This window comes from Electrona antarctica (genome assembly GCF_951216825.1).
Source record: "Electrona antarctica genome assembly, chromosome: 10".
Taxonomy (NCBI): Eukaryota; Metazoa; Chordata; class Actinopteri; order Myctophiformes; family Myctophidae; genus Electrona; species Electrona antarctica.
The window spans coordinates 49404042-49476130 of NC_136791.1; the positions used below are offsets into that span (position 1 = coordinate 49404042).

Sequence of the window (72089 nt, forward strand, 5' to 3'; positions counted from 1 at the left end):
ATTCATACACCGATTGCGGCGGAAGCCATGCAAGGTACCAACCAGCACATCGGGAGCAATTTGGGGTTCAGTGTCTTGCCCAAGGACACTTCGACATGTAGACAGGAGGAGCCGGGATTCGAACCGCCGACCCATGGATCATTGGACGACCTGCTCTACCTCCTGAGCCACAGTCGCCTGAGTCGACTGTAGTGCCTGCTGTACTCGGGGAAATAAATTGCAATAAAAAGCACAGATGTAAAACTGTCAGTTGACTTTATTAGGATTGGCTTCACTCAGTTGAAGAAAAACAACATTTGTCTTTGGAACGTTTACTGAAAGAAAAGAAAAGAAAGCCTACAAAATCGATTGGTTCAAAGGACAATATATAAAACAATGGCATCAAAATATCTTTGAAAAACAAGGAAGGAAAAAATAAACATATGCTCATAGATTTGGGGTTGCAGGGCATTTTTTCCTCTTTTTTGCCCTTTTGTTTTACAAAATAAAAATAATAAAAAGAGGAAAAACAAATAAAAACAAAACAAACAATTCAAACTATATTTACAGTGCATAATATTATATTACATTAAGGCATTTTTAGTTGGGGAGAAACTGGTTGATCTGATCAAAACCCCACTTCTACACAATCAAATAAATAAGTCAGCTTTAACAGGATACGGTACAGTGCTGTTATTAACGTTAGGCTACCTGCAGTGATCAAAAGAAAAAACCATAAGAACAGTTACAGATGTGGGGCTGAATCAGCCAACTGACATTTTGACAACACAACGTTGTCCGCATGTTTGATTGGCTAATGGAGCTGCTATGTGTTTGTTAGATGTGTACAGAGTAAAAATACCTCCCAGGAGAGGACTAACTCAGCTTAACCCATTTTGGGGCGGGAACCCCTGTTGGTGTTTTAAGCATTATGTTATGCTTTAGCTATTGAAAAATAGCAGATCTACAAGCTCATAGCGCGCCACCGAGTGGCGCGCTACGAGCTTGTAGGTCTGCTATTTTTGAAAAATCGAAGAACGACTGACATAGAAACATAGCTTTTTTAGAAAACTGTCAGGATGTAGAAGACATTTTTAGAATCTGATCTCAGGTCAGAATGGGTTAAAGTGATGCTACTGCTACCATGGAGACCAGAAAGGTTCCTCAAAGTAAATAGACCCCCCCCCTCCCACCTCTATGCCGCTTCCAAACCCGTATATTGTGACAGAATATACAGGTTTTAAATGAACAGAGCACCAGAGAAGGGAGGCACTTTACAATACGCTATAGATGAGTCCAAAGATGGTTGACGAACAAAGGAAGAGTTCAAAGTGATTTGCGGCCTCTCAATTGTATTGCAGTAATACAACATGACAAGTAATACAGTAGTGCTTCACTCTTTTTTAAGACGGTTGAGCTGAATTTTCTCCTTATTGTAAATGAAACCTGCACATCGTCTTTGTTAGTCTGCAACAAGTCACGAGGGCACCAATGGGCTCTAGTCTGTTCTCTGTTGCCATTTTTACTCCTGCTTGAAAGTCCATCCAAACGCAGTGTGAATAATTCATTGGATAATTGCTACTCTTTAGCAAGCCTCTCTATCTCATCTCTGTTTCCCCAACCTCTCTCTGGTCTACATTCTGTTTGATGAGTAAAACCCTCTCTTCTCCCCTCATTTCACGTGCCTAATATGGCTTCTCTCTCGCTCACGTTCTCTCCCGCAGTAGGAAAAGCATTTCTTTGCGATACACAGAGCTGAGGATGACTTGTGTAGTTAGTGCTCAGTGAAATGAAGTGTTGAGTGAAGTTGGGTCCAGTTGTGATTCCAGTGGTTTCCAGTGGTGGGTTAACCCATTTTGGGGCGGGAACCCCTTTTGGTGTTAGCATTATGTCATGCTTTAGCTATTGAAAAATAGCAGATCTACAAGCTCATAGCGCGCCACCGAGTGGCGCGCTACGAGCTTGTAGGTCTGCTATTTTTGAAAAATCGAAGAACGACTGACATAGAAACATAGCTTTTTCAGAAAACTGTCAGGATGTAGAAGACATTTGTAGAATCTGATCTCAGATCTGTGTGGGCCGTTCGTTGAGGATTCTGAACAATCGGCCCAATGCTAGTGCAAACTGTGAGACTGGTAAAAATTAAACCCTTCTGGCTGTTCCAGTTAGACGCAAACAAACGAGTAAAAGAAGTAAACAAACATTTTGGCTGTTTCAGCTTAATACGAGTTTTTTTTACTCCCCCATAAAGCCAGTTCTAAAGGTTAGAACGGGGCGTTAAAAAGGTTGGGAGTTTTAAATGCTTTTGTTGTAGTCAACAGTACCACACATCTCATCCTAAAAGGAAAAAGGACATGAGAGACACATTTTGTGTAATGTATATATATATATATATATCTTCTTCTTTTTTTTCAGGGCGTTTCAAATAAAACTGAAATTATATCTGCCGTTTTAGTGTTTACCCAACTTTGCAAATTGAATTTGTTCCACATCTCTTCCATTATAGTTTCCATTCGCCAAATCTATCCACTCTCTCCATTAATGATAATGTACAATGTACTAGCCTAATGTCTGTCAGGCTACCATACCACTTCAGAACAATAGAGCGGCAGGAGCTGCAGAGGGCCTGGTCAGTGAGTGAAAGCAGCTTTGCACGTGGGCCACTTTGGAACAGGTGTGTGTTGTGTGTGTGTACATGTGTGTGCGTGTGGGTGTGGATGGGAAGGTTTCACTATAGTGTTACTTGGTTCATATGTGCAGTTCTTGCATGTCATGGTTCGTGGGTAGTCGACCTGTTTAAGGGTGTGTATGTATGCAGTTGTGTGTGTGGGTGTTGGTGGGTGTGTTCCGGGTGAGTTAGTTCTGGTGTCTCTTCATGTGCAAGGCGAGGTGGTCGGAGCGAGAGAAGGAGCGTGAGCAGACCGCACACTGGAAGGGCTTGGCCCCCGTGTGCTTCCGGTAGTGACGGGTCAGCTCGTCGGAGCGGGCGAAACGCCAGTCGCAGCCGTCCCACGTACACCTATATGGTTTCTCACCTGGGGATTCAAGGATAGGAGAGAGAGAGATTTTGAAAGATTTTGAAAACATGACCAATGACAAAAATCAACTTGCTGTGATAGGAGAAGGATATCAAACGCAACACAACCACCCTAAAGACTAATCATTGTGTATATTCCTGCACTATACCTGCATCCAATGATCTTGGTACATAGAAATTGATCTATTGAAGATTCTGACTTTCAAATGTACATAATTTTTGTTTTGATTGTATTGTTGTATTGTGCTTTGGCAATGTAAACGTATGTTTTCTCATGCCAATAAAGCCCTTTGAATTGAATTGAATTGAGAGAGAGAGAGAGAGAGAGAGAGATAGAGGGAAGGAGTGGAAGGGGAGAGAGAGACAGAGGGAATGAGTGGAAGGGGAGAGAGAGGGAGAGAGAGAGACAGAGTGAAGGAGTGGAAGGAGAGAGAGAGAGAGAGAGCAGGGATGAGTGCAGCTGCAATCTATAGTAAAACAGTAATGCTGGACAGTTGCCAAACTTGCCAGTCCACTATATAACCCCCCAGTAACATAGATTGCATAGATACATTTGTAAAATGATTTACGGAATGATCGTTTGACAAGTGTGCGGACGGTGTTTATGCCACATAACAGATGTCTTTTTTTTGCAGGTGAAGTCAATAGAGCTAATTAGCTGAGTCGCAAAGAACCGTGTATAGCAGGGGCAGAGGATCTGGGAGAACAGGGTTTACTGGAGGGCCCGGTTGTCTTAAAAAGACATTATATACCTGGGGCAAATTACTGTCACTCAAGCATTCATAGACTGCCCAGACTGTGCAGAGGTTCCCACGCCGCACACTTGTCTTTGTTTTTCTCTGCATGTCGTCTCTCTAGCTTTTCACGTCTGTCTTTGTCGTTTGACGGCAGGTAAGGCTTTTTGGTTGTTCCTTCCCTAAGCCTCAGGCCTCTCCCCCCAGAACTATAGTGCAACACCCAGGGACACATCTCCCTCTGTCCCGCAGCCCCAGACAGAGTACTCTTTTCCAGCCCTGCTTTAAGCCACAGCCCACAGACGCAGCCCAAGGAGACCACTGGCTTAAAGGAGCATTTCAGGGAAATGGTGTGTTTAGTAAGAAACGTACAGTAAACTGAATGGTATGCAAGACAGAGTCACCGAACTCTCCCACACATCCCAACCTGAACGTGAACCTGGGCCATGAGACAATGAAGAGGAACAAAGTGGGAAGAGAGCCGAAAAAACAAGGAGAGAGAGGGTGGAGTGTTCAGTTCTCACGCTAACCGTGCACACAGATACAGGCACGGATATGCATATACACAGATTCAGTACAGAAACACAGAAACACACGCACGCATGCACGCACGCGAGCACGTGAGCACGCGCACACTTGTGAACATACAGTACATATGTGCGCACACGCACACACACACACACACACACACACACACACACAATCAGGGTAATGGATGTTGATGGGGATTAGAGTAGGGACTCCCACAGGGCCACAAACGCATTAGGAATCCTTTCATGGAAGCTCACTGACAGGTGTGTGTGTACTGTACTGTGTACGTCTGCTCTGTGTGTGTGTGTGTGTGTGTGTGTGTGTGTGTGTGTGTGTGTGTACTGTACTGTGTACGTCTGCTCTGTGTGTGTGTGTGTGTGTGTGTGTGTGTGTGTGTGTACTGTACTGTGTACGTCTGCTCGAGTATTCATGCTCCTTCTTTGCATGGGAGAGAGAGCCAAAGAGACTGAACAAGAGAGAGAGAGGAATGGACAAGGGGAGGAGATGGGAGAGGCCGTGAAGTGGAACGACAAGAGAAAAGCCACAGAAAAGGGTGATGATGTGAATGAAAAGGTAGTAACTAAACAGAGAGAGAGAGAGATGGAGACAAAAAGGGAGCCGGCAGCAGCTGAGAAAGAAGAGTGACCTTTTACGGAGGAAAAGGTGGACGTCTTTGCTGGAATAGTGCAGCACGCTTCTGTCTCTGTGTCATGTTCTCATCTCTCGTGGTCCGTAATCACCCTGCACCGCATTCAGCCCACGGTGTGGGGTGACGCCCCTTCTAATTGTCTTGTTCGCGATAGTGCAAAGCAAACCACACACACACACTAACGTGTTCCCATCAAATACAGGAGGAAAATATGAACCCCCCATGGGGTTAGCGGTGTGTGTGTGTGTGTGTGTGTGCACGTCCAGATGAGACAGGAATGTGCGTAGGTATCAACAGTAGTCTTGTTTTGTTAGCTGGCCTGAGGTGGGGCGCAACACCTCACTACTTGTTTGTTGACTTAACTTTTCCACAACTGCTCCGTTACATGCAACCGTTGGACAAACTGGGGGGAAGGTGAAGAAGAAGAAAGAACGAAGAAGGAAACAAAGTGAAACAAAGAAAGAAAGATGAGAGCGAGGGGATCGATTTTGGAAAGCGAGAGCCGGGCACAAGCGAGGGAAACGGATCTTGGGAGAGAGAGGGACTGAAGAATGGCATATCTAGCGATAGGAGAGATAGAATGATCTAAGATATTTTCGTATTGGTACACGCAGATCTTGTGTATTTATAGCGCCAAAAAACCCGGTCCAGAAGGGTGGTCGGAGGAGCAAAGCACTTCAAACAGTGTTGTCCGAGACCGTTCGGGGCGTAGCGCGCTGCACACAAGACATTGGCACCGGTCACCCCGCCACCAGTCTAGCACCGATGGCATAGTAGACACGGTCCTCCTGCGCTACTCATCCACTGGCAGACGTGTGTCACTTCCACCTGTTTTGATGCAATAGTATATTGGGCAGTGGATGGGAATGGGGGCAGGATAGACTTACACACGCATGCCAAGAACACAACACTCTGCCTAGTAACACGGGTGCCAGCGCAGACACCCGAAATACGAGCAGCGCGGGCGTTGTTTCTTTCTTAACTGGGGACTATGAATTAAAAGGAGACTCTTACCCGTGTGAGTCCTGAGGTGGGCTTTCAGATGAGATGACTTGGTGTAGACCTTCTTGCAGCCTGAGGAAGACAAGATAAGACAAACCAAAGGTGGGGGTTACAAATCAATACATAAGTATGGACACTCCAAAACACCCCAGGGGACCCTCGTTTTATGGTTCAAAATGTATATAAGCCTATAAACAGGGAAATTCCAACCACTGCGGCAAACTGATAGCAGACTGATAGAAGTACCTTTCAGGACATTCCAATGTGTCCTGTACAGTGTACACTTTCATTTGCTTTTAAAATTCCAATATTTGTGCCAAATTGATTTTTTTTTTTTTTTTTTACAAATATTAGTCATCATGGACTATTGCACCATGTAACCTTGCTTTATGGGAAGCTTTACAATAGCAATTATGCAAATATACTAGTCATACTAGTTGACATGGAGGTATGTCAATACATTGCTGTATACTTTGATGCAGCACTATTTGTTTTTGTTTATGTGTTATAAAGTATTATGTATGGTTTTATTTAACCATGTTTTGGCTATTCGGTTAGTTGGTGGAACCTTTTTTTTGTGGCTTTCGCCTTTATTTTATATTTTTTATGGAGGGACAGACAGTAGGCTGACAGGAAATGGGGAGAGAGATGGGGGGGAAGACATGCAGTAAAGGCCGTCGGGATCGGGAGTCGAACCCGCGGCACACTGCCAGACTGGATTATACCAGCCAAGGTGCCTGGACCACTGAGCCACGGCCCAGGCAGTTGGTGGTGGAACCTTTGGGGAATCTTTTAACATAGACATACAACTTCCAATGTTTTTAATAAGTTATAAGATACTACTATACTGAATGTCTTCTGAGACCGGAACACCACACACAGGGTCCAGAAACATCCTCGTTTCACTGATGAAAGACCAATAATTTTGCACCATGTGGAAATTGAACTATTGATATGCAGTTATGCACATAGTCAATTCTCCTCAATTGCCGATATGCTACAGTAGATTATGGTAATTTGTTATGCATTTTTCCACAGCTATCTGTAAACCCATATTTCCCTTAGCCCAACAATACAGATTTCAATTCAATTTAAACTGAACTTGAACCCAGGAGATGGCAGGAACACGATGTTCAAAATCACAGTGACACTGATACCAAGTCAACGTTCCGTGACGATATAAGAACTGAGTAATGAGCATTTTAGTCTACATTTTGTCCAGCCTTTTTTTTTGCAGATACAAGAAAGTGCTACATTAAAGCCTCGAGCCAAAGTTAGAGAGGTTATAAAGGTGCAACTGAGCAGTGCGCGTTCAGAGACGTGTGCAGACACGCTGCAGGAGGCTCTCCTCTAAGCCTAACTTACACACTGCCACAGGCTAGCTGACTTTACATGTCCTACAAGTAGCTGCACATCATACCGTATAGCTATCTAATGTGTGTGTGTGTGTGTGTGTGTGTGTGTGTACCAGCTTTAATTATCCATACAAGACCAAGAGGTCCTCGCAAGTATGGCGTAACTGCCAGAAAATTACTTGTGATGACAATTTTCCCAGGACTTGAAAAGGAAAGAAGGAAAAAAAAAAAATCATTTACTGTATGTATGTGTGAGTATCTGCTTGCACCTGCATGCAAATGTGTGTGAACTGAACGTGAGACAAAATGTTGTGTGTAGCAAGGGGGGCTAATTCCTGATTTATACATGGTCGCGCACCAACAATAGCCAATCTACAAGCTCACAGTTACAACACATGTGTGGCACGTTGTACGCTTGTAAACCTGCTGTTGTTAAGTGTGCGACACCAAGTATAGTCCAAGTATAGTCCGGCTTTTAAATCAGCAGGCTAAAATAAATTGGTTAATTATTAAGCGCCCTACAGTCCTATCCATACATACACGTGCAAAAAAAAACACACGCACACGAGTACAAGGGTTCAACGCTGCTGCCATCATACCAATGTTGACCCGAAGGCCACAAGAATCCGATAGCTGAGAGTCGCACGGCGACTTGATGTAGCATCATGAAAGCAAAAGTAGCAACTGACAAATTATCAGTAGTCGTCACAAGAACATTTTTGTCTTGTATTGCATTGGATACTTTTCAAGGTCCTTAACCCATTTTGGGGCGGGAACCCCTTTTGGTGTCAGCATCATGTTATGCTTTAGCTATTGAAAAATAGCAGATCTACAAGCTCATAGCGCGCCACCGAGTGGCGCGCTACAAGCTTGTAGGTCTGCTATTTTTGAAGAATCGTTAAAAGTGCCATGAAAGTGTTTGAGAACGACTGACATAGAAAAACATAGCTTTTTCAAGAAAACGGTCAGGATTTAGAAGGCATGTGTAGAATCGCTCAGGTCGAAATGGGTTAAGTGTGTGACACGAAATGGATGTTTGTTAACCCTCTGGAAATATGAGATATTCACCTGACACACAGCACAACATACTGTAAATGCAGTGTGCAAAAGTGCTATAGTTCCATACGTGCATGAGCTCTAACCTGGATAGTCACAGTGGTGGATGCGTCTTTTTTCCAAATCAGGGTTGTTTCTGCGGTTGTAGCGGACAGGCATGCAGCTAGTCTGGGCTGGAGCTGGGCCTGGAGCTGGGGGTAGACCCGAGGCTGGGCCTGGGCCCGGGGAACGACCACCAGTAGCCAAAGGCAAGGCTAAGCTGCCTTGGCCTGGGCCAGGAGGGCTCAGTCCGGGGGGGCTGCCCGCCAACTTGGAGGCGATGGTGGCCGCGTAGGAGGGAGGGGGCGACAGGGTGTGGAGAAGCTCCTTCTGTCTGTCGGGACTTCCCGGCTCGGAGCTGGGCGGGGAAGGGGGCAGGTAGGGCACCTGTTGCTGCTGGACAAACTGGGGGTGCGTGTGAGTATGAGGGTGTGTGTAGGCTGCGCCACAGAAGGCCGACTTTGCGGTCTGTTCTTGCTGGGAAGACGAGGACGCCACGGACAGGTCGTGGAACGGCGTGGGGATGGGCGAGGGCCCCGTGTGCTGCGTCTGGTGTTGGTGGTGGTGGTGATGGTGATGATGATGGTGCTGAGTGTTGATGCCATGGTTACCATGGTGATGGTCCAGGTCGGAGTTGAGGAGCTGGAAGAGGGAGCCACTGTCGTCATGGTGATGGTGCGGGTGCTGCTCGAATTGCGACGGCATTTCCTGTTTGACGAACACCTCCGGCCCAGAGTCACCACCGCAGCCTCCCGATTGGCTGAAAACGCTCGTGAACTCCGGTAACCCTGGTAACGTCATGTTTATGGTGGCGGTCTCCATAGCGCCGTTACCCCCGCCGGCAGAGGTGGAGCTGAGGCAGTGGGACAGGGACGTGGGGGGGAAGGACGTGGAGGGGGCCTCCGTTTTGACCTGGGCCAGTCCCGCGTGAGCGTGGTTGTGGTTGTGAGTCGGGCGGGCCGGCCGACACAGGCCCATCCTCAGGTAGGCCACATCGGGGACGTAGAGGTTCATGTTGAAGGTGTACGGAACCCCGCCGTGCTGGTCGTCCGTGAAGAACTGGTCCATGACGGACGCGCTGTCCCGCCGCGACTTCTGCTGGCCGTCTCCCGGAGGATGCGGGTGGGAGAGAGGCTGAGGGGACAAATACCTGTCCAGTTCGCACTTTGCCTGAGGAGGGGGGAAGTGAGACAGGAGAGAAAGCGGGAGAGGTTTAGTTTCATTTCACGTCATCGTTGTGTAAAAAACGAAAGCGCAATTAAACGAGATGAAACTGATTAACTCCTGGTAACATATTACAAAGCCACTATTGTCCAAACACAGGTTGCTCAGCCAGCCGCGTGTTCCCAAATGATCACCCTGACACTATTCTGAGACACCATGCTGAGAGGACAAAAGTTTGATTGGACAGTCACCACTAAAACATTTATCAAGTAGTCATCAATGCGTGGTTGCTACATTCCCTCTCCTAGTCCTGCCAGGCTGAACTCATACACCTATTTACTAGGCCTACATTTGACAAAGACTAGCAAGTGGAGAAAAAAACAATCAGAACTCTTGTGTGGTTCTCAATTTAAGGCCACATTCCACAATATATATGTATGAGTAATAGAGTCCGAAAAAGAAACGAGTTCATATACAATCTGTAAAATTACACAATGGATATGCTCGACTGGACAGGACAGGTGCACAGCATGTCATCAAGGGCGCATCCACACATACAACGTCCAGTCAAAGATGAAACAGCATGATGGGGAATGGGGGAAACACCCATGCCTCCCAGTCCGCCGCAGCAGCCAGAGAGCCTCCGGGGGCTGCGCTGCTGCTGCGCTGTGCTGGCCGTGCAGGCGCGGGGGAGGCTGCTATTTCTAGTGTCTGATCCTACCAGCTGTTATTAGATGATCTATCCTGACAAGTTTTTTGGTGGCTGGCGAAACGGAGTTCCCGGGACCTTTCCGTCCGAGTCAGGACGTCAGTTGTTGCTATAGCGGTATGGATGGTGCGAGCCTGGAAAGCCCAGAGACCAACTGTGTGTACCAACTGGCACTGGCTCCAACAGAAAGCAATGCGCTGAAGAATGCGAATGCAGTAGGAATAGCTCGGCTTCACGTTGCCTGTCCAGTTGGCTTATCGTGCATCCTGTGATCGTAGCCCCACTTTACCGCATTACTAAAAGTAGTACACGCAAAACAAATGTATTGATTATCTCAATAATATGTGGCCATGTAGAATTGTAAGAGGTTAGAAAAAGCGTATAGGTCTACAACCAGTCTGCCACGCCCATTCAATGAAATGGGGGGGGGCAATCACAAATCATAAATCAGCGTTTCTACCGTCCAAAAGTCTACATTATGTCTTGTCCGTTACCTGTGTGTATTCATTGTGCCCGCTCCTTTCCGTCCCCGTGAGCTTAGCGTCCAGGCCGAACAGAGACGAGTCTTCCAGGGGGAATCCTCCATCGGGAAGACTCGACTTCAGCAGCGGATAGAAGGCTTCCTCCTGCCCACTACCGCTCATCGTCAGTGTCGCGGCCATTAACCTCCGTCGCAACACCGTCAAAAATATACACCTAAAATGTTATTCCTTTTTTTTGTTTTAAATACCACGGTAGATAACACAGCTTTGGCGAAGCGTGCATGCAGGGAGAGTGAGTCGGAATGGGAGAGAGCTAAGCCAGAGAGGTTGTTGTGAGAATGTTGAGCGGCTGTCCTGTCTGCGAGCCCACATCTCCTTTCCACTTGTTTCATCTCGCATTGGACCAGACAGTTTTGTATCTCTGATGACAGGGCGGGGCGCTCACTGTAAATACAGGAGATGCACCGCCCACACCAACCTTCAAAAGGCTTTGATCATTCATTCACCGGCCACCGCCCATGCACTCCATCTAATGCACACTACACAGCTTACAAAGTGTACATTTACATTATGACGACGAACGTCTGGCAATCAGAACAGTGCACTGGCTGGCACGTGATAGACGTAATGTAATGATCTGTCAACAGTGAAATGATCTAATTATATATTCATATTATATATGCTAAATTATTCTGAATTAAGTTTAAGTCTGTGATTGATTAGTAAAAACAGTTTGTACATACGTGTCATTGTATTTTATTTCACCGCTGTGTAGGTTATGAAAATTACATGAATGAAATTAATTTAGAAAAAATACCAGATATGTTGGAAGTCACCCAAACATAATAGGCATACTAATACAAACTGACATTACTGAGAGCAGTGCAATAAAGATGCTTCTGAACGCAATTTGCATAAATACTAAGTCATACGAATAATGCACACAGTCAGCCGTTTAAATGTGCATGGTTACCCACTTCTCAGTCTGTCTGAAATTCTTTATTGGCAATAACCCCTCGAGATGAACCGTCTCGCTTTCAAGGGGGGCCGCAAATTACAACATATTTAAAAGACAATTCAAAACAACATGAACCAGCCAAAAAGAAACAAAACATACGATAACACAACAGCGCACAGAGCACGTATAATATGAATCACAGCATCATTGATGTCTAGAAGTGAAATGTACATGCCATAAACTATTTTAAGATGCAGTGGATAATTTAAATTAATACAATTAAAAACTGTGTGTGTGTGTGTGTGTGCGTGCGTGTGAGTGTGTGAGTGAGTGTTTTGAGTTCAATTTTGTACACTGTAAAATGATTATGCTGTCCTTGATCAGAAAACAAATTAAAAAAAATTGAATGAGAAAAAAAAATACAATTAAAAACTGGAATCAGTATAATTATACAATTGGGGAAAGACAGGTTATTGGGAATTTGCAAAAGTCAGAGATACCAGAAATAAGAGAGGGAGAAGAGAGGAGCGACAGAGAGACCAGTCAGCCTAAGGCATTCAAGCCCTGAGGCTAACTTTAATATGACACCGATAAGAAATGATCAAGGTATGCCCAGCATGTCTATATTTAAAGCCAAAGGAGTCTCAGCACGTACAAATCTGAGGCTGAGAAACCTCACGTTCGCTGGACCTTTCATGCCCATTTAACGATACTGCATGACTACTAAGTACTAATGTTCTGAGAATAATGACAGACGGGGCTTAATATAATAGATTGCCAAAGCCGAGGAATTTTTCTCTGCCAGTCAAGTCTGTCAGGAATGTCAAGACTTCAGGAAGTAATACCACTGGTTTTTGAGATTGTTGAGTCAGAACCTGGTTTCTTCACAGAAGATTAGAATAATGTACTGTACATAACGGTTCAAGTTTCATATAACAAACTTCATGAGATCTAGCAAATTCTATTTACAAGTAGAAAAACAATATAGCAAAATATAATTTCATGAATATCCAACTAAAAACGACAATTAAAAAAAGAATCATTGACTCCATGTGACGGCTCATTTGGGTTGGTGTTTCAGCTTTCGGTACCATTCCGGAACTTCTTTATTGGTCTGCAAATGGAAAGAAAAACAGAGCAAGAATAAGAATTTGATGAGGATTGATGAGGAAGGGTGGATTGGACTCAAGACTCCTCTCCCGGACAATGTAATCTCTCAACTGCTTTAAGAGATCGGGTTTATTGAGAGTGACGCACAGTACGCAGTAAAGGTCACAAAAAATGAGTCATTTGAATTCATGTGTAATGAAGCCATGAATTCCTTCACCACGGTTATGTTCAGCACTACTTAGTTGGAGATTAACAGAGATATTGTAATATGGACCACGTGGCAAAAATGTGGGAATACCGGTAATATTAGTGTCACAGTGTCAAACTGCAATTTGACTGTAGAAATTAAACTCAATTATAGTTTAAGTAAAAACGTATGAATTCTCCATACAATACTGTACATCCTGGGCCCTTTGAACATGATAGCACCCTTTCAAATGTGTCTTCCTTTCAATTTAGTCATTATGCCAATTCTCACACACACACACACACACACACACACACACACACACACCTGTGTGTCGTCTCGTCAATGCTGTTGTATCCTACTGTCTCAATTGCCAATTAGGAGCCCCCACCGGAAGGACGTAAAGCCTTCGTCCTACTTCTCCCGCCCAACACTCCCTGCTAACAGATGCCGCCCAAGCCCGTAGGAACACGCGTAGTGACAAATATCACCCTCCCGCCTCCCCGCCCGCCTTCCCTCCCCGAAACACGGGCCAATTGTGTTCATATAGACATAGACGCTCGACACTTCAACTTTAATAGTTTTGATACTTGGTGTGAATTTATCAGACATCGTGGAAGAGGAGATGCTCACAAACACAGTGGGTTTTGGCCTGTTGGTCGTCTCCTCCTCTGCAGTCTTGGCGAGGCGCTTGGGCCTTTGCGTCTTGGTGTTTGGAGGGCTGGTCCTCGTTATTTCGTCCAGGTCAAGGAGGCTCGGAGCGTCTCTCTGGCCAGACCTCATACTGATCAATACCTGCTTCATCATCGCTAGCTCCTGGACAGACACACATGGGGGGCACACAGATGCTCAGTCAGGACAACTAAGAAAGTCAGAATTTCTGTTCCCATCAATGGTGCAGTGGCTGAGATTGCTTAGCTCAAGAGTAACATAAAATCTTGCTGGCCTACACAGTCAAATCACCAGTGTTAATTTTAACCATCTAAACCCTGTACTCTAGCTGTAAAAGAAAATCACTGTGAACTGGTGCAAATCCCCCCCCCCCCCCCCCCCTCTCTCTCTCTCATTAGCAGGCAACAGTGCAGCACTATCTCTCTCTCTCCGTTTCTGACACAACAGCGCCACTTTTGGTACTCATTGGTACTGGTGCTCATAGTCACATAGTCACACACATAGTCACACACAAACATAGTTGAACCCGGACATTGCTGTTCCTTGGAGTGGTTGCACCACTCAAAAAGAAAAAACTTTACTGTGTAGCAATAAAAACTACAAGGTTTCTGTCCTGTGCTGTTGCCCCTCATTTCACCTGCTAACTGTCATCTCCAAGGAGAAACAAATACTAAGGAGAGGGGACTGCCTGTCCTCCTGATGCTTTGGACCAAGGCGAGACAATGTGACCCAGGTCAGTGCCTGAGGGACAGTCAAATTAACCCATTTAGACCTGAGCTCGATTCTAAAAACGTCTTCTAAATCACGACAGTGTCAGTGGTTCTCAAACTATTTCATGTCAAGAACCCCCAGAATGATATGCAATTGGCCGCCGAGCCCCATCTGAAAATGTAGTTCCAGGGACCCCCCCCAGAAGCAAAGATTTGAGCGAAAAACGTTCGCTCTGAAAGAATATATTCAAACATTTGGGCCACATTTTCACTATTTTTCAAAAGTAGCAGACCTGCAAGCTCGTAGAGCGGCACTCGGTGCCGCGCTATGAGCTTGTAGATCTGCTATTTTTCAATAGCTAAAGTGTGGCAAAAGGGGTTCCCGCCCAAAATGGGTTAAATCACGCAGACATTTCTGACACAGACTGTCTGGATAGACTACAAGTGGGGACGAGCTGAGAAATTGTGAATCCAATGCTTTTTCAATATACCGTTATCGTATCAGATCTATATTGTGTGGACTTTTTTGTAAAAGGATAAAACATGTGTTGGAACAAGAAAATAAATATTTTATGAACTTTTGAATATAATTTTCCATGAAAATCAATCACATCGAATTACCGCCGCAAACATTCACAGAATGTCGTCCTAATTTTAGCCTATAAATATGCTGCTGATGTCAAAATGGAAATTCAACACTGAGCATGTTTTGAAGCTGAATCCTTCCCCCCCTACTATCATATAGTGGCCAATATCTACCCTTGTAGGCATCTTGTAATACTTGGCCTGCGCCTCGGGGGCCCAGATGGCCCTAGTTGTGGAAATCCAACTACATGGGACCACTTGCAAGAAGCCCAACGGGTTCAAGGGTCTGCGGGGGTGGCGGCAGGGCAGGGAGAAGACCCCCATAGCCATTTCACGGTTCTATTTATCACCCCTGAGGACATGAGCCCTGGCATGTCACACACACACACTCATGGCATCCCAAACAGCCAGGCTGAGGAACAGCTGTCTACGAGGGGGCACATACTTCATACACCAAACGGCTGGCTTGGCGTGCACGCTCCCACGTGCACATACACACGCACGTGGGCACGCACGCATGCACACACAGCCTTGAGTGAGCATTTCTTTTAGAATGTGTGACACCCCGAAGCAGAAGCACACTGCGATATATTGCCCATGGTTGCAGATCAAATATCATTTTAATGTGTGTAAAAGCAATTCTTCTAAGGCTGCAAAGTGGGGAGCTTCTACGAGAGGGTATGGCAGGCCAACTTTGTGTATTTTTGTCAATGTACAGCAAAATTAAATGGATTTATTTTTTTTACTTTCTTTTTACTTTCAAGTTGTGCTTTAATATTTTGTCCCACAGTTCCATTAAAACCCATTTTGGGCGGGAACCCCTTTTGGTGTAAGCATTATGTTATGCTTTAGCTATTGAAAAATAGCAGATCTACAAGCTCATAGCGCGCCACCGAGTGGTGCGCTACGAGCTTGTAAGTCTGCTATTTTTGAAAAATCGAAGAACCACTGACATAGAAACATAGCTTTTTCAGAAAACTGTCAGGATGTAGAAGACATTTTTAGAATCTGATCTCAGGTCAAAATGGGTTAACACAGAAAGCATAGGCATGACATAACTTATGTACATAACTTTCATCAAACCTTTAGTTATGTATCAGAGTCTACAGAGCCTAGCCCTATCTGGACCTCACCCATCACTGTAGCTCGGGACTCGTATAGTGTTGCTTTCCACTACTGGGGGTGCTGGGCGAAAAGGTGAATTCTTTAACTATTTCTCCAGCATTGTATCGTAAATGTAAAGGTACTTACCATGTTCCTATTGATGACTGTCAAAACAGGGTCGTACTAAAATGATATTCTGCTGAGAACTACTGTTTAAATCAGGTATTTTGACAGCCTGTGCGGAATCTCGGTTCACACTGGAATATCATTTTACCACACAGTTTTTATTACAGACATCCAAAGAAAGGTGTACCTTTACATGTGCCATACGACGTTGGATAATAGGTAAAACTAATAAGATAATATTATTCCCCAGGCTAAAATAGGTGGTCACAGATGGGGCTATTGGCCATATTCAGACCGCAGCCATCTTGCCAGCAAGGTGATACCTAGGTGATACTTCATCCAAACAGAAAAGTCCTCTCTAATTATATTAAACAACGTCAAAATCACCAACATTGCAGCTGTAGGGAAAGCTTGAATTATCCTCTTTCTATCTGCAAAGTGTTTGTTTCATAAAAATCCACCGTAGACATGTTATGAGATACTTCCTGTCAAGAAATTCCTTGCATGTGATTTTTTTCCAAGTGTTGGAGTTTGGAAGCGCTCGTTGAATATCACTCAACGGTCAATGCGTACCACCTATTTTGAATTTGCACATAGTGCAGCAGGCAGCAGGAGGTTGCTTTACTGATAACGAGCGCTTCCATACACTGACACTTAGAAAATAATCATCTGCAAGGAATTTCTTGACAGGAAGTAGCTCATAACATGTCTACGGTGGATTTTTATGAAACAAAAACTTTACAGATTGAAAGAGGATAATTCAAGCTTTCCCTACAGCTGCAATGTTGGTGATTTTGACGTTGTTTAATATAATTAGAGAGGACTTTTCCGTTTGGATGAATGGGCTGTCTATGGGAAGTATAACCTAGGTATCACCTTGCTGGCAAGATGGCTGCGGTCTGAATATGGTCAATTGTTGACAAGGATTAACAGGTTGGATTTTTTGCATTGTCGCAAAGCCATGTCTTCACTGTGGTCACTGTCATGGTTACCTCTCTGTGGTTGAGGAGTCTCTCCAGATCAGCGGCCATGTTGTTCTTCATGTGCTGCAGCGCATTCCGTTCTTTCCTCAAGGCACTGGACACAAATACAAAACAAATATTCAAAGCTTCAACCAAAGGTATGCGGGACAGCACTGCAAAAGATACAGGCAGAGGACAGGAAGACAAAGTAAACTAACTAAACTACATATTACATATTTTTAAACATAATGGGCAGTATTATGCGTGTCTTAAGTACCAGGTTTTATTACTTAACTTAAGACCTGGAGGCGTGATCAATGCCATTTGGCTATTCTGAGTGGCCAAACAGCATTGACCACGCCTCCAGGTCTTAAGTTAAGTAATAGGACCTGGTACTTAAGACACGCATAATACTGCCCATAATGTTCAAAACACAAATTGGCAAATGGAGATATCTAAAAATGCACAAGAACTATAATAATGAAATGGGCCGGAAGAACCAAAAACGATTATCACATGGTGCCTCTTACCGACTCATGCAATACCGTATAGTCTAATATACAATATAATGCAAATAAAATAACAATGGGTGCATTGTTATTGCATCATAACAGCAGTACAGACTGTTATGAACATTATTTCATATGTAGTAGTGTTTGTGTGGAGGATGAAAGGGAAACAGAGGGAACGACAAAGCATGATTGAGTGCATGGTGTGTGTGTGTGTGTGTGTGTGTGTGTGTGTGTGTGTGTGCGCTCAATACCAAATGTATATTCTTTAGTTTATTATTGAGCCATTGTATTGCAGTTTGGTTAAGTAAACTTAAGTTCACGTTTCAGTTATAAACTTATGAGGGATGATGATTTCTACAGTAGTGGACCTCTGTATCTTATTATGAATGTACCGAGTATAACTTAAGGCAATGTGGATAGTAACGATTGTCAAAGTCTTGCGTTGTGTGTATGAGTTTGGTCATTTTGTTGTTATTTTTACATTCCAACTTAAAATCATCAATTGTGCTGAATATAAATGATCAATTCAGTGCTCACTGTTTTCTGGTTCCTCAAGAACCTTGCCAAACACGTTTGTCCACAAGTGGATTGATGGAGCTTTGAGCAAACACCCAAAAGCCCATTGAAAGGACGAAGGTGTTCTTTGGGGTGAAAAGAGTCATGAGGGTTGACTTGACGTACTGGGTGGGGTAAAGGTTGTAATGTTTACCTTGTATTTATAAACAAGGCTAGGTTTCAACCAGCATATGAACTATATACTGTATGGGCAATTTGCAAAAATTGTGGACATTTTGTTAGAGGAATAGTCAGAGTGGTAGTGTGTCTATAATGTGAATTGCTGGAAATGAAGTCTCTTGTGAGGGGCATGAAATGATGTCTTTTGTGAGGGGCATGCTCCACGTGGCGAATCCCTGGCCACCCACCAACTTTCTATATTTGTTGTATCCTTGACTGTTGCACTGTTGTTTTGTCCCGGTCTTTGTGTGTGGAATGTTTAATGGACCACAGTGGCTTTTTTGTGTCATCCATTCGGTGTATTTTTGAGCAGGGCTAACCGCTCCAACACCTGACTAGGCAGCTATTAGGCTATTACAATTTAGGCATTTAGCAGACGCTCTTAATCCAGAGCGATTTACATTAAGCAATAACAAAAACAAAAAGCATGGCATACATCAAAAGTAGTTATCATGAAACATGCGTAAGCTAAGAACGTATCAGTGGAGTATCTATGTAAACTATATACTATACTATATTATATATTATACATGTGTACTATAAAGTGATATGCCTACATAAAAATGCAATTCTAGTGCTGTCTACGTAACATGCTATAAGTCTGTTTAAAATACTATCTAAGTGTACATAACGTGCTATATTTAAAATACTATCTAAGTCTACATAAAGTGCTATCTAAGGGGCTAGTGCTACGGGCCATGGTGGAGTCTGAAGAGGTGGGTTTTCAGACTACGGCTATTACATAATCATCATGATAAAAGGCACCGCATCACATAGGTGTGATTCTGGAGGGGCACTATAGCCTTCAAACGCCTGGTTTTGTGTGTGCCGTGACGTCATGTGGCAGTCAGGTTTATGGACTTTTAATGTTTTCTTTATTTATTCCCCCCCGACATCATGTTGGTGCGTGCCCCCAAAAGGCGCCCCTCACTTCACACAAGTGTGATTTTTTTATATTTCTGACACGTCTTAAAAAAATCACACCCGTGTGAACTGAGTGGTGTAAGGTCTCATATAGCCTGTCTGACGTAATGAAATCATGTCTGACGTAATGAAATCACACCCGGGTGAACAGGGTGAACATAGCAACCATGCTCATTTTTTCTGCACAGACTAACAAAGCCAGTTGTAGGAGTGGTTTACGCCACTCAATAATGAAATCACACCCGGGTGAACAGGGTGAACATAGCAACCATGCTCATTTTTTCTGCACTAACAAAGCCAGTTGTAGAAAATACTAGAGGTTCGGGCGCTATGCGGCCCTCACACCTACGTCGACACATCGTCGATCTGACCAATTATGTCCCTATATGGAGATCTGATGTCATCAGTACGTATATGCCCTTGTTTGTTTGCGCCTGATGCCATGACGACAAATTGGTTAGACAACATATTTGGGCGTAGCTGCATTGGGAACTCCTTATAGGGTTATGGCTGAGTCATAGTGAGGAGTGTGATGATGTGGTTCACCCGACCCGCCAGGTCCTCCCATTAGCCCATTTCAATATAGGATGTGGCAATACCATATTCAATCAATCAAACATGGGGCTGTATAGAGCGTTGCAGTCCCGCCCCCTTTCATGACGACGCCAGGCCCAGGAAATGAATCCCAATGCATTTTCCCCATAGACATTTCAAAACGTATTTATTTAAAGACCTTTTAACCGTCGTACGAAGCCAACTCTTGTCGTGACAAATCATGACAACACACAATATTTTGGACCAAACAAATAATTACAAAGAAGAAAAACAACAAAAAAAGGTGTTGTAACCTGCCGTTTTTTTTCTACTTTCTAATTCTTTGTTTGGCCCGAAAAATTGTGTTTGTTGTCATGATTTGTCACGACAAGAGTTGGCTTTGTCCGCGGCGTAAACGTCTTTAAATAAATACTTTCTGAAAAGTCTATGAGGAAAATGAACGGGGATTTATTTTCCGGGTCTCTCGAGGGGGCGGGACTGCAACGCTCTATATTAGGCTTATTAGCTGTGGTGCAGCAGCAGGCTTCGGCACCAAAACTGTGTCTGGCGATTGATTTCAGACCATGCTGTGTTCCCTGTGCATTGAGGTCATCCACAGTGACATTGGTGAATGGCTCAGTGAATGGCTTAAACTAGAGGTCCCATCCGTACAACCTGAACTAGGAAAAATCAGCTTTTTGCTTCGATGCCCCCACCACATGGAACACTTTACAGCAAACGTTGAAAGTTGATACCCCAATATCTTATGGTCAATTTAATAACCTGCTTCTGAACCTCCCTACCTCAATATGTAACTGTTTTTTGAGTGGTGCAAACCACTCCAACAACCAGCTTTGTCTGTATGTTTGTGTACCTGTATAGTATACCTACGTGTCCGTGCAAAGGTGAGCATGGTTATAGTGTGTGACGTCACTGACATAGCTGATCAGACTATATAAGACCTTGCACCACTCAGTTCACACGGGTGTGATTTTATTAACTTATGCTTTGTCTCACTGTCTGTATAATAATGTCTCTATGCCTTACGTGAAGATTTGATTTGTGTTTTATGCCTGCATGTCTTAAATTGTTTTATATACTGTATGTTATCTCGTCAGCATTGAAAATGAGGGAGAACCTCAATGCTCTTTCGAGAATAAAGGTTTCAATCAATCAATTTAAGCATACAGAAGCACTTTAACCCATTTTGGCATGACGTCGAAATTTAAAAAAAAATCTTCTAAATCCTCCAGTTTTCTGAAATAAATATTTTCACGATTTTTCAAAAATAGCAGACCTACAAGCTCGTAGCGCGCCACTCGGTGGCGCGCTATGAGCTTGTAGATATGCTATTTTTCAATAGCTAAATTACAACATAATGTTTAAAACACCAAAAGGGGTTCCCGACAAAAATGGGTTAAATTCAGTTGGATACGCTCAGCAAATGATGAATGCTGGAATGATAATCTATATCTTGAGCCAAAACCCAAGAATTTTACTTTCTTATATCTGTACAACAAGATGTAAACAATAAAAATCTTGAATCTACTACCAAGCCTTCGTACCCTGGGTGGGGGAGTAATAAAAGGACAGAGGGTGGATAAGCCAGAAGGAGTTTATATAACTGCACACGAGTTTGAGCGTTGTCCATGTCAATGGGGAGTTTTCAACGTTTTAGATGATTTCAACTCTTCTCCGTCTCTCCCACTAGCCCCCAGGTGAACGCTTGACAGCAGCAAGCAGCAAGAGGAAACCTGCATGGGGTCTTGGTTCACATATTTGTCAGGGGGAGAGAGTGGAACATTTGGGTAGAAGGATTCTGTCAGTGTAGTGTAGTGTAGGTAGGTGCACGTCATGACACACCCGTGGTATACCGATACTGATACACACACACATGCACGTAAGCGAAGTGAACACTGAACACATGACAACATGCCGGCACACACAGACACACACAATGTACAAGAAGATAGGGGGGAAAGGACTCTACCACAGTTAAAAGTCAAAGCGTGTGAAAATGATCACAATATGATTCATGCAAACTAGTGGGAGGCTAGCAGGAGTCAAAATGATTCCCTACTTGGTTCATTTCGTTTATGCACAGGAAGAAGTGCATGTTTCTTGCATGTTGCGTACCTGGCATCATCCTCCAGTGAGACAATACGCTCCTTCAGGGAGCTGATCTGTGAATCTCTCTGTCGCACTGTCTCAATCAGGTAGCTATAGGGCTGCTGGGTCTGCTGCAGCAGCATGTTGGCTGCTGATAACTGGAGGAAAACACATGAACACACATTAACCCATTTTAGGAAGGAACCCCTGTTGGTGTTTCAAGCATTATGTTATACTTTAGCTATTGAAAAATAGCAGATCTACAAGCTCATATCGCGCCACCGAGTGGCACGCTACGAGCTTGTAGGTCTGCTATTTTTTTTTAATCGTTCAAATGTGGCGCAAATCAGTGAATATATATTTCAGAGCGAACATTTTTAACTCAAATATTTGCTTCTGGGGGAGGTCCCTGGAACTACATATTTTGAGATGGGGGTCCGTGGCCCAATAGAGATAATTCTGGGGGTCCTTGACATGAAAAAGGTTGAGCACCACTGACATAGAAACACAGGTTTTTCAGAAAAATGTTAGGATTTAGAAGCCTTTGTTTTAATCGACCTCAGTCCAAAATGGGTTAACACAATACAACAGCGTGAGGACTGGGCGCAGTGAGAGTGGCACTGATCAAGATCCACATGATGGGATCAATAAAAACGTGTGTAAAATGGAGTGCCAAGTATTCCCAGGCTAAAATAGCGGTTTTGCGTTCTCTTGACGCAATAACACACCTTCACGGCATTTCCAACTGCACAAATTTAGGTATGGATTAATTCCATTTTATTCATCTGGCTGCCTGTACACAGTAAAATCCCCAGTGTTCATTTAACTCGGAGTGTACAAATGTGTCCATAAGTGGGTCCATTTGTTTACGGTTAGTTAAATTAAGAGTTTGATTTTACGGTGTGTACAGTGGGAAAATCAAAGGCAAGCTCTTGTAATCACACCGCGTCGTCTCGGTTTGTTTGTAATGTATAGCTCGAATCAGCTCAGCTGGAACCCTCACATAGGGGCACAATACAACAAAAGCCCAACTTACCTCGTCTCTCACCACCATCTATAGAACACAGCTTTACCACTCAATTGGAACAGTTGATATTGGGATTAAGGGGGAAAGTCTGCTCATAACACCAAAGTTCGCATGTTATCTCTGATGAGTGTGTAATGCTCAGTCCATATTTGTTAAAAACAGTAATTTCAGACAGCTAATGACAGAAGTCTGGAGTTTAATCTTTAACGTCAGTGAGTGACTGCTTTAAACCCTATGCTCCTGACTATGATAGCTAGGAAGCTTCCTTGCAAAAACGAAACCATAGTGTCCAAGTGATCTTGTACTTGGATGTGAGGTTGCTTTAGTTTAGGCACTGAACGACATGTTCCGAAATGTATAGGAAACAAACAATGATATACCGTATATAAAATCTGTGTTACATATTAAACCAATTTACAATGTAGATTATGAATTAGTAGAGGAGGTGGGGTGGGCAGAATCGTTACATGGAGTTAGTCAGGGCACCTGTGTGGGTGGTTGAAGTGGTTAACACCCTAGAGTAGACCTTTGTCTTGTTGAACAGGAAACCTCGGTTTTCCTCACCCTGGCGTTCTCACTTGTCCCTTTCATCCTGTCTGAATCATGTGGCGTTTCAGACAAGTGCCAATCAATCAGTGTGACAGGTGAATGGCTGGCTTATTTAAAATCACAGCTCCGCCTACTATTACAGCTCTCTCTGGGTTGCGCAACGCATTCGCTCATAGTCGTACGCTTAAACACTAGAGTCCCGCCCCTTCTTGGGTGGGTTTCACATTGGAACAAAAGCAGCAAAAACGTGACTGCATTAGACACTAGTCATCTACACCCAAATTAAGTCCTGTGTAATGCGCGCACGCACGCACGCACGCACGCACACGCACACGCACACGCACACGCACACGCACACGCACACGCACACGCACACGCACACACGCACACACACACACACACACACACACACACACACACACACACACACACACACACACACACACACACACACACACACACACACACACACCCTCTGTGATTGTTGCACCTTGGAGCATGATAGTCATACTCCACATCTCTCAATGTGTTTGACAAGTAGTTCTCGGTGCGCAAATGTAAGATTCTTGCAGAGAGTTTGCGGTCCACAAACAAACACCCTTTCCTTTTTCATGTCTTAACCCATTAACACTGGGAAAGCATCTGTGACATTTATTATTCTATTAACACCATGGAGGCCCAGGGCGGAGATCTCCGTCAAGTTCAAGTTCATGGTCAAGTAAGTGCCCAAGGCGGAGATTGATAAATCTTGATAAATCTCCGCCAGCCTAGGAGCGCTTGTTGCCCAATCAAGTGACACGTCATCGAAAATGTTCCCTGTCTGTTTAGCTGACGAAAACGAAAATCTTAAAACGTTCATAACTCCCGATCTAAATCATCCCGTCTAATTCTGAAAACGGCCGGTCCAGTCGCTAGTCGCGATAGATTTATTCTTACCTCCCGTTGTTGTCGATCGACTCTAGAGTGGTGTGGCTATTGTTAGCTGCTACACAGACATTCACAACAACTTCCGGTGCGCCGGTAAAAGTGGTCCGGGCGCTATAAATGATGGGCACATTTTATTAATGGATTAAATAGGTCCGGGCCCTCAAGGTGTTAACCATACTTCATGAACATTTAATATAATACAGTATTTTATTTTTAAAAGCAAACATTTTTAACTCAAATCTTTGCTTCTGGGGGTCCCTGGAACAATATATTTAGAGATGGGGGTCCGTGGCCAAAAACATATACAGTAAGGTTCAGAGCAGCCCAGTGCAGTTCTCTGTGGATGTTAGTTGGACATTAGTCTCACAGTACAGCCAGACCATTAGACAAATATCTGACATCGGGCGCATAGCTATTGAAAAATGGTTAACCTATTTTGATCTGAGATCAGATTCTAAAAATGTCTTCTACGTCCTGACAGTTTTCTGAAAAAGCTATGTTTCTATGTCAGTCGTTCTTCGATTTTTCAAAAATAGCAGACCTACAAGCTCGTAGCGCGCCACTCGGTGGCGCGCTATGAGCTTGTAGATCTGCTATTTTTCAATAGCTAAATTATAACAATGTTTTAAAACACCAAAAGGGGTTCCCGCACAAAATGCGTTAAGGACCGACCCCTAAGACCAAAAAAATTAATGTGTGACAGTCAAATTAATTGACCAACAAACCGACTTCCGTTGAAGTTCAGCCAATCAGAGGCTTAACTGAGCTTTTCTCTGTCAAAACATGGACACGCCGACTTGTTATTCAGATCCAGATTGATGATGCAAGAAGGTGGTCTGACTAAACGAGACTAGTTTCACATGGATATAGAGCGAGGAAACATAAATACATACAGTACAAAAACAGGTTTTCACCCGAGTACTTGCAGTTCACTTTTGCATTCCCTTTCATTTTACGAGCAACTTCATAATAATGGTGACGGCGGGTCACCCCGAATGACATGACTGACATGACACAAGATCCTAGAATCCACGTTTCATCTAATGTTTCATCTCTGCCGTATCTCGCGGGGAGAAAGTAGATTTTGGGTGATCTCATCACCACCCATAACAACAACTCTTTGATTCTGACACGGTGATGTCAGTATTATAGTATAGGTGGGCGGGATAAATCATTATGGCTTTTTAACAAGACGTGCAGGGAATAAATGAGCCATCATTAAGAGGCATACATGCAGTTGTGGGAACACACTCGGGTCTGCTCGGGGGCAGACACGTGCGCGTGTGTGTGTGTGTGTGTGTGTGTGTGTGACTGTGTGTGTGTGTGTGTGTGTGGTGCGTGTGCAGGCTTGCAGTGATTTCGATTAACTAATTTAGGCCCGACCTCAAAATTAAAAAAAAAATCTTCTAAATCCTCCAGTTTTCTGAAATAAATATTTTCACGATTTTTCAAAAATAGCAGACCTACAAGCTCGTAGCGCGCCACTCGGTGGCGCGCTATGAGCTTGTAGATCTGCTACTTTTCAATAGCTAAATTATAACAATGTTTAAAACACCAAAAGGGGTTCCCGCCCAAAATGGGTTAAAAGTGTATCCGCCTGGGCCATGGCTCAGTGGTCCAGGCACCTTGGCTGGTAATCCAGTCTGGCAGTGTGCCGCGGGTTCGACTCCCGATCCCGACGGCCTTCACTGCATGTCTTCCCACCCATCTCTCTCCCCATTTCCTGTCAGCCTACTGTCTGTCCCTCCATAATAAAATAAATAAAAATAAAGGCGAAAGCCAAAAAAAAAAAGAAGAAAAAAAAAAGTGTATCCCACACATGATTATACACACACACACACACACACACAGGCAACCTACCTAGCCACGTATATTTACCTCCTCAGAAATGTTCCCTGTGTGCGTGCTGTGCCTCTCCAGCTCTCTCCTCAGGGACGTGTTCTGCTTTTCCAGCTGCAACACCCTACGGGCCAGGTGAACGCTGCACGACACACACATCCAGTTATGCAAATGTCTGAACATGATCACACAAGTAATTCCCCTTAATTCGTGTTGTTAACAGTTGTGGCTGTCAGGAAATCTAGCGTTTGTCTCCGAATCCATGTCTAGTTTGTTTTTTTTATACCGGTTTCGGTTTCTACGTTAGCTCGCGGCACTGCGGTGAGTTGGCACTTTGGATGGCAAAAGTGACAGAATCCCATGTTTAAAAGTTCCACTACGTAACTTTACAAGCTCATAGCGCGCCACCGAGTGACGCGCTACGAGCTTGTAGGTCTGCTATTTTTGAAAAATCGAAGAATGACTGACATAGAAACATAGCTTTTTCAGAATCTGATCTCAGGTCAAAATGGGTTAACTGCGAGTGTCTCACACCCAAATGTCATAAGGAACCAATAACAAATGTATGTATTTTAACGTTAATAAATGTACCGTTTCTGACAACGTGTTGTTGCGTTCCAATATATCCTTGAGTGCTAGGATCCTGTAGCATATATCTTTCAGGGTTCCTTCAGTTCAGACAAACGCTGTAATGCCTACCAGTAGGCGTCCCGGAAAAAAAAGACTACGGACTATGACTTTAAGGAGAAAACTGTCTGATTTACTTATAACGCTTTTTGGTCATTATTTATAACTTGTGTATATAATAGACTGAAATGCTGGAACACCGACGCACGCACGCACACCCACACCCACCAAGGCCTTAATGCAGGGGTTTTGAAGTTGTGAGGCACAGTCAGGCAAGCAGCGCAAGAGAGTCAAGACCATTGCGACTTTAGTTATTGTTGATATTAATTTGACTAAAACCAGCATAAATACAAATTACAAGGACCACATCATCTTGCTTTCGGTTTCTATTTATACCGTTTTCCTACTGCAAGCTTGGCACTCATTCATCTGTTATGGCATGCATGCATGTTTGAACTTAAACTTGGCAACGGTACAAACGTTTACTTCAATTATCAGTAGAAAGTGGCACATTGTCTGTACATGATGAGGAAGAGACCTAGGTGGGCCTGGGCCATGGCTCAGTGGTCCAGGCACCTTGGCTGGTAATCCAGTCTGGCAGTGTGCCGCGGGTTCGACTCCCGATCCCGACGGCATTTACTGCATGTCTTCCCCCCATCTCTCTCCCCATTTCCTGTCATTCTACTGTCTGTCCCTCCATAAAAATATAAAATAAAGGCGAAAGCCACAAAAAAAAAAAAACATAAAAAAAAAAAAAAAGAGACATTGGTGGACCTAACCGGCCCCTGTCGCAAATTGGCTGGCACAGATAAGACCCTTTTTCAGTCTAGAATGCACTGTACCTCTGTTTGAGTCTCCTCTTGGCCGTTGTGGGAACGTTGGCCCCATACCCATATGAAAACAGGACTCTCTCTGCCTCCTCCTCGTTTTCAACTTGCAACACACAAACAACAAAAAATCAAATGGCTATATTATATCATATGACAAGAATGCAGCAGCAGCACAGCAACATTGTGCTTAGTATTAACATGTCATGCTCTGTATCGGCCTCTTGCCTACATCCTGAGCAACACCTAAAACCATGTCCGTCTGCTTAACATATCCTACGGATACTGTATTCAATTCCAGTCCACATTATTTGGCTTTCCACTATCAGCAATTCATTTATTTGTGGAAGCCGTTTGACGTTTGTACACACTGTTATGAGGGGCTGGCGTGCTTTAATTATGTGTACCACCGACCGCCATAGTCAAATGATACATGCCAGTACAGAGCGACCGTTCACCAACTCTGCGTGTTGTGTTTATGTGTCATGTAGTAACATGGTGGTTAGGGATGGGTTCGATTAATCGATAATCGTTAATAGGACCTGAAATCGATTATTAAAATTAATAATCGATTTATTTTTAATGAAAATCTGTTGTAAAGGCAATATTGTCATCCAAACAGGACAGGGCTATAGTATAGGCCTACCAAAGTGTGCCTGGGATGTGTCTGTGTAGCTGCATGAAGATACAGGTTTGGAAGATTTAGCAGGTGTTGGGAATTTACCTATGGTGATCAATTGGCTCAACACTGGTCCAGGGACCACCAGTGGTCCTCATTCAAAAGATGGATTTAGTAACCAAATGGACCTTTATTAACTCTCAAGAGTTAAAATGATTGTTAATCATCTACATCAGGGGTTCCCAAACCTTTTTGACTTAGGTACCCCTTGGGGGGAAGAATTTTTGTATTTGTAGGGTTCATAAATAAAATAATCTTAAAAAAATAAAAAATAAATAAAAAATAAGTCCCCCCCCCCCCCCCCAAACGATTAATCGATTAATCGTTAATATTGAATTATACAAATCGATTTTCATTTTGGACACATTTACACATCCCTAATTGTGGTACTCACTCTCGGCAGCCTGCATGGTGACTTGGTCGAGCTCTTGCTCCAGTTTCTCGTAGGTCTCCAGGCGAGCCGCTCGCTCGGCGTTGAGCGCCCCGAGCTCCGTCAGACGCTTCTCGGATGACGTCTGCAGACCGTAGAACTCCTGGGTCAGAACCTGAGTGGCGACAACGGAAAGGAGAGGGGATGGAGGCGATAGAGAGGAGGAATGAGTGGCAGAGATCGTCCAGGTCGGTTGCAGCACAATCGTAGATGTCATAGACTAATAATTGACCATTACAACTGGCCTCACTTCTTTGTTTTCCTCAAAAGAAAAGTGGGACGTCCGCTGTGACAGTAACCATGTACAAAAATATGTATTTATTATTATCTTTGAATACTTATTTATGACTTAAACTCCAATACATTGCAAAGACAGATATTAATTGCGACCACAGGTCGCATTTACTATGGAATCTTGCATTTCCAGTCAGTGTGTTGGTTGGTTGGTCACCCCAGGCAAGGCCCCCTATATGGTGCCCAGGTCATCGTGACATCACGTGACACCAGCCCCCATATATGGTGCATGTGTGTCATCAGGGAGATCCCTGATGTCATCAATATTGGCCAGCAACTCTACATCTGACCTCAAACCCTTAGATCTCCATACTGTATATGGATATATGTCAGAACCTCCATCTATTCCATATGTTGATCCTTCCCCATCCATCCTTCCTCTTCGATGACTCCCTTTTGACTTATACCTGTCCATTCAAACTCTAGACGGGCCTGCCCCAAAGTTATTAGTGCAGCCGCGCCCGGCAGCAGGCGAAAACTAGAGTTCTCAACAGGCCCACCTGTCCATTCAAACTCTAGATGGGCCTGCAGCTGCACCTGTTGAAAACTAGAGTTCTCAACAGGCCCGGCCCTACCTGGGCCCTCATCAAACCCTGTACATTCAAGAGAATGTCCCAGCTACCACCCTTAGATCTCCATATACTGTATGGAGCTGACCTGTTCCATATGTTCACATTGCATATGTTGATCTGACCTCATCAAACCCTGTACACTCAAGACATGCTCCTTATATGGCCAGTACATACAGTAATTCATACCATGTTGATCTGACCCCCCATGCCAAAGCTCGCCCAGCAGTCTCCCGTCAACGAGGCGGATGCGTGCAGCCGTGCACGCAACCTCGCCCTAATCTCGCCCTCAGACGTCTGGTCATTTTAAAAATAATTTTTGAGAGGTGCAACCACTCCAAGGAACAGCAATGTCCGTGTTCACCGGCTATGTGACTCGTGTTCACCTATGTGACTCGTGTTAATGTGTGTGACTCATGTGTGACTCATGAGTACCAGAAACAGAGAGAGAGAGATAGTGTTGCACTGTTGCCTGCTAGAGAGAGAGAGAGAGAGAGAGAGAGGGGGGGGGGGGGGGGGGGGGTGTAAGGGGGGGAGTTGCACCACTCAGTTCACACGGGTGTGATTTTTAAACACAGATTTGTTTTTGGGGCTTGTATGCCTTATATAGGACAGTAGACTGACAGGAAATGGGGAGAGAGATTGGGAATGACACGCAGCAAAGGTCGTCGGGATTGGGATTTGAACCCACGACATGCCATCAGGCATTTGCAGCCTAGGTGCCCAGACCGCTACGACAGCGGACCGGGTCACGCTTATATGTTTTTATACATAGTACTTGTGTACTTAATTCAAGTAAATATAGGTCCAGACCAGGACTATCTATATTTTGACTAAAGTACAGGAGTTGAGTATACGTACATTGTCCACTACAGAGGGAGACACGCAATAAAAAGAGAGAACATCCTACTCCTTATCTACCTCCAGCTTCTTCTGTTGTTTCTCACATTCCACCTGGCACTGGGCCAGAGTCTTGGCTGTCTCGTCCTGGAGCATGTGAGCGCGCTCCGCCTCAAAGGAGTGGAGCTTGACCTGGTTGGACATCTCTGAAACCTTGCCGTCTGTACCCAGCTGGACCTGGCGGAACCTGGAGGAACACACACAGTGGATATCGTTTACGTAACCTGTTCTCCAAACAGTGGGTCGGAACCCATCTGAGGGTCACGGACACATTTGTATGGGTCCCTTTATTTTTCAGTTTGCTACATTGTTTTTAATCATTATTATTTCAAGATATTTTCAAAAAACATTCCCCAAAAAATGATATTTTCCAGTAATTTCACGAAGAAATGAAAGAATAATCAAAGAAAGTCCATCAATTAGAAAACAACGTTTAAAAAGTATTGAAAATAGCCGATCTACAAGCTCGGCACGACACGAAGGGATGCGTTGTGAGCTTGTAGATCTGCTATTTTCACTAGTTTGGTCTAATTTATCATTTGGGTCTTCAAGTTTGGGAACCATTTACTTACATGATATAAAAAATAAGACATGCACTGAGGTGTTATAAATTATAATACTGTAGTACACCAATGCAGTTTATCTACAAACTCCCAGCACTGTTAGGGCAAACCATCTAATCCACCTTTAATGGTTACTGGGTTTTCATCTACCGTATATTTTTTGTGCCCTCATATAGTATGCATCTGTATTACATTGTTGTTTGATTTTTTTGTTTTTTCTTTGTGTACATTATCTTACTCAGATTTTCTTTGGATAATAATTTTATTACATGTTTGTTTATTTGTATCTGTTAAACTCAAATAAAGTGTTGATCATAAAAAAAAGGAAAGTATCTCAAATGTTCATGATCTTCTAATCGAATACAACAAAGCAACAAATATAAAATTGATTTGATTCAAATTTGGATTCCGGCGAGCCGCCCCGCGTCCGAAATGGTTGAGAAATGACAGAGTTACCGTGTGGGGGTCCCCAGGGGATCCCTCTACTGTACTGTACTGTCACTGTACTGTATTGTAACACCCCAAATCATCATATATACAGTTAATGTGTGTATGTGTGTGTGTGTGTGTTAGGCTGCGCAACAGTGACACTTGGTTGTGAAAACCAACCAAACGCTATTTCGTGCTCGGACAGACCCAGCCAGGGACACCGCCAGGGACCCACTGACAAACATAGCTGTCTATAGGAGTGGTTGCACCACTCAAAAATAGCAGATGTACAAGCTCACAGCAAGCTTGTATATGTGATATATATATATATATATATATATATATATATATATATATATATATATATATATATATATATATATATATATATATATATATATATATATATTTCAATATTTTTGAAAAACCTTTAAATAAAAGTGCTAATTCAGAAGGCATTTGTAGAATTGCGGCGACATTGTACATATCTCGCCCCACTATGTCGGTTATTCCATGTATGAGAAGGTGTAATATAATCATCTACATTTAGCACAAATACAGTCATTAGGTATGATCTTCACAATATTTTTCCCTTCAAGATAATGAAGCATTCGTTATGATTAACCCATTTTGACCGTAGGACGTGTGGAAACGTCATAACTAATCCAACCGACGGACAGATGGATATACTAAGCTCTTCATTTCTGACTTCAACATGCCTCTCGTTCAAAATATGAACGCGAGGGATTATTCAGCGACTTTATCGAAATGATAGCGAGGTAAGCAAGCAAAGATATTTTGGTTTTTGTCCGGAACGGAAGGGGGACGCTTACAGAGTAAAATCGGCCATATCTGCGCGGCACCCCGAGCTGTTATTTTGAAAGAAATCCCGGCGCTGATTGTGTCAAACTCATTTTTCAAAAATAGCAGACCTACAAGCTTGTAGATCTGCTATTTTTCAATAGCTAAAGCATAACATAATGCTAACACCAAAAGGGGGGAACCCCTTTTAATGTGCCTGGTCTGGAACCACGAATAGTTGTGGTTTGGCGACTTCTGCAATGGCATCAAACAATTCAAATCCAAGTTAGCACAGTCACCAAGCCGGAAGAAATTTGTATCCAAAACTGTCTCTCTCTCTCATGGCACTCCTGGTGGCGTTTGATCTTTAATGGCAGTTGCTGGCAGCTAAAGAAAGGGTTGGAAGCCTTCCTTTCCACCCACACATTGGGACTGTTAAGAGTTTAATAATTCAGAGAGAGAGTGAGAGAAGATAGACTGATGGAGAAATAGAGAAGGGCACAGAAAGAAATCTAGTTTGCCGTTTCAGTTGTCAGAACTTGTCACAGCAGTGTATTGGGCACAGCTTTTTACCACATGCTTGTACGCACATGCATGCACACACACACACACACACACACACACACACACACACACACACACATTAGGTCACAGAGGCAGTTGGATAATATTAATAACTTTCTATTACATCTGACCCTGAGGGATTTCATCATCCGCGTGGCGTGGTTGCAGGCCCGAGCAACGCACTTAATATGACAGACATTTCATGCTCGAATGTGAAGCCTCCGTCGATAGTGACTGCATTCTGGATGTCGAAACGCGATGTAAAAAGGAATACCTCCACAGCCACGTCCCCTAAACCCCCTAGGGGGTGTGGGGTATTAGACCAATAATACTGACTTGACTTGAATATTTACGGCTGTCTATGGGGCCGCCCCTGAGGGGGAAAAGCTCTCCGAGGCCGCCTACATTTTTACGGCCCACTTGGTCTTGAATGTGAAGGTGGAAAATGGTACGATATTGTTAAATATTTTAAGTGTTTCTATGACAAGGCAAATAGCATACTTGCTGACAGTCCCAATGGGGGAAACGCCAGATTCTAGTTGACCCTGCCTCTGCGCTAGAAAGCCTCGTTGACGCCATTTCAAGCGTGTCCACTTCATTCTTTGGCCCAAAAATAGAGGCATGCGTGGGGTTTGGGGTTAAGGGCTTGTGGCTAGCATCTGTCGTTGCTGGCCTGGGATACAGCGTGGAGTGTGAATGTGATCGCAGCGAGAGAGAGAGAGAGAGAGAGAGAGAGAGAGAGAGAGAGAGAGAGGAGGGGGACATGGAATGGCTAACAGCTGGTGGCTTGGACCTAGAAGAATGAGTGGCATGACAAGTTACTAGTTGTAACCCAGTGACAGGGACAACACCACTGCCACTACTGCTACTGGTGTATGCGTGTGCGTGTGTGTGCGCGCGTGCGTGTGTGTGTGGGGGGATTTCGCAACACTGCATTTTTTTTCCAAAAGGAAACTCTAAATGCAACCCCCTTCAACTCTGTGATGCAGTTAGTTTAGAAAATAAAACAAAAATGCCTCCGATATGTAAATTGGAACCACCACAACCATATAGTAACCATATTTAATTCCTGACAATAAGGCTGTCAGAATGAGCCAGCCAGTAGTTGCCGGTGACCTTTGACTTCTCAGTCACCTCCTGACCTCACTGTTACAGTGTTACATGTGATCTCTTGTAAGGAGAGGGAAAACCACAACCACCTTTAGTAGCTCCACAGTCCACACCCACAACACAGGCTAATGACAGGCTTTCACTTACTCTCACACAAGCGCGTGCACACACACGAACACACACACACACGGTAGTCAAATTGTCAAAATGATTTAACGTTACCTCATACAATTTGTCGCTACTGGTTACAGCCCCCAATAGATGTCAGATGTTTATCTGAGTGGCATTCCACTCATAATTCCCTTTGTGTAAAAATGCAACTGGAAGAATTCCATAGCTCATGAAGAAAATATTAAGTCTAAAGAAACAATATTATATAACAGGCATGAAGGAAGCATGAGTTAAAGTCCGTTGCTCTCCCCATGTCCCCCATATATGGGGACTAGGTTGGCGGAGGGTGTGTAGAACCCAGGATCACATTAGATAATTGACACAGGGGTGAAAAATGGGTTACAAAATCGTGGGATAAAATTATTAAAATAAATAAATAAAGAAACAATATTAACCAGATATATGACCATTATTTAAAAAGCCAATTCCAAATAAATCAATTGATTCATGTACCTATGGGCTTATACTGTATATCCGCTTTGTGCAGGTAACAAGATTTGAGTTCAATAAAAAGGCAGTGGCATTTAATGCATTTTGACCTGAGATCAGATTCTAAAAATGTCTTCTACATCCTGACAGTTTTCTGAAAAAGCTATGTTTCTATGTCAGTCATGTCGATTTTTCAAAAATAGCAGACCTACAAGCTCGTAGCGCGCCACTCGGTGGCGCGCTATGAGCTTGTAGATCTGCTATTTTTCAATAGCTAAAGCATAACATAATGCTAACACCAAAAGGGGTTCCCGCCCAAAATGGTTTAAGGATGCCTATATTTATCATACCTCAGTTCTTCTTCATCCATGCGTGGTAGCAAACTAACACGCCCTACTTTACCAATTTCCTTCTGAGCGTGAGCAATAAATTCAACCATTGACAGGTTTAAAGCAACAACTGACTGAAGTTCCTTGACAGTTGATGTTGCTTCTGACAATACTTTCCCCCCTCTTCCCCCTCACTGTATATGTTTCTTTTCCCTTTTTACCTCTATGATGAATTCCTGTTCTGTTCTTTGACTATATAGAAGTGTCTATTTGTACGTCTCTAAATGTTTTGATGAATTGAACATGGTGGACCCTCTTGTAAACAAGTGTAATGCTTAATTGGGTCTCACACTTAACAGTATTTGTATTGAGTTTGTGCTTGAAATGTACTGTAATTCTGCAAACTGTTAATAAATATTTCAATCAATCAATCAATCAATCAATGCTGAAGTGACCTCAGCACACAGCATCTGAAGACTCCTCAGTGAAAGTGGACTGCAGCAACTAGGCTACACAACCTTTTAAAATAGTTCAACTAGCTAGCCGATCTACATAGACACATTGTGAGCTTGTAGATGGGCTATTTGAACTATTTAAAAATGTCTTTCAAAATACAAAAAAAAATCACCCCTGTGTGAAGTGAGTGGTGCAACTCCGTATGTGGGAAGTTCCAGGCCCACAGGAACACGCCCAGGGTGCCGGCCCAGTTCCGGCGAGCCGCCCCGCGTCCGAAACGGTCCAGAAATGACAGAGTTACCGTGTGGGGGGTCCCCAGGGGGTCCCTCTACTGTACTGTCACTGTACTGTACTGTCACACCCGAAATCATCATACAGTTAATATGGGTGTGTATGTTAGGCTGCGCAACAGTGACACTTGGTGGTGAAAACCAACCAAATGCTATTTTCGTGCTCAGACACAGCCAGCCAGCCAGGGACACAGGCAGCCAGCCAGCCAGCCAGGAACACACATAGCTGTCTATAGGAGTGGTTGTACCACTCAAAAATGGCAAATTAGTTTAGGGATAAGGGGGTGAGGGATGTCCTAATTGTGCGATGTGCGAAACAGTGTGGAAGTAGATCTCACCCCCCCCCCCCCCCCCCACAACCATGCCGTTTTCAAAACAATAAACACAATGTGTAAAATTATGTTTAGTCATTGGATGCTTCTGAACACTTGAAATGCTCTAATGCTAAAACAATAACTGCACAACATGCTTCCAGTAGAAGACATCCTGACTTATATGTCAGCAAGATAGGGCCCTATGGGCAGTATTATGCATGTCTTAAGTACCAGGTCTTATGACTTAACTTAAGACCTGGAGGCGTGGTCAATGCTGTTTGGCCACTCAGAATAGCCAAATGGCATTGATCACGCCTCCAGGTCTTAAGTTAAGTAATAAGACCTGGTACTTAAGACACGCATACTACTGCCCTTAGTGTTTAAATACCGTAGCTGTGCATTTGGCTTGGCCGGAGGTTCCAATAAACTGGAACCTGGCTGTGTTCGTGGGATGGATAGGGAGGGGCATGCTTGTCACTGTAAGAGCGTGTTGAACCGTGCACATAATTTGGCAGAATCAGCGTTGTTTGAATCGATGGTATACCCACTTCCCAGGGCTACTTAGTGTACTACAAAGTTTAACACTATTCTATTTGATCAAATCTTTGTGGGTATGGTGTGAAATACAGTAGGACTACTCACTGTTCCAGTAGCTGGTCATATCTGCCCTGGGTGTCTCTCTCTGCAGCTATCGCTCTGTCCTTCTCCAACACTGCGTTGTCTCTGGCCTCGCGCAGGTTCCTATTTCAAAACACACACATCCATCAACATATGCCCCCTGGCCCAACCAGCTTTCTGTACAGTACAATTCTGCTTCTACATTCTTTGTGTTAATAGGAACGTTTGAGCGGCTGGATACCTGTTCTCCCTCTCATACATCTCCCGGGAGGCTCTCTGCAGGGTGTCTATCTCCTGACCGGTCTTCACTCTGATGTTGTCCAGTTCATCTCGTAGCTTGGCCTCATACCCAGTCTTATAGTGGTCTCTGGGGAACGCAAGGCATGTAGTAATGACATGTGTAGTAATGACAAGGGGCAGTTGAAGAGTGGCGACATGAGGGTTGGCGCAATGCAAACTTGTACAGCTAATGGCCAACAACACGCACTGCCAACGTGAGTCTCATCTATCCTCATGGAATAAAGCAAAAATAAAATCTCACAACTAAAACATTTTGATTAGCAATGTCTGATTTGCGAAACAGTGTGAAAGTAGACCCCCCCCCCCCCATCCAATGTTAGTCATTGGATGCTTCTGAACACAAATTTCTAGTTTGACCACTTAAAATAATAACTGCACAACATGCTTCCAGTAGAACAGTGGTTCCCAAAGTGGGGTCCGGGGACCCCCAGGGGTCCTTGAGTGAGTTCCAGGGGGGACCCAGCTAAATGATAATTTGTAACCAAATGGACCCTTATGGGTCTGTAACTCAGAGAGCGTACAAATGGAACCAAATGGACCCGTTTTGGTTCCATTTGGTTCCATTTGTATGCTCTCAGAGTTAAATTAGCATTGATTTTACAATATAAATTGGGGGTGCTAAATTGGGGGTGCTATTAAATGGGGGTCCGTAGACTAATGCATGTCAAACTGGGGGTCCTTGAAATTAAACGGGTTGAAAATCACTGCTAGAGACATAAAATTCTTATTTTATTGGGTTCCCTGGCATATCTCTTCAAATGGGGGTCCGCGGGATAATTAGTGTCAATTTGAGAGTCCTTGACATGAAAAGGTTTGGGAACCAGTGCAGTAGAAGACATGCTGATTTATATGTAATCCAAATGACTGAAATCAGTCGTGACGACTGAGAACTTTAATCCAGGTATCCTCCTTTCCCTACATCAACCAGGCCAACATTCCAGAGACTCTGGACTTATCCTCTTGGCTCCCAACCTGTGGAATGACCTCCCCTCATCAGTCAGGACTGCAGTCACCCCAGATCTTCCATGGCAGTCTAAAAACCGCACCTCTTCAGACTCCACCTCAATTCCTACCTACAGTGCCTTACCTCCTCAGCCTTAGCCAGGGCATCCTTCTATCACCCCTACCATCCCTCTTACTTTACTTACTTACTGCCCATTATGCTGGCTGGCACTTGTAGGGCAGCAACAGGATCTCCACTGCTGTCTGTTCCCCTCTGTGTTATAAATATTCATTATATTTCCATCTTTTCTTCCTGCTCATTGCCCATCTAGTGCTAGACATGTCATTTAGGAAGATGTTGTTGTATGTTGATTATGTGGCATATTCCTTGTTCTCCAATTAAAATTTCCTTTTTGGGCATTTCGTACGAAATTGTGTGTGTGTGTGTGTGTGTGTGTGTGTGTGTGTGCGTGCGCTTGTGTGTGAGTAAGTGAAAGCCTGTCATTAGCCTGTGTTGTGGGTGTGGACTGTGGAGCTACTAAAGGTGGTTGTGGTTTTCCCTCTCCTTACAAGAGATCACATGTAACACTGTAACAGTGAGGTCAGAAGGTGACTGATACGAATATATATATATATATATAATGCAACAATATTCAAACATAGCAAAAGTGGCAGATCTACAAACTCACAACACTAACATGTTGTAAGCTTAGCTTGTAGATTGGCTATTTCCGCTAAATTATTTTCCTTTTTTTGTGTCACCATTTTGCAATAATCTTTGGTTATTTAGGGGTCTGTGGTATGGAAAGGTTTTACTGGACTTGAGTCCAACAGCAAATGCCTCACCTGGAAGCCACATATTTCTCATAGGCGTCCTCTCGTGCCTTCTTGGCATCTTCAAGCTGAACCTGAAGAGAAAGACAAAGCCTTAATCAGGGTCTTCCTGAGAAATCGAGGCCTGAAGGCTAAATTTGACACTTGACACTTGTCACTCAACAAAGTGATGCATCATCTACAGTCGAAGTGTAAGATAGAGGCCCGAAGGCACGTTTATTCTGATGTATTATCCGCAGTCAAAGTGAAAGAGGTGTTCCAACATAATGTTAATTTGCCTTTAGGAGCAGGTTAGGCCTTCATACTATCTCACAGACCTGTAGTCTCTCATGGCGGTCTTCTTCATGTGCACAGCGGATGCTAAGTTCCATGTTCTGTCTGTGGAGGTAGTCCTTGTCCTTTTGCAGTAGAGTCACTGACTGCTGCAATGTCGCCACCTGCAGGAGGTACAGTAGAAATACACAGCGGATCAATCCTCAGTTGCTCAATTGCTCAAAAGGTAGGAGTCAAGAGACATACATCAAGAAGTCATTATTTCATTATCATAGATTATTTTATTATTACATTTGCTCAATTCGGTGTAAAAACAAAATACTGCACACTCACAAAAAATGTATTACATTTGTGAGTGAGTACATAAGTTTAAGACGACATCTGAAGTTGAATGCTGTTTGACGCTAGAAGACATTTGTGAGTTATGTGTGAGCTATAAAACAAAAACCATTAACATGACATGTGCCCATTGGGTAGCATCTTTCCAAATTCCTGCTGCTTGCTTCGACTGTCTATAGAGCGTCGCAGTCCCGCCCCCTTTCATGACGACGCCAGGCCCAGGAAATGAATCCCAATGCATTGTTCCCATAGACATTTCAAAAAGTATTTATTTAAAGACCTTTTAAGCGTCGTACGAAGCCAACTCGAGTCGTGACAAATCATGACAACAAACACAATATTTTGGACCAAACAAATAATTACAAAGAAGAAAAACAAAAAAAAAAAGTGTTGTAACCTGCCGTTTTTTTCTACTTTCTAATTCTTTGTTTGGCCCAAAACATTGTGTTTATTGTCATGATTTTGTCACGACAAGAGTTGGCTTTGTCCGCGGCGTAAACGTCTTTAAATAAATACTTTCTGAAAAGTCTATGAGGAAAATGAACGGGGATTTATTTTCCGGGTCTCTCGAGGGGGCGGGACTGCGACGCTCTATAGAACAGACTATAGAACAGACAGTAAAGAATTGCTCTTAGGTGTTATATCATCTTTTAGCAGAGTGTTTTAGTAGGGCTAAAATGCATGCATCTATGGAATGCACTTCCCATTGCAATCAGAACTGCAGACTCACTCCCAAACTTCCGCCGCAGTCTGAAAACCCACCTCTTCAGACTCCATCTTAGCCCATAGCACTTGCCGTAGTACTTGACCTAACCTCGACCTCCTACAGGCGTATGCATAGGCTCAACTTATGTAACTTAAATAGCACTTTATGTAGACATAGCACTCTATAGTATATATACACATATAGTTTCATGACGGTTCTTAAGCTTACGTATGATTCATGATGACTATTTCTTTATGTATTTGATGTATTACCATGTATTTTGTTCTTGCTTACTGTAAATCTCTCTGGATTAAGAGCGTCCGCTAAATGCCTAAATTGTAATTGTAAATTGTAGGGCTTGGGCAGTCCTGTGACCTCCTGAGGACATTCATTATATACTTATATCTCAATGCTTAACTAAGTCCACATGAAAACTAAGGACAGCAGGCAAGGCTGGTGAATTTGAAGGAAGTCAGGGACTATGTTCTTGTAGAAATGGTTTATAAAATACATAATAAACTGTGTGTGTGTGTGTGTGTGTGTGTGTGTGTGTGTGTGTGTGTGTTGTGTGTTTGTGTGCGCGTGTTACCTCCTTGCTGAGGTTGTCTTTCTCCCTGGCTTGGGCAGTGTGAGCTAGGTCCAACGTCTCCAGTCTTCTCCTCAGCTCCTTGGCCTCTGCCTCAAAGCTGTCCCGCTCGCTGTCACCACAAGACACAGCACACGGAGAACAAAGTCAGTCTGACAAAACACACTGCTCACCGTTACACAAACAGTCACAGCACACACTGCACAGAGAACCTAAGACCACGATTGCAAAATACCATAATAAATAAATAAAGTATACACTTATTTCTCTCTCTGTCTCTCACATACACACACACACACACACATTATACATACCGTTTGAGGTTAGGATAGTTGTCACGTCTGTAATCTCCCTCGTGGATCAGTTGTTTAGTATCAGCCAGTTCCAGGGTCAGTCTCTGGCTCCTCAACTCCAACTCTGTACGCAGCCGCCGCTCCTCCTCGTAGCTCTGCTCGCAAGCGTACACATGAGCACACACACACAATGTCACATCACTGAAGGTGTGTGTGTGTGCGTGTGCATGCATGCGTGTAATCCCGTATATCCTACCTCCATCAGGGCCTTCATCTGGGTTCTGTGTGTGTCCAGCTCTTCAGTCAAGGTCCCCCTCTTCACATGCAGCTCCGATAGCTGGGCCCGTAATGGAGTCACCACCTCATAGAACCTCATCTGACCCCACAAACACAAAGAATACAGTCAGTCAACTCGTCAACAGGCACATGTTCAAATCCGCTTTGTTGCTCCTCTTTTTCATACCGTCTTTTTGCTCAAAGGAACGCTTTGCTTTTTTTCTCCAATGCTTTTATTAGTTATATGGGTGCCGCCGTCTATAACATCCACAATACTTCCCCATGTTCTCATTAACGAGCTGGAGGCAGCCTAGCTTACTACTGCGGTCACGTGACATGAGTACAGGGAGAGATTTTGTTAGTCAGCGATGAATGTTTTAATACTATACATCAATCAGCTCGCCCCATTTTAACACCACCCCCTAAACCTCTGAGAGAGAGAAGTAATACAATACTTTTGAATGAAAACTCTGTCTCCGCTTAAGGCTGATGCATGCAATATACAGCTCAATATCTTCAACAGTGAGCCTATCGTGTGGCTGGGCCTCATTATAGCCATGCCCAAATTAAATTGCCCATGATGTCATAGTTAATAGTTATCATCTTACAGCCAGTCTTACAGCTACCCGACATGATGTTGGAAGCAGTGTACAGGACAGTGATGACATGAGACTTGCGGTTGATTCCTTGGGTTGCCCAAGTGGTTATATGTGTGGGCTGGCATGCAAATCCACATTCAACAGTGCTCATAAAGCACAAGGGAAGCGCAAACATTGTTAGTATAACACTAGGCATTTTCAAGGAATATATGATCATTGCTGTCGGGAGGCAACCTCATAACTCCATTTTTGAGGTTTTTTGGCATAAATCAGTGCTATTGAGCACCCTATAAGTCTGTGTCGTTTCGAAAATATTGAACCAATGGAAAGTAGTAAAACGTGCTTTGGACAAAACATCTTAACTCCATTGGACCCTCAAAATGTCTGCTAAAGCAACTAACTCCACCACCTCTCCCCCTCGCATGGAAGTAATTGACAATATATAAAGTTACAACACCAACTTTGAAAATATTTTAAAAATATATGGTTTTCTTAATTTCCTGAAAAATGTATATTTTTCATTTCCTGACAAATGAACATTTTGGAGTTATGAGGTTTCCTCCCGACAGCAGAGATATTCAGAATTCAAGCTTGAAAACAAATTCCAATCCAATATTTCCCAGAGTGAGACTGTACATGTCCGGTATTATTATTTCTATGACAGTTTCTACTCCGACAAAACGGCTCATTATCTCTCCTTGTTTTTCCCCTTCAATAGAGACTTTAAGCAATGACGGATACGGCAGTCGGCTAAGGCAACCGGAAATGGATCAGTGCTCGATACATAAACCTGCTCTCCGTCGCAGCCCTTTCTACTACGGGAGAACCTACACTTACACGTAGTGTCTACAACGCCATGTCATAATCATATTTATTGAAATTATAGCTGTCATACATTTACACCGATTGCTCCATCACCTCTCTTATGCTGTGTAATGTGTTGGCATGCTCTGAATGAAGAAATAACACTAATAGCATATGTCATATTAACCATGTTTATTAAAACGGTTTTAGAATAACAGATTGCTCCAGCACCTTCCTCTTTCCACTGCTGATCATGTCAACGCATGTACGAATTAAGCAATATCGGCAAGTTAGCTGACGTGCGACGGGGTGTTTTAAAAATAATAATGTGTTTATGTTTGACACATGCATGGACGCGTCACCATGGCAACCAATGTCACCGTCACCGGAGGCTGTTTGCTTAACGATTTTGACAGCTACGACTCGTTGCTTAATTAAAGTCCCTATCGTCTTCTCCTAGGCTTCCATGCTTACCGCTACGTATTCTGTGATGTAGAGTTTATCTTCCGACAGGTCACAGAGCTCCTGGTACTTCTCCTGGGAGATGTCCAGGTCTCTAAGGGACCGCTAGGCTTCCATGCTTACCGCTACGTATTCTGTGATGTAGAGTTTATCTTCCGACAGGTCACAGAGCTCCTGGTACTTCTCCTGGGAGATGTCCAGGTCTCTGAGGGACCGCCTCACCTCCCCGGCCTTCTCTCGCAGCTGCAGGTTGGCCTCTTCCAGCTGCTGCTGTCTCAACAGGATGGTCTCCATCTCCTGCTTACGAAGGGCCTGCTGCTTCCTGAAAGAGTGTCTTATATTTAAAGCAGGGCCTGAGGAAGGTCCCTAGTGACCGAAACGTTGCTTCATTAAATAAGACAATACTCTTGTGCCGAGCAGATACACAGTGTGCGGGTGTACCTTATTGCTTTCATTGATGTCCACTGGCCTACGCACCTGTGCGCATACGCCTGATTGCTAGGTGTGCGATAGTTTTCTCCTACAATAGCTACATTATAACATACCACCAAAAGGGGTTCCCGCCCAAAATGGGTTAATTACACTTTAGGCATGTGGCTCTTATCGTACACAGTAAGATCATCGGTGGAAATGCAACTCTGTGAGCCACAAATGATTATGTATTAGGTCATACATCGACGAGTATGACTGTGTTGAATGCATACTTTGTACTGTAAAAGTTAGCAATAGCCGTTTTAATGCTATAGATAGACTCATGGTAGAATTTCCCAATGGGGCATAAATAAATACAATTAATTTAGTATTCCGAATAATAAAAATCACACTTGTGTGAAGTGAGGGGCACTCTTAACATCATACATCATCACCTTCCCTGCTTAGCCAATCAAATCATCACATTCCGTGGTACACACAGACACACAAAGCTGGGCATAGGAGGGGCAGAGTGTAGAGTAGGAGAGCCATGCGTTAGGATGGCTGGCGCCAATAATAAATCACAGATGCGATAGATCTCATCAGTGGATTTGTGTTGCTAGGGAACAGCTTGGGTCCAAGTCCATTTCCAATGTTTATATTGTCAACTGTGAAAAGGTCTAGTGTTTATCGCTAACCTACCGAATGTATCCATTTTCCTGTGTAGCTCAGTGGCCTCAGTGTCTGCCCTGATATTGGAAGGTCAGTGTTCGATTCCCCGGCCAGGTCATACCAAAGACTATAAAAGAAAATGGGACCCGATTCCGCACTCAGCATCAAGGGTTGGATTGAGGGTAAGTCCCTGTGACATACTAGCGTCATGTCTAGGCTGTGACAGTGTACTTGTACATCATGGCTGGGGGAACGTACTTAACCCATTTTGGCCTGAGATCAGATTCTAAAAATGTCTTCTACATCCTGACAGTTTTCTGAAAAAGCTATGTTTCTATGTCAGTCGTTCTTCGATTTTTCAAAAATAGCAGACCTACAAGCTCGTAGCACGCCACTCGGTGGCGCGCTATGAGCTTGTAGATCTGTTATTTTTCAATAGCTAAAGCATAACATAATGCTAACACCAAAAGGGGTTCCCGCCCAAAATGGGTTTTAAACATCAAGCCGCCTCACAGTACAGAAACGGCAGATGGGCTCCTTCCCCGTGGGCCACATGACTCGGAGTCGTCAAGGCTTAAGCTCACTCCTAGGCTCCAGTCCTGAATCGCTCGCCATTCGAAGAAAAAAAAAGTTCTGGCGAAGTGAAAACGAAATGAAAATTCAGGCTGAGTGTCAGGCTAGCTCGCTCCACCTCTCTCTCCCTCACCTGTTCTCTTCCTGAGACAGTTGGAGCTGGTTGTCCAGACGCAGGGCCAGGACTTCTTTCTGATGTAGGGCGTCGCTCAGATTCTCCTCTAGCTCTTCTATCTAAAATGTGAGAAGAAAACCCATCGTCTACAAAATAGCTGTTGAAGGACATCAGATGATGCAGGAGTAATCATGCATGTAACCCATTTCTGTAAAGTGTCTGGCTCCCTCTCCCACACGCAACAAATAGCGTCCCTGTTACAGAAATCTATGACAGTTACAGTCAGTCGGCCCTGGCGGCTGGCGCAGCGTCTGGGCACCTAGGCTGGCAATCCAGTCTGACAGTTGCGGGTTTGAGTCCCAATCCCGACGACCTTTGCTGCGTATCACCCCCCATCTCTCTCCCCATTTCCTGTCAAACTCACAGTAACTACTGTAATATATCGATAAAGGCAAAAAGCAATAACAAAAATCACACCCGTGTGAAGTGAGGGGCGCTCTTAGATATATCATTCCGTGCTCAATCAATCAAAAAAATGTCATGCCAATCACAATTTTTGAGTCTTGACATTTCTGTCCTCACTTCTGGCTTCAATGTTTGTGTTACTGTTTACACACATACATCAAAAACTGGGCATAGGAGAGGCTAGCGCCGCTCAAACATCTATCAGTCTTCTTGATCCAAGGCTATAGTTTAGCGACAGCCTCCGTGCGTACCTTGGTCAGATGATCCGCGTTCATTTGGTCCACGAGCAGGTTCTTCTGAGACATCTCTATCTTCAGAAGCTGAAGGTTGTGGAGCAGCTCTTTCCTCTCGATCAGCTGACGGGTCACCTTCTGGGAACCGACCCGCAGCTCGTCGGACGAAGAGACGTTGTCCTCGGTGGGGGCCGTGGTCTCCAGGCTGATGTCCTCCGACTCCATGTCCAGGGAGCTGGACACGTTGGCCGTCGGTTTCTTCTGCTGCTGCTTCTTGGGAGGCATTCTTTCTGTATCTGCAGACCACCGTCGCCTGACCAGGTAGTGAGCGACGTCACTGTTTGGGTAACACAGATTAGTAGACTCATTTAAGGATTAAAGAGTTGAAGGTTACATTTAGGGCCAGCATGGCGGTGTATATATTGTACGCTCAGCAGGCAGCAGCTGATCAACATCAGCTGTTTTAATCAACTTTGACTGAGAACCGAGGCAAGAGAACCATACAAGGAAAAGTCTGTGCAGCGTTAGTTCTAAATCAACTCTGTTGTTCTTTCACTAAACTAAAGCCTCGCCTGCAAACTTCTGTAGCAAACATGGGTTAACTTTCCACACATGAGCTCTGCTCAGCTGACAACGACAGATGGTTGTTTTTTCAATGGTCCCGCTGCGAACCACCGGCTAACCGCCAACACAACAGGTTGACAGCTATCAATGGACTGATTCAGAGACCAACCAGTGTTGCCAGATTTTGCGAAACAAGCAACCTGGTCCATGAAAACAAGCCCAAAAGAAGCATGAGCAAATTGAGCATTTTAAACCTTGATGCATCAGCTATTTGAAAATAGAATGTAGATCCACTATGGTATAACTAGCAACTACAAATATGTATAAGAGGCTTTGCTTTACCATAGAGGGCTTTACAGAAACTGTCGCATATAATAAGCAGACCTGGCAACACTGAATGAGAGACCAACAACGAGGCACAGAAGAGGGAACCTAGGATCATCTCTGGCTACAGTGCCCTCTATAGTCAGTAGCATGCATATCAACCACGGGGTCAAATGGCCTTTTTGAGTGGTGTAAACCACTCCTACAACTGGCTTTTGTGTGCAGAAAAAAATGACCATGGTTGCTATGTTCAAAATAATTTCTGACGTAATTAAATCACACCCGGGTGAACTGGATGACCGTAGCAACCGTGGTCATTTTCTCTGCACAAAAAAAGCCAGTTGTGAAATCACATCCAGGTGTGATTTCATTACGTCAGATCAGAGCTGATCAGGCTATATAATACCTTATTACGTCAGACTACAGCTGATCATGCTATATAAAACCTTACACCACTCAGTTCACACGGGTGTGATTTTTATTTATGTGTAAACTAATAATTATATAACAATTCATCTAACATTATATATAATGTATATAATATAATGCCCTGCAGAGACGGGAGGGGGCGAGCCTCTCTCAGTCTCAAATTAAAATTGCATTCACTGGCTGTATACATTAATGTAATACCACTCCTTACTGATAGGGGGAGAACTACACCCAGAGAACCTCTTTGGTCCTCCTAGTGGTTCCTCTGTTGTGTTTTCAGTGAACACGTGGTAGGTAGATGGCCAAAAAAATCTATTTCAGAGTTCAAAATATAGTTCTTATAACATTTTGTACGCGCATGTTTGTAGTTTTATTTCTTTGAACGTCAGTCCAAGGCCGATATTAATTATACAGTAGAGTCACACTGGTGTCAGACCTTGCATTTGACGTTTTATGTCTCTATAATAAAGAACTCTGGGAAAGTCGTATTGTTATCCCACCAGACCAGATTTAACACATGGGTTTTCGAGCGAGTTGCTTCTGTGGATGCTGCTCATCGAATGTTGGGGGGGAAAAAAACATACAAATACTTATTTTGATACTTTATTAGCATCATGCTGAAATCTAGAACGTTCGTGAAGAAGACCCGGTCGGGCGGGGTGATGAAGATAGTAAGAGAACATTACCTGAGAGATGATATTTGGTGCGGAAGTGAAGTTTGCACGGAATGTAAACAAGAGTCCACGGTGCTGCAGACTCAGACAGATGCGTGCATTGAGAGCAACCTGTGTTCCTTCCCACACTATCTGCTTCCAGACACTAACGTAGTGTTGCATCAGGTAATCAATTCATTAAACTCTCGAGAGTGTAGTGTTTGCGTTTAGACAGTGGTTCTCAACCTTTTCAGGGCGCGAGCCGCGCGACTACCAACAGTCATTAAGACATGTGAATCCCTTGACTCCTTCAAAACCGCTCTCAAAGGGCACCTACGGACGGCTGCAACTCGAAACTGGCCCCCGTAACATCTGAATCGCCCCCCCCTTTCCCCTCACTGTATATGTTTCTTTTCCATTTTTACCTCCTTTATGATGAATTCATGATCTGTTCTGTTCTTGGACTATATAGAAGTGTACGTCTCTAAATGTTTTGATGAATTGAACATGGTGGACCCTCTTGTAAACAAGTGTAAAGCTTAATTGGGTCGTCCAGTGCTTACAGCGAGTCTCTGTAAGCACTGGACCAGGGCTACCCATAGGGGCTACCTCCTGGGTACGTGGGTAGCTCTGGTCCATAGCCTCACTGCTCTTGCTGCCGTTGCATTGCGACGGCATTAGCGCTATGGACCAGAGCTAGGTCCTGGGGGAGCTTCCCCCTCCCCGATGAGAGGCATTGCATTTTGTTTAGTCTCTCAAGACAGACTGTGGCGCTGTTTTTCCTTTGTTTTGTCAATGGGTAGTGGGTACCCAGATTGCATTTTGTTCCACAGATAAATATTGTAAAAATGATTGCCTCTTTCTTATATTATTTCGCAATTTGGCCAATGTTTGACGAGTATTGTTTGTTGCAGTTATAGTCTTTTCTTTTTTTAGGTATTAAAAAAAGTCTTAAACGTCCTTAAATTGTCACTTCACTGTCAGGTTGAGAACCACTGAGCTAGAACACTGCATTTATATGTGTTGTCTTTTACCTTTTAATTTCTGACTACATTCTCTGTGTAATTCAACCAATGTGAGAATGTTTTGAATGAACTCAAAACACCTGCGTGTGACAGTGTTCAGGACAGGAGGTTATATAAATATCACACCCGTGTGAACCGAGTGGTGCTTGACGTCACACACTAACCATAGCAACCATGCTCACCCGTACGTGGCCCCACATACAGGTACACACATGTACAGGTACACACATACATAGACACATACATAGATACAGACAAAGCTGGTTGTTGGAGTGGTTTGCACCACTCAAAAATAACTAAGTCCATCATCCGTGAGCATAATTTGTGCATTGTTGCAGCAACATCCTCGTTGTTAACCACGTACAACCTGGCTTTATAGGAGAACATTTTCAGACATAAAAAAGACAATATCCACAGTGGTGAGTCTGTAATTTATATCCACGGCGGTGAGACTGCTATTTTAACTCTCTTAACACCACTGTACGACAAAGTTTAAAATGGGGCTTTAGTGGTTAAATTATATAGACAAATTAACACATGATTTAACCCTGAGGATTTTGGTGTGTTAGGCCTGACTCACACCTTCACAACAGATTGATGTATAGCTGATGCATGAGACTTGTTTACTGATGCAAGCTCACAATGCATTTCCAATGGGAGTCACATGGTTTGACACAACATTTTTGTTGTATGAGGGGGAGGGGGGCAGTCGAAACACAGCCGAAAGCCGTACAGCACAAATGTTGTGTCAAACCATGTGACTTCCATTGGAAATGCATTGGGGCAAGATGTAAACAAACCTTTTGTTTACATCTAGCATGCATCAATGTTGTATGCTAGATCGAAAGGTGTGAGTGAGGCCTAAGTGTGCAGTGAACCATATCCTTGATGATATTGCTGTATTATCAACCCATCTGCTCCCTGTCCCTTGTAGATCGACGTGCTGGAGGACCCTCTGATTCGTAACATCATCATCCTACAGGTTGTGCTCCAGGAGGTCCGCCATCGCAGCCCGCCAGTCTATAAACGCCTAAAGGACATCATCCATGATAAAGAGAAACACGTCTATACGTTTACCAACGAACACCACAGGTAGAATAAATCAATGGGGGTTTTCTTTGACTTGTGAAAACGAACTTAAATAGTCAATCTTTTCAAATGAACCCTAAAAGAAGCTAGACTAATTTAACATGATTACAGACATGTCTTGACTGCAAGTACTAGACAGATCAAAAGTCTGCGCTATGTAACTTTGCTGTTCTACCCCAGATTTGAACCCGGGCTTCCTTAGCATGGCATGGTCAGACTAATATCACTGCATAGATATTAGTCTGGAATCTCTATTTTTTAAGTGGTACAAACCACTTCCTTAAGTGATTATGTGTGTGGGTAGCTGGCTGGCTGGGTAGGTGGGTATGAGCATGAAAACAGCATGGTTGTTTTTCACCACCTGTGCGCAACCTAACACACACACATATTAACTGTATATATGGTGATTTCAGGTGTGCCAGTACAGTGACAGTATAGTACAGTACAGTACAGTACAGTACAGTAGAGGGACCCCCACACGGTAACCCTGTCATTTCTCAACCGTTTCGGACGCGGGGCGGCTCGCCGGAATCGGGCCGGCAACCTGGGTGCGTTCCTGTGGGTCTGGACCCCCCCCCCCCCCCGGGACCCCCACACGGAGTTGCACCACTTACTTCACATGGGTGTGATTTTTTTTAGAGCCTGCCTGTGTATCAACATACACTACCATGCAGATTGGACAAAATTAAAATGTATTCATAAAAAGTTTCATAGTGCCGCTTTAAGTGTGTGCTTGTCAGTACTTTATCTCCACGGTCATCGTTTACTCTTTTTACCTTCAACATTTCCCCATTCTCCCAGAGACACATTCATTGAGCGTGAACCGGGGGAGAGCGCCAATGACCGCAACGACCGTGCCATCCGCGTGGCAACCAAATGGTACAGCCAGCACCTGAAGACCACCGAGACGGAGGAGGAAGGGCTCAGGGTGGTCCTCGTCACCGACGATCGAGCAAACAAGGAGAAGGCAGTGGAGGAGGGCCTTCTAGCCTACACATGTAGGTCGTCCCTCATTGTAGTCACGCTGCAGTGTATATATATACAGTTTTATAGACGCAGCATGTCGTCTCTTAGAACAAAGAAGAAGAAATTCTATGTAGCACTGTTCATTTATTGTAAAAGAATGCCTGCAAGTACACCTAAACGGCTTTTAACCCATTTTGGGCGGGAACCCCTTTTGGTGTTTTAAACATTATGTTATAATTTAGCTATTGAAAAATAGCAGATCTACAAGCTCATAGCGCGCCACCGAGTGGCGTGCTACGAGCTTGTAGGTCTGCTATTTTTGAAAAATCGTGAAAATATTTATTTCAGAAAACTGGAGGATTTAGAAGACATTTTTTTTAATTTCGATGTCGGGCCTAAAAAGAAAAATGTCCTGTGAGTCAAGGGGGAACTTTAATTAGATTGTTGTTGAGTTGTTATTACACTGTATTGTAAACTGACTTCCTCTAAGTACTGTGTCAACTTTAACGTTTGCTCTCCCAGGTGAGGAGTATATCAAGAGTCTGATAGGCAACCCTGAGCTGGTGGATCGACTGGCGTTAACCAACGATGAAAAGGTTAATTGTCACAATGCTGCTTTGCTGTTCATTGTATTAACCAGGGCTGTACGATATGGACGACATTTCATATCCAAGTATTTATGTCAAATATTGCTATATTGATACGATATTACCATTTACATTTCAAGTGTTGCGACTTACAATTTACAATTTACAATTTAGGCATTTAGCAGACGCTCTTAATCCAGAGCGACTTACATTAAGCAAAAACAAAAAGCATGGCATACATCACATGTATAAAAAGTAGTTATCATGAATCATGCGTAAACTAAGAACGTAACAGTGGAGTATCTATGTAAACTATACATACTATACTATATAATATATTATACATGTGTACTATAAAGTGCTATGACTACATAAAGTGCAATTCTAGAGCTGTCTACATAACACGCTATAAGTCTGTTTAAAATACTATCTAAGTCTACATAATGTGCTATCTAAGGGGCTAGGCTAGGGCAAGTGCTACGGGCCATGGTGGAGTCTGAAGAGGTGGGTTTTCAGACTACGGCGGAAGATTGGGAGTGAGGCTGCAGTTCTGACTGCAATGGGAAGTGCATTCCATAGTTTTGGAGCCAGAAGGGAGAAGAGTTTGGGACGTGTGGAGCGTTGTCCCGGCGTTTTTAGTGAAGGTACCTCCAGCTTCCCTGCGTTGGCTGATCTGAGTGAGCGGGAGGGTTTGTAGGGTACGATCATACTTGTGAGATATGGGGGGGCCATGCCTTTGGTTGCTTTGAATGCCAGCATCAGAGTTTTGTATTCTGTGCGGGCAGCGACCGGGAGCCAATGGAGCGAGCGGAGAAGGGGGGAGACGTGTGAGAATTTTGGCTGGTTGAAGACCAAGCGTGCTGCGGCATTTTGGATCAGTTGGAGGGGCTTAAGTGCACATGCCGGTAGGCCAGTAAGGAGGGAGTTGCAATAGTCAAGTTTTGACAAGACTGTTGTCTGGATTAGGAGCTGGGCTGACTCCTGGGTGAGGAACGGTCTAATTCGTCGTATGTTGTAGAGTGTAAACCTACAGGATCTAGTAACAGCTGTGATGTGTGTTTTGAACGAGAGCTGACTGTCCAGGACAACACCAAGGTTCCTGGCTGTCGGGACAGACTTTACCAGGGCGTTGTCTACGGAGATAGTTAGCTCCCGCATAGGGCAGGACTTAGCTGGGAAGAACAGAAGCTCAGTCTTGTCTGGGTTCAGCTTGAGGTGGTTGGAAGACATCCACTGTGAGATGTCAGCCAGGCATGCAGTGATGCGCTCTTCTACCTGGGTGGCAGAGGGGGGGAAGGATAGAAACAGTTGTGTGTCATCGGCATAGCAGTGATAGGATATATTGTGAGCAGAGATGCAACATCGAACACTAAACATACTCTCTCTAACATACTCTCTACATCCCTAATACATCATACATCCCTAATCGAAATTAGGGATGGCGGGTTGAAAGTCATTAACACTCCCATCGCCCAGGACGAAGTTCTTTGTCCTTTCTATTAGTAATGCCCGACGCCCAGGACGAAGTCTTGTCCAAAAGACGAAGTTTATTGATATGAGAACGGATCGCATGGCTCCACAGCCTGGGAGCGCCTGTTGGGCAATCCTCGGTGTTGTGCAAGAGTGAGACGTCATCGAAAAACTCCCTCCCCTGTTAAACTGATGAAAACGTTCATAACTAAATCATCCCGTCTAATTATGAAAAAAGATCCTGTGTTAGACGGCGCTCCGCGGTCCAGTCGCTAGTCGCGATAGATTTATTCCCGTTGTCGATCGACTCTAGAGTGGTGTGGCTATTGTTAGCTGCTACACACACATCAACAACTTCCGGTCCGTCCGGAAAAGTGGTCCGTGTTTATAAATCGAATGGGCGCTATAATGTAATGGATTAAATAACCCTGAGCGATTAAAGTGTTAACAGAACATTTGAGTTATATAAGCTTTATAGGCTCACTCCCTCATTTTGCTTTTCTACCTTTATCCACCCACCTATCTTCCCCTCTTCCATGTGTTCAGAATGAGATCAGGAGCAGTAGAGTGTTGTTCCCAGAGCATGTGCCTCTCTCCAGGATCCAAGCTGGCATCAAGAGTGGCACGTACCTCCAGGGCACATTCAGGGCCAGCAGGGATAACTACCTGGAGGCCAGTGTCTTCATCCAAGGAGAGGGGGAGGACAGCACTGAGGTGTGTGTGTGTTTGTGTGTGTGGACCTCTTAGTATGGGTGAAATATAAGTATGTAATGGTGGAGTTAAGCCCAAACAGCACCAATGATTCACCATGCAACTCCTTGCAACTACTCACAACCAGAATCCCCAATGGCAGTTGCAAGGAGGTACTTGGATGGAACAGAGGTAAACCGGGCAGGGAGGCAATCTCTGTTGTACTAACAACTCCTAGGTTAGTCAGGGCGCCTGCCCTGTTCGGTGGAGAACTGAACCGAGAAGAATAGGCTCTTTGCATAAATAAGTGTAGCCCCCAGGTTTCCAGAAGGTTGTTAAATATACCATTTAACTGTTCATTTTGCTCATTGGAGGATTTAGAAGATATTTTTTAAATTTTGATGTCAGGCCTAAATGGGCAAGGGTTAATATTATTCTACTTATTATTTTTTATTCCTCCTCCTCTCAACCAGGTTCTCCTGCAGGGCCTTCAGAACCTAAACAGAGCGGTGTACCAGGACGTGGTCGCCGTGCAGTTGCTGCCCAGAGACCAGTGGGTGGCGCCCTCCTCTGTGGTGCTGCAGGACGAGGGCAGCGCCAAGGACGATGACGACACCGCTGGGGAGGACGGAGAGGAGAAGCCGGTGAGTAATGGCTCTTCTGTGCACCGTTGCACAAAGGCCACAGGCGTACGTCGCAATCCTACAAGTTCTCAACGCGACGTGTCCGTGATGCGTTGTGAGCTGTTTGGCACTCAATGTTTGATTCTGTTTGATTCTTACTGTCTGCAGATGTCTCTCCTCTTTCCAGCCCATTGTATTAATGTCCTTTCTGTTCCTGCATTTGGTTTTTGGTGCAGCTGAAGTGCATAGTGCCTGAAGTAGCCAAGAAGCCCACAGGCAAGGTGGTTGGAATCATTAAGAGGAACTGGAGACCGTTCTGTGGCATGCTCAATGTCTCCCTGATCAAAGAGGTGACTAGGCTCCTTAACACACATACATACTGGAATGTACTGCACAGTGCACATCCTTATTGTAGTATCACACTGTAAAATGATTGGTGTACATTTAACTTATAATAGTGAATGGAAAATGTAAACAAACCTGTTATGTCACCTTCTTACTTTGCTTCTCTTCCTTTTTAGTCAACACGGCACCTTTTCACGCCAGCAGACCGCCGTATCCCCAGGATCCGCATCGAGACGCGCCAGGCCGCCGCGCTGGCAGGCCAAAGGATCATGGTGTCCATCGATGGCTGGCCTAAAAACTCCAGATACCCCAATGTAAATATAAATTGATGCCGCATAACAGGCATGAATTGATGCCACATAACGGGGACAGGAACTAGTGAACATCTAATGCAAACACGACTTAAATGTATCCCATAGAGATGGTCTGATGTGTTGCAAGCCGACTTGTGAACCGTTTCTCGTCCCCGTATCTCTCAGGGTCATTTTGTACGTACTCTGGGCTGCGCGGGGGACAAGCAGACGGAGACAGAGGTGCTGCTGCTGGAACATGATGTCCCACACCAGGCCTTCTCCCAGGCCGTGCTTAGCTTCCTCCCCACGATGCCTTGGAACATCACGCCAGAGGTAACGGGATGGTTCCTATACGAATAATGGTGCTGGCTGCTGACGCTCACTTGTGTGGTGCTCACTGTGTGTGTGTGTGTGTGTGTGTGTGTGGGGCAGGACATGGCTGTGAGAGCGGACCTGAGGCAGCTGACGGTGTGCAGTGTGGACCCTCCAGGATGTACAGACATAGATGACGCCCTACATTGTAGGACGCTGGACAACGGAAACGTGGAGGTGTGTACAGACTACACACACGCACGCACACACACACACACACACACACACACACACACACACACACACGCTCATAGAAGAGCATCCACATTGAACTGTGGTAATGCATACTCATCTGGCATACATGAATAATGCCTTTGCATTTCACATGAGTTTTTTGACAGCGTGTGCACCCTTGCTTGCTGTAGGTTGGGGTCCACATTGCTGACGTCAGTCACTTCATCAGACCAGGCAACGCAATGGACAAAGAGGCTGCCAATCGAGGGACCACTGTTTACCTATGTGGCAGGGTGAGGAGAAACATATATATATATATCATATAAAGAAAGAAAAAACAGGTGCGCTTCCTCTCTAAATGGAAAAAGCGGCACTCTTAACAAGCCTGCAAGACTGGCTCAGATGGAATTTCTTCCATTTTTCTTCCAAATTTATTTGAGAACGCTGACGCGTTTTGGCAGAGCAGACTAGAAAGTCTGAGTAATGAAGGGTGAGAATGAGAGATATGATATATATCTCAGTCAGTGGTTTTTAAGTGTATGATTATTTTGTGATGATTGTGTGTGTTTGTTGTGTCCACCAGAGAATAGACATGGTTCCTGAGTTACTCAGCTCCAATCTGTGTTCTCTACGCTCCAATGTGGAGAGGTGAGGACTCTGCGCATGCACATGTCATATACACACACACACACACACACACAGTGTGTGTACACACACACACACACACACACACACACAAAGATAATAGTTTAGTCTTTGTAATGTTAATGTTAAATGTTCTTTGAATGAAAAAGATGCTCTCACTTCTCCCCAGACTGTCCTTCTCCTGTATCTGGGAGATGAACACCAATGCTGAAATTCTGAAGACCAGATTTACAAAGAGTGTCATCAACTCCAAGGTAGATGACACACACACACAAACGCACGCACGCATGCACACACTGCTGCAGGTGCTTCTACAAACCAGCTTTCATTAAGTTTCTAAGACAAAAACTGTAGTGACGAATTGAATTGTTCCAAGATATTCTTTGCTTTTCTATTGAATATTCATAAAGAATGTTTTCCCATTCGCGTCCGATGTGGTCCAGGCATCTCTGACCTACGCTGAAGCCCAGATGAGGATAGACGATGGAACCATGAATGATGACATTACTAAAAGCCTGCGAGGCCTCAACAAGCTGGCCAAGATCCTCAAGCAGAAGAGGATTGACAATGGGTAAGACTTTATTTTATTTATTTTTTATTTTTTAAGATTTGTTTTGGGGCTTTTTATGTCTTTATTGACAGTGAACAGTAGACAGACAGGAAAGGGGGAGAGAGATGGGGAGTGACACGCGGCAAATGCCGTCAGGCCGGGAGTCGAACCCACGGCACGCCGTCCGGCTGGCTTGGCAGCCTAGGTGCCCGGACGGTTGAGCTAACCGTCCGGGCCAACAATGGGTAAGACTTAAAGGGATAGTTCAGATTTTTTTAACTTGAGTTGTATGAAATACTTGCCATTAATATAGTGGTTGCAACTGTATTAATCGATTTGCCCGAGTCCTGTGGTGGGAGTTCTGCTCTGGTTTTGGTGAAATATCAAGTAGTTCCGGTCATTTTGTGGGGGGCACTGGAGCCACGCAGTAAAAGTAAATTAATCCACAAAACTAACGTCATTTGCTATTTCTAAAATATTAGTGCAACTTCCGTTCTTTATTTACCCCTCTATCACACAGAACTATGTTTTTTGTGTCCATATCACTACGCCCAAAAAATAGTTCCATGTGATAGAGGGGTCAAAGTTGAACGAAAGTCGCGCTAATATTTTAGAAATGGGTCAACAATACAAATTACGTTCGTTTTGTGGATTCATTTACTTTTACTGCGTGGCCCCAGTGCCCCCCACAAAATGACCGGAACTAACTTAATATTGACCAAAACCAGAGCAGAACTCCCACCATGGGACTCGGGCAATCAATTAATACAGTTGCAACCACTATATTAATGGCAAGTATTTCATACTTGCCAAAAAATAATCTGAACTAAAAATCTGAACTATCCCTTTAAAAAAAATCTGAACTATCCCTTTAAGTCGGCACAAAAAGGGAGCTGAGATCTCTACCTACTGATACACATGGGGACTTATATAAATGCGAGGCTTGAACACAACGAATTCACACCCACTGCTTTGGAAAACCAATCATATCACATTCACCACCCTAAAGACTTTGCTCCATATTTCGGACGCGCTTCACACACAGCAAAATACTTTAATATTTGTATTATTTATTTTGTGCTGCTTGCGGCAGCTTGCCCCATGAACAAGGTGGTCTCCAGTGAACTCTGGAGAAGTTTATTAGGACATATATAAATAATGGTTTTTTGGTTGGAAGATGAAACCTTCACTACCATGTTGATTTAACCCATTTTGGGCGGGAACCCCTTTTGGTGTTATAATTTAGCTATTGAAAAATAGCAGATCTACAAGCTCATAGCGTGCCACTCGGTGGCGCGCTATGAGCTTGTAGGTCTGCTATTTTTTTTAAATCGTGAAAATATTTATTTCAGAAAACTGGAGGATTTAGAAGACATTTTTTAAATTTCGACGTCATGCCTAAATGGGTTAATAATATAATGTGCTTCTAATATCTTGACAAAGGCAGTTATTATTTATATACATTTTGATCTGAAAGTTGCATGTAGATCTGTAAATACTTAAATCTTATACATACATCTGCGCACAAATGTGCACATTGTCTGGTTTTCCACAGATAGAAATGTGACAGCGTAGACTAGTGCATAAATTGGCTACAACATAAAATTATAATATATTTAATAATATTCTCTGATAATGTCAGATCAAAATTATGTGCCACAGACAACTCGGCACTGGTTGCATGGAATGCGCGCACATAGTTTCTGATTTGTGTCAAAGTCAAACCAGTGCAACGAGAAACTTTTGTATCAAAAGCACATTCTGGAACGGGGAATCAGACTATTAGTTTTCTCATATACGTAGATCCCTATAAATATATGAAATCATATATTAAAATATTCATATATATTTTAATCATATATTAAAATAAATATATTACTATCTTAACCCATTTTGGGCGGTGTTAGCATTATGTTATGCTTTAGCTATTGAAAAATAGCAGCTCTACAAGCTCGAGCTTGTAGGTCTGCTATTTTTGAAAAATCGAAGAACGACTGACATAGCTTTTTCAGAAAACTGTCAGGATGTAGAAGACATTTTTAGAATCTGATCTCAGGTCAAAATGGGTTAATAAAATAATGCCTCAACTGCTCACAGAATCTAGGAGGGAATCCAAATTTTAGGATTTACTGTAACCTTTAACTTGCTCTATACATTCAATATTTTGATGAGAAGCAGGGTCTGTAGAACAGCAATCCATTTGTCATTGTTTTAGAGAGAACTCCACATGGTGACATCATAGAGAGAACTCCACATGGTGACATCAGTGTTCAAAGACAACGTGTTGTGATTTTGTTTTGTTTCAGCGCATTGACCCTGTCATCTGTAGAGGTCCGTTTCCACATGGACAGTGAGACCCACGACCCCATTGACCTCCAGACCAAAGAGCTCATGTAGGTGGACAGGACAGTCATGCAGCATCCTTGTTGAACTGCCACAAACCTTGTTTAATTTCTCCTTATCTCACATACAGTACACTACTCACAAATTTGCCAAGTATACTTTATCGTACGACGAATAGCTTGTAGATGTACTTCTGTACAGTTTTTATTTTGAAGGAGACAAATCCACGAACGACCCTTGAACCGGAAGTAAACCCGTCTCGGGCTATTTTAGCCGTGATCTTTTTATAAGTCACCCGAGGCATGCATTTTGGAACCGCGACAAGCAACGCTTTAGTTATGAGCCGTGAACATCGCCGTTTTGATCAAAAACTCAATCTGGGAAAAAAGTGTTTTAAATTTTCAGTTAACCCATTTTGGGCGGGAACCCCTTTTGGTGTTTTAAACATTATGTTATAATTTAGCTATTAAAAAATAGCAGATCTACAAGCACATAGCACGCTACGAGCTTGTAGGTCTGCTATTTTTGAAAAATCGTGAAAATATTTATTTCAGAAAACTAGAGGATTTAGAAGATTTTTTTTAAATTTTGAGGTCAGGCCTAAATGGGTTAACATTGAAGTGAATGGAGGGGAACTTTTTCACTGACGGACCATTTCCGTTTACCGATTGCCTAGCAAACGAGGGTTATTCAGTACGAGATGTAACATGAGAATCTTGTCTTTGGCAATATGAACAAAGGCGAGATTCTCGGGAAATCTCGTCATTGGCACAGAATGTAATTTAAAAAAAATACATATTCAAAGTAGGGACTTCTAGGTTAAAAGTGGTTAAAATGTAAAAAAACGAATTAATTTTTATCTCACCAATGATGTTAAAAAAAAAACTCTTCTCTTGGTTGGCAGGGAGACTAACTCCATGGTGGAAGAATTCATGTTGTTGGCCAACGTTTCTGTGGCTCAGAAAATCTACGATGAATTCTCCGAGTGCGCCCTGCTCAGGAAGCATCCGGCACCGCCTCCGTCAAACTACGACATCCTCACCAAGGCCGCTGCATCCAAGGTGCGCACAAGACCGTTGGGTCACAGTCCTTTACCTTAAAGGAAGATGTTTGGTGTTCAACCTAGGCAGGGATAAATTCCCTGGCGCAAAAGTGGAAGCGGGTTTGCATGTTCAACAGTGCCTCAAGCACAAGGGAGACTGTTGACCTCATTAGCAGTGACCGGGACTATAGAGGGTATGCGCATGCTTAAAGTGAATGGCACATCGAGTGGCAAATCGAGTGGCAAAGCAACATGCAAAGTGAGTTTAACATTGTTGAATGTTGTTTAATGCAATCAAATAGGACTTTTCTGTTTGGATGTATGGGCTGTCAAGGACAGAAAGTATTTTTTTGCCACTCAAGGCATTCCTGCATAACTTCCAGGTTTGATGATGATGTCACACGCATACCCTCTATACACATGGGGGAATCGAATGTGTCAATTGGGGGTCAAAACGGAGTCTAATAACGGCATAGCTTCCTTGTGGTGCAAGTTGGCATTTGGAGGCCATGCTTGAGCCGTGTGGAACTCTATTTTTGGGCAACATACATTCTGATGATCCGTGGAACTCCATATTTGGGCAAAAAATGCTTAATAGGAGACAAGGCCATCTGGAAGAGGATCTCTTTGTTAGTTTTGTTATGAGATATGTCATCGATGATAGACTGACTGGCCACATGAAGCCCTGCTGTTATCATACCCGGTCTTGCTTTTTGTGAATTCATAATATCAGAAAGATGCAATGTCCCTCCAGGGTATTGCCAGTCTGTAGCCAGCCATTTATGTACAGTACATCCTCAATTCCATATTTGGGCAAGACTAACATCAATATCATGACATCAGAGAGAATCAAAGAAGCCATTCTGTTATTAGACCCCGCCTTGTTTTAACTGAAAGTATATGTCCCACGGAGCACTGTTTGGGGGATGATGCGGTTCTCAAAACTTTTCATTTCATTTTCATTTCAAGCCATGAACCCCCATCAGAATTACAAATCTGTACAGGTCCATTTGGTTGGACTATCAACAACTTAGCTCGGGGACCCCCTGAACGCCCCTCAAGGGTCCCTGGGGTGCCCCAGATCACGCTGGGTTCCATTGGTTCCATTTGTACACACTCTGGGCCAATGGTAGCCTGGCATGGCCAGACTAACATCACTGCGTTGCAATGGTAGATTTGTCTGGTTTCCAGGCTATCAAAATGGAACCTTGATGGTCTCTGTTGTTGTTCAGGACTGGGAGCACTCTGATTGAGGCGGACTGCTGTCTTCTCTCTTCAAAGTGTTCCTGCACACGGGACAGGTGTCGTGCATCTCCAGCCAGGGCACTATGCAGTCCGAGTGGAAGACGTGCTTACAAGGCAGCTGTCTGACCGCCTCGCCCACCGCAAAGTCCTCCTTACACAACGGACACTCCATCTCGCCGTCCGCTTGTTCCCGAGAGATGTTGACCATCGGGAGAGAGGAGATATTGTCCTTTTCCGCCGGAGGAGGACCGGCGGGCTCGAACTCCTCAAACAGCTGTGTTAAGACGTTGTCTAACTCTCCGTGTCCCCACACATAGTTGCTTGGATGAGAGTGAAGCCCCGTTACGTCCTCTATGAAACTCGATTCACACGAGGGACAGATGTGTTCCGGGAGCCTGGGGTTAATGTCTTTCTCACAGGAGTGGCAGTGGAAGTGTTTCCGGGAAGCTGGCGGTGCAGACTCCATCTTAAACCAGAGCTCGTAATGTCACAATTCCTCAAAAGAACCTACCTGATGCTGGCAATATAGGCCTAAGCCCGCCTTTTATCTTGGGTGTGACGTAACGCTGACTACTCGGCACAACATGTTGCACCAAATATGTACGTTTTACAGTACATGACACCGCACGCAACAAAGTCAATATATTTTGCGTTACGCTGCCATTTTTGTGCAGTCTACAATATTTATTTTTATTGACAACAAAGCATATGCACAAAACAACTGATTGCACACGATCATGGAATTTATAATAAATTAAATAATTGTGATTTAACAATTTAATTGTGCTTTTGACATCAGAACAGTCAGAAAGGTTTAATTTCGGTGTGCATTTTATGCTTTGTGAAAAAACAGGGCAGATATAACAAATCCTGCTTACGATTATCTAAAATGAACGCGATTGGGCACCTACAATATATAATAATTATGGCCTAATAATCACAAAACAAAGCGGCTGGCGGCACCTTTCTTTCAACAGGCATTGGGTCAAGCTTTTAAAAAGGCAGCAGCTGGAAAACACAAACTCATTGTTGACTGTGGTGGTTCTTATCGGGTTGACACTTGTGTTCCTCAACAGGGCCTGGAGATCCATACAGACTCGGCGAAGGCGCTGGCTGACTCTCTGAATGTGGCCACGGTGAACGGTTTTCCTTACTTCAACACGCTGCTGCGCATCCTGGCCACCCGCTGCATGATGCAAGCCGTGTACTTCTGCTCGGGCATGGACAGCGACTTCCGCCACTACGGCCTGGCCTCTCCCATATACACACACTTCACCTCACCCATTAGAAGGTAGCGTTTTGGTTGGGAGTTGGTACACACATTTTAAATTGATCATTTCCCCCCCCCCAAATAAGTATAATGTGGTTAATAATGGTATTTCTCTACTTTCCCTACGCCCAGGGTTCCCCAATAGGCGGCCCGCGGGCCATTTGCGGCCCGCAGAGCGCCCCCTTGTGGCCCATGGAAGAATTAAACAAGTCCCAGATAAGGGGGTCCCAGATATAAATGGCATTAAATGGGGGTCAGTAGCCTATGAATGTCAAACTGGGCATCCTTTTCAAATGGGGTCTTGCCCTGAAAATGAATTTTCAGGGCAAGACCTCGACCTTGTGCGTGCGGACTCGGCCCCCAGCCTGGTACTCTAGTCAAAATATGGCCCTTGAGGAAAGTTAATTGGGGAACCCTGGCCCTACGGCCTCATATTCAAATCTCTCCTCCCCTCTGCCTCCTGCCTCGATTTCCCCATCCTTCCCCTCCCTTTTCCCCCTCTTTCTCCTTTACACTCCATTCACCCACTTCCTCCCTCTCCCATCTTGTTTCGTTTGTAGATACTCAGATATCATAGTCCATCGTCTACTGGCGGTGGCTATAGCAGCAGACAGCACCTACCCAGACCTGATGGACAAACACAAGCAGTCTGCCCTCACCAACAACCTCAACTACAGACACAAGATGGCTCAGTACGCACAGAGGGCCTCTGTGGCCTTCCATACACAAGTGAGAATGCGCATGAAAGCTTGACAGTTTGTCGTGGTGTTCGAATCCCAATCCCTGACCACCTTTTGCTGCGTGTCTTCCCCCTATCAATAATAATTTGTTAAAATATTTTGAGGTATGGTCTGCCTTAGGGATGCACCGAAAGGGAAATTCTTGGCCAATACCGAATATAGGAAACAGTTGGCCGAAAACCGAATATCCGAATATGATTAATATTATATATCTTTTTTCCTACCATTGCTGTCATGGCTGTACCTAAAAGCTACCTGATTTATGGCAAAATAATTGGTTATGGCAAAACCTTACTTAAATAATAATCACTATTATGGGTCCATAAAACATTTATTCAGCTCTTTTGAATGCATCAATTGCATATACTATTCGGTGATACATTTTCTGCCTATTAGGGCCGAAACCGAATAGGCCGAAAATGCATTTTTAGCCATTTTCTGCCGAATATTTTCTGCGGACGAATATTCGGTGCATCACTCTGCCTGCCTTCAGCAACAACTCCAGACTCACCATAATGCACGCTCTTGGTTTCCTAGTTGTTCTTTAAGAGCCGAGGCATCCTGAACGAGGAGGGCTTCGTCCTGTTTGTGAGGAAGAACGCCATCATTGTCCTCATCCCAAAGTTTGGCCTGGAAGGAACCGTGTTCTTTGACAGCAAGGACAAGACTGGCCCAAAACTTACTTTTGTTGAAGAGGTACAGTATTGTAGCCCCCCCCCCCCCCCCCCCCGTACTAAATAACAATGTCACATTCAATTGTTAATTTGCACTGGTAGCCATTAGTTTGTGTTCTTCAATAACTAAAACCTTACTCTATAGAGCGTCGCAGTCCTGCCCCCTTTCATGACGACGCCAGGCCCAGGAAATGAATCCCAATGCATTTTTCCCATAGACATTTCAAAACGTATTTATTTAAAGACCTTTTAAGCGTCGTACGAAGCCTCTTGTGACAGATCATGACAACACACAATATTTTGGACGAAACAAATAATTACAAAGAAGAAAAACAAAAAAAAAAGTGTTGTAACCTGCCGTTTTTTTCTACTTTCTAATTTTTTGTTCTAACATTGTGTTTATTGTCATGATTTGTCACGACAAGAGTTGGCTTTGTCCGCGGCGTAAACGTCTTTAAATAAATACTTTCTGAAAAGTCTATGATGAAAATGAACGGAGAATCATTTCCTGGGCCCTGGTAGGGGTCGGGACTGCGACGCTCTATAGAGGGTATGTGCGTGACATCGTCGTCATACCCAGAAGTTATGCGGAAACGCCTAGTGAGTGGCAAAAAAACGTTCTGGCCTTGACAGCCCGTACAACCAAACAGAAAAGTCCTATCTGATTTGCAGTAACCATGTTAAATTCACTGTGCCATTCACTTTATGCATGCGCATTGCACATATCCTCTATTGAGATGTGTAGTCTAGCCCATTTTGGGCGGGAACCCCTTTTGGTGTTAGCATCATGTTATGCTTTAGCTATTGAAAAATAGCAGATCTACAAGCTCATAGCGCGCCACCAAGTAGCGCGCTACAAGCTTGTAGGTCTGCTATTTTTGAAAAATCGAAGAACGACTGACACAGAAACATAGCTTTTTCAGAAAACTGTCAGGATGTAGAAGACATTTTTAGAATCTGTTCTCAGGTCAAAATGGGCTAGGATAGGAATGGAAGATGTGCTGGTAGCGGGGTACTGATCTGCTCACGGTCCATCTGTATGTGTCTCCTTGTAGGTCCCTACCCTGACAGTAGAAGAGCACGTCTTCCACATTTTTGACATGGTGAAGGTGACGATCAGTCTAGATGACTCCAACGTTCAGCACCAGAAGATCCGCATGAGCCTGATTGAACCTGTGGTAAGGACATGTATGCTGGCAGGGCCGGGGCTCAACCCACTGTCACTACAAAGTTCAACATTTATTTAGAGATTGGTTCTGGCCCTGCTTTCTCAAGATAATGATTTGTATTCTTTTTACGAACAGTACACTCAACCATAACAACGGTTTCTTCTCGGATATACTGTATTTTCTTTTTTAATGGTGTGACACTTTCTTAAAAAGGGTCAATGTGTAAAATAGGGCTTACTGTGACATATTCTTAATCATTTGCTACATTTCTAAATATATTTCTGTTGGCGCTGACTGGGGCATGATCACCTTTGACTAGGCATGTAACGATATATCGCATATCGATATATATCGATATTAATCCTGACGATATGAATCGATTCATTGAAATAAAAAAATCTTTTTAAAAACTAGCCCCCCCTTTTTTTTAGGGGGGCTAGTGTGTGATGTGAAATGTGAGCTTTAGTCATATTCAAGTGCTTTTGGAGAGAAATGAGTCACTTTCAGTAGTAGAGCACTGTAGAGGGGAGCTGTGTGTGTCTGTGCCCAGGTGATGATGGTCGTTGATGCTCATCAAGGAAGGCAATTATGTCAAACTGTCAAAAGTAATGGTACTTCTTTTGCAATGTAGTTAAATAAAAAATCTCAGGGGGAAGATAAATTATATAAAATTAAAAAAACGGTAATTTCTCTTTAAAAAAAAAAATAATATCGTGAAATCGTATCGTGAACCTCATATCGTTTTACGAATCGTATCGTGAGTTGAGTGAATCGTTACATGCCTACCTTTGACTGAATCTCCCCGACCCCATACTTTTAGGGCCAACAAAACCTTACTGGAATTCTTACTTGATTTGAACAGATTTGCACTCAATAGCAGGCTATCCAGTTTATCATTTTCTCTTAGGAAAAAAGACCATGTGAAACTAACTGGAGCTCACCCTTGTTTCGTCTCTTTTTTTTGTTCTAGATTCCTGGTGTTAGCGTCCCAGCCCCAGAGATTGAACCACAGGCCAAGAAACCCAAACTGGACCGCTGACACAGAAAGCAGTACCCCCTAATGTTCTACATATACACAGTATATATGGAGTTTTTTTTTTTAACAGACTGGTTCATAGCAGGCATCTCCGATATTTTTTATTTTATTTTACAATATAGTGATGTTATACTGCTGTTTTTCCATGGCCAAACAATCAGTAGTACCATGCCCGTTTGCACTTCAAGTTGTTGGTTCATAGAAGAGGACACATGCTAGACCGAATGGGTATGGTGCTGGATTAAAAAGATCATCTATTAGAAAGATAACATCCACACACCACAGATTTTCCATTTGCAGAGTAAAATAATGATGTTGAAAAGCACCAAGGCTCTTACTTCCTCAGACTTCTGTTGAATCAGTGCTTATAATATATATATATGACAAATAGTACAAATCTTATATACATGTTACATTGAGACTCTTTAACCCCATTTTGGGCGGGAACCCCTTTTGGTGTTTTAAACATTGTTATAATTTAGCTATTGAAAAATAGCAGATCTACAAGCTCATAGCGTGCCACCGAGTGGCACGCTATGAACTTGTAGGTCTGCTATTTTTGAAAAATTGTTAAAATGTGCCTCAAATCTTTCAGAAAATTGTCATGATTTAGAAAACTTTTTTTTTTAAATTTCGACGTCAGGCCTGAATGGGTTAACGGAAGCTTTAGTACTCAGTCACTATAATAAGTAATGGCAAATGGGAGCTCACCCGATGTGCAGATTTTATCTTTTCTACTTGGTTCATAGAGGACCAACATCTCCAAACAAGGTATTGTGCATGGACTTGTACCCCATTTTATTTTCCATTGAGTGTTCGCTTCATACAAGTTGTTGTTGGCCAACTCAACCATAAACTTTTGTTTTATCCATAACTGTTGCTCTCTTGCCTTTGTGTTCATGCTTCTGATTGTTTGCCCAGTACAATCCATAATGGAATAATTGAAACGGTTGAACGAAAAGGGACTTTCGGCTGCGTACACTGGTAAAAACACAATTTGTATTTTGTAATGGCGATTTTTCTTTTGTCTACGGTTCCCCTGAAACATTTGAGGATTTATGGAGGAAAGCCATGCAAGCACCGTTGTTTCGTGAGAGATTGGATTAGTTGTCGATGAAGTACAGTGTTCCAATGGTAAGCCCGAAGGCTATGGAAATTGGAATCCCATTTCTGCCACTTGATCCCCCAAAACATGATCTCCAGTACTATCATACTAGAAGAAACGAATACATTGGAGTCAATGGAGCTGCATGCATATGAACAAACACTATTTCTGAGAAACCATTGTAAAATTGCTTCTGGGAAATAAAAGAACACACCATTGCCTTTCGATGTGTACACTGCAATTTTATAGAGGGATCTATACTAAAGAGCACAAAGTATGTTTCTGAATGTGCCAAGTATCGCATTCGCAAGACTGCCGATTTCTGTCTGGCAACCACATCTTGCAATACCTGCCGCTGTTTAGATGCCTCAATAAATGTTCTGTGCACATCGAAAAGAAAGTGATTAGAAAACATGTGATACACCTTTTATATTCCTGAACCGAATCCGATTATGACAAAGGTCGCAATCGTTCATAGTGTTTGCTCACGGGCTGGTCCAGCCAGCTCCACCCACTCCCATGTATTTCATCGAACTTCCGGTGCAAGATTTGTCACCCATGCCATGAGTGCCGTCAGGCGCATTCCCCGGTGTCCAGTTTGTTCATAGACGTACACAGGGAAGATATATTTCAATATTCTAACCACAATATATTAGACTAGTAATGTTGACTCCATAGACAAAAATCACAGCACTCAATCTTTAACGGTTCTATTTAACAGTTCCTATAGGGGGTTCCAAATGGACCCTGACAGGTCCAACTCTGGGAGTGTACAAATGGACCTGTATGGGTCCATTTCAGGGTAATCTAGTAAGAGTGGTGACCCGCTTTGATCTCGCCGCAAAGCAGGTGCCTATGGGCTATAGTTCCAGACATTGCTCCTATGGCTGGAACTATTCTATTGAGATAGAATGAGCACTTCCACATTACATTGTTATAATGCAAGTCTACGGGAGTGTCATTACTCTCTTACTAGATTACTCTGGTCCATTTGTACACTCCTAGAGTTATGGTGGTCCTTGAAATTCAAAAGTTTAAGAACCACTATCATCGTAATTCAGTGTTCTAAGTTAGTTATTACTTTACTGACTAAAGTACTGCATATGATGACCATTGGAAAGTTAGTTGATTCTAGGATATACATACAGTTGTATGTAAATCTTTGGACAAACCTGAACACATTGCACGCTTAACCCATTAAGACCTGAGGCACACTACAAATGCTTTCTAAACCAGTAGTTTCAAACTTGTTGAACCCCCAGAAGAGTTTAAAAAAGAATTAACACTCAATATTTGAGAACCACTGTTCTAAAAGCTTGTATATACATTTTGATGGGTTAAATCCCATCTTTATTTGAGCTAGAAGAGTTCTGCATGGGGAACACAATTTCAGAGCAAAATTGGAAACATGCGATTTCTGCCAAAAGGTCCCACCAAGTATTAAGTTATCCATTCATTTCAGAAAATTACACATTTTTTGGGGATATTTGTATTAAAACTTTCAAACTCAAGAAACAAGTCCTCTTAAGGCCATAATGTGACAGTGCTGCACATGTCAATAAATATTTATAAAGAAGGAAAAAAAAGAACAGTATGGCTCATTCAGAATGCATTCATTTCAAACCAGTAGCCATATTCAGTATAGTTACACAGTAATAGATTTAACCATAAAAAATGTCAAGGAAAGTTTTACACAGGTCCAGCAGATGAGCATAAATGCTATGTTAAATCTACTTCAAGTCAAGTTCCATCAGTCCCTTGTTCATGTCTATGCCAAATGGAAAAACAGTTAAGTCACTATTAAAAAGGTTCCATTGTGCAAGTTCAGTGCAGTAACAATATTCAACTTTTTCCTTTGCGGTCTCATTCGTTCACCATTAATTATACCAGCTGTGAATTCTTAAAAGCATATTTTGTTCCAAGAACATTGGCTTATAGTATTGTATTGATACTAGGCCAAATACATTTTTCACCTTTCTCCCAAATTAGTCGTCATGCCAATTCTCTCGCAAGACTCACCCCTACTGGTTGGTCTTGGGGAGGGTGTTGTATTGTAAAACAATCAAGTTTCCCCTTTGAAACGCATGATGTCATCAAATGCGTCACACTGAGATGTTTCACTGGGGGAGGGCGGAATACAAATTAAATGGAGCAAGCTGAGGAACAACTTGGGTCTCTGTGGTGATGAGCAGGAACTTTACCCCCCATGATATCCAGATGCCTTCACTTTAGTAAAATGTAATCATTAAAAAGAAACGTGCTAATGCATAATATTTGTTAAAAAGAAACAAGAAAAAAAAACTGACCACTAGTGAGGGGGGAGGTCTGTAGGGAGAGGGGGTGGGAGGGAGTTCGTTGTTCAATCCATTGATTCATTTCAATTAAAAAAAAGGTACTCAGAATCACAAAACCAAAAGGGTCAAAATCATAATTTGGCTTGGCTGAATATCTATACGAATTAATTTAGGCTGTGTTTGGAGGGAAGCTGTGTGGCGAGTGACATTTCTTACTGCACACAATCCTACGAGTGCATGTCATCCGGGAATGGTGAGTGAGAGGAGTAGAATGAAGGCTGTACGTCCTCCTGGTGGCTCAGTGGGGTATAACATCAGCATGAGGAATTAATTGGCCTAACGACTAAATAGGAGAAAAGGAGGTCTATAATTTAACCATGAAGAACATGGTGGTAACTCACTTTGATTTAGTGAACCAAATTTTAGTCTGCTAAGAACACTCGACATAGACAGTGTAAACATGATCATCTTTAGGCTCCAGCCAGGAGGGATTTTCCCATGTAGATGCAGCAATCAGTAAGGAGGGTAAAACACCTGTTAAAAACAAGAGTTTCTTTAATATTCTAGAAAGACGTACAAAATAATGTACATATATATGTGTGCGTATTGTATTTAACTTTGCATGGTCTTATTTACCGGTGTGGGTGGTTGTGTGGTAAATTAAAATAGTCTGCACACTGATAGGTTTGCAAACACTGTTCATTGCAAGAGCATCAACATGTTGATGCTCCTGCAATAAACCAACCACACACACACATGTTGATGCTCCTGCAATAAACCAACCACACACACACACACGCACACGCACGCACACGCACACGCACACGCACACACGCACCCGATTTAACAGAGTGGATGTACAATACATGTTATACTTTTCTAATTGCTTGTGGTAACTTACCTTAACTTTAGTGGTCTTGGGGAATGGGAAGGCCTCATCTCCCAGGTTTGAAGTGAAAGACTCCTTGCTTTGAAATTCCAGGCTGAACCCGTCTATGAGACTGGCAGTGGTGCCTGCTGAAGTGGTGTTGTACCCGCTGTCCACCTGGAGACCAATACATGCCAATTAGTTCATCATACCAGTATCATGCTTCATATCATGAACAAACAGATCAGACTGCCCAGCCAATACGTGGAAAAGCTCAAATAGATCAGCAGGTCCCTCAACCCGGCTTTTACTCGCCTGCATGCTGGAGTCGTAGCGGATGCTGCTTCCCTCGCCCAGAGAGCTCTCTGTGGCAGACAGGTTGACCATACGAGAGCTGGTCAGCAGCACAGAGGCCCCAGCACCTTTCTCCTCCTCTTCCATGATATCCTCCAATCTTCCTTCCATCTCCACCCCCTTAAGTTCCTCCATCTTAACAGCTTCAAGAGGACCAGAGTTGACACTCTCGCTGAACCTCTCTAAGCCCGGAGGTGGCATTGTGGTCCGCGGGAGACCGTAACGCCTTGAGGGAGAAGATGGGTCTAACTCCATGGAGAGGAGAGAGGCAGGTGGCAGCTGTTCCTCTTTCTCCAGATTGTTGTGGAGCCCGGGATTGAGGATTGGGGAGATTATGTGAGGCGAGGCCCAGCATCGCGTCCTGGCCCTGTGTCTGCTGCTGTGCTGCGAGTGGCTGTTGGTATGGAGTGGGTGTGGGGAACAGCTCCGAATGGGTGAACAACCGTCTACATATAAGCTCTTGGTGCAGGAGTTGACGTCCATATCTAGAGGGGTGCCGACATCATCTGGAGTCATAAAGCTCAGCTGCTTCCTCTCCCCTATTAAATGGATGAACGAAGGGAGGGGGTGATACAGTGAGGGATGGTTTAGTTTGAAATTTTTACTATGTCCAAATGTATTTGGCAAAAAGGAAAGAAATAAGTTCTTATTCCTATTGTATTGATCAAAAAAACAATATGATTCACAAGACAAATAGCTAACCTGAACCCATTGGTGTACATGATGATTGTGGACCAATAGGAGACAGAGTAGGGGAAGTGAAACCAGCAGGCGATGACCTATCAGGAAACGCTGGACTGGTGATGCTTCCCATGCTGTAGTTACGGAAACGCCCCTTCTCAATGGGACTGGAGGAGAACTGGCCCTGCAGCAGAGAGAATGAAAATAGATTTACATTTACGTTTTGGAAACGCTGATATCAATGATTTCTGAAATTATGTTCAAGCCAGATAAGTGTATGATTAAAATCATAAAATGAAGACAAAAGTCTAATTGAAAGTCTAATTTCTCAAGATTTAGAACGTCAACAGTGACTGCTTTGGTTGAATTCACTTTGCTTGCAAATTATACTTTTCGTTAATCAGCCAAATGACAGACACCATGTCATTTTATGTTCGGACTTAAAACAACTTTACGCTGTACAGTCAATTCAGTTGAAACAACATCCGCCATTTATGCATTTCTTACACCAGGGGTGGGCAACTGGCGGCCCGGGGGCCACATGCGGCCCCCACCTTCACTTAATGTGGCCCTCAGGTTCATGTCAGAATACTGATATATTGGTTTCAGCTGTTACTATTCCACAATATGCAAACGTGACCCGCTGTTATTACTTCAGTCTAAATTAGTAGATCATTGCTTCAACACAAGTATAATTAAAGGCATTTGAAATTACATAAAAATGTTAATTTTCAGGATTCCAATTCAAAAATAGCAAAAATTCAAGATTTCAATTCGAATATAGCAAAAATAGCCGATCTACAAGCTCAAAACGCGTCGCAGTAATATATGGCCCTAGGGAGTGAGTGTGGAAATATAGTGGCCCTCTCCATCGTCAAA

General features: G+C 43.6%; 4 protein-coding genes across 4 annotated transcripts in view; 1 reads left to right on the forward strand and 3 right to left on the reverse strand.

Moving 5' to 3' along the window:
* Positions 1 to 1813: 1813 nt before the first annotated feature.
* Positions 1814 to 11107, reverse strand: klf5a (Kruppel like factor 5a). The gene is made up of 4 exons (XM_079511996.1): positions 10750 to 11107; positions 8430 to 9552; positions 5945 to 6004; positions 1814 to 3014 (listed from the first exon to the last, which is right to left on the reverse strand). The coding sequence occupies exons 1-4, from the start codon at positions 10915 to 10917 to the stop codon at positions 2836 to 2838; spliced, it is 1530 nt and encodes a 509-aa protein (XP_079368122.1). The 5' UTR covers positions 10918 to 11107; the 3' UTR covers positions 1814 to 2835.
* An 875-nt stretch (positions 11108 to 11982) lies between these two features.
* pibf1 (progesterone immunomodulatory binding factor 1) lies at positions 11983 to 46315 on the reverse strand. Its single transcript, XM_079511719.1, has 19 exons — positions 46163 to 46315; positions 45609 to 45927; positions 44911 to 45011; positions 43245 to 43443; positions 41237 to 41356; positions 41002 to 41135; positions 40691 to 40799; positions 39101 to 39220; positions 38796 to 38857; positions 36949 to 37074; positions 36732 to 36830; positions 30655 to 30820; positions 28835 to 28985; positions 27777 to 27867; positions 26347 to 26449; positions 21993 to 22123; positions 17182 to 17266; positions 13626 to 13808; positions 11983 to 12809 (listed from the first exon to the last, which is right to left on the reverse strand). Exons 1-19 carry the CDS (start codon positions 46183 to 46185, stop codon positions 12756 to 12758), a joined length of 2376 nt encoding a protein of 791 aa, XP_079367845.1. The 5' UTR covers positions 46186 to 46315; the 3' UTR covers positions 11983 to 12755.
* Positions 46316 to 47405: 1090 nt separating this feature from the next.
* On the forward strand, positions 47406 to 66787 carry dis3 (DIS3 exosome endoribonuclease and 3'-5' exoribonuclease). Its single transcript, XM_079511703.1, has 21 exons — positions 47406 to 47746; positions 49520 to 49677; positions 50476 to 50672; positions 51163 to 51236; positions 53244 to 53411; positions 53861 to 54031; positions 54247 to 54360; positions 54532 to 54669; positions 54835 to 54981; positions 55081 to 55197; positions 55386 to 55487; positions 55778 to 55842; positions 56009 to 56093; positions 56283 to 56410; positions 58696 to 58782; positions 59637 to 59793; positions 62096 to 62310; positions 62850 to 63018; positions 63567 to 63725; positions 64759 to 64881; positions 65843 to 66787. The coding sequence occupies exons 1-21, from the start codon at positions 47522 to 47524 to the stop codon at positions 65909 to 65911; spliced, it is 2868 nt and encodes a 955-aa protein (XP_079367829.1). The 5' UTR covers positions 47406 to 47521; the 3' UTR covers positions 65912 to 66787.
* Positions 66788 to 68361: 1574 nt separating this feature from the next.
* The window catches only part of bora (bora aurora kinase A activator), a 7842-nt gene continuing 4114 nt past the window's right edge, over positions 68362 to 72089 (reverse strand). The window contains exons 9-12 of the mRNA XM_079512531.1: positions 71232 to 71394; positions 70491 to 71068; positions 70209 to 70352; positions 68362 to 69841 (exon numbers count right to left, since the gene is read on the reverse strand). Of these exons, the coding sequence (XP_079368657.1) occupies positions 69821 to 69841; positions 70209 to 70352; positions 70491 to 71068; positions 71232 to 71394 (906 nt within the window). The 3' untranslated portion in view covers positions 68362 to 69820. The remainder of the gene's footprint in view (positions 69842 to 70208; positions 70353 to 70490; positions 71069 to 71231; positions 71395 to 72089) is intronic.

Bases quoted from the DNA above. Each gene is read 5' to 3' on its own strand.
- dis3 (XM_079511703.1), top strand. From the start codon at position 47,522: ATGCTGAAATCTAGAACGTTCGTGAAGAAGACCCGGTCGGGCGGGGTG. The intron at 54,361-54,531 runs GTGACTAGGCTC...CTTCCTTTTTAG, and splicing joins ATGTCTCCCTGATCAAAGAG to TCAACACGGCACCTTTTCAC. The intron at 59,794-62,095 runs GTGCGCACAAGA...GTTCCTCAACAG, and splicing joins CCAAGGCCGCTGCATCCAAG to GGCCTGGAGATCCATACAGA.
- klf5a (XM_079511996.1), bottom strand. From the start codon at position 10,917: ATGGCCGCGACACTGACGATGAGCGGTAGTGGGCAGGAGGAAGCCTTC. The intron at 6,005-8,429 runs GTTAGAGCTCAT...TGTCTTCCTCAG, and splicing joins CCACCACTGTGACTATCCAG to GCTGCAAGAAGGTCTACACC. The intron at 3,015-5,944 runs GTAAGAGTCTCC...TTGAATCCCCAG, and splicing joins CCACCTCAGGACTCACACGG to GTGAGAAACCATATAGGTGT.
- pibf1 (XM_079511719.1), bottom strand. From the start codon at position 46,185: ATGTTTGCTACAGAAGTTTGCAG. The intron at 41,357-43,244 runs GTAAGCATGGAA...TTGTGGGGTCAG, and splicing joins ACATCACAGAATACGTAGCG to ATGAGGTTCTATGAGGTGGT. The intron at 38,858-39,100 runs GTCTGTGAGATA...CTTTCTCTTCAG, and splicing joins ACCGCCATGAGAGACTACAG to GTTCAGCTTGAAGATGCCAA.